The sequence below is a fragment of the Sciurus carolinensis genome, unplaced genomic scaffold, assembly GCF_902686445.1.
Source record: "Sciurus carolinensis unplaced genomic scaffold, mSciCar1.2, whole genome shotgun sequence".
Classification (NCBI taxonomy): domain Eukaryota; kingdom Metazoa; phylum Chordata; class Mammalia; order Rodentia; family Sciuridae; genus Sciurus; species Sciurus carolinensis.
Window position 1 is genome coordinate 2,695,114 of NW_025920126.1, and position 72,089 is coordinate 2,767,202.

Sequence of the window (72,089 nt, forward strand, 5' to 3'; positions counted from 1 at the left end):
CTTAAAAAGCATCACATTTATTCTCTAAATTTTTATTTGTTCTAATAGGTTGTATATGACAGAATGCATTTATACATTTTGACAGATCATACATTTATGGAGTGTAATCTCTCATTTTTCTACTTATACATATTGTAGGATCACATGGGTTATGCAGTATTATTCTTAAAGATAAAATTTAAACTTAAAATACAAGCATTAATAATAATAAATGTAATAATAGGTGAAATACAGGACATGCTGGGGTGCATAAAAGGGACCCCAGGCCCCAGACCAAAAGTGTCAATGGTAGGTTCCCCAGGAACCAGAACCCGAGTTCACTAAGACCTGCCCTAGTGATATCAAAGAGAAGTTAGGCCTTGCAGTGCACAAGCAACACAGAATTAGCCACCACTTATCTAGTACTCCCGCTAACAATCAGTTCAAGTGGAAGGCTCATAAATGTCTGGGTTTAAGTTCTGTGCCAGCAAGGTACACACTGAGTTCTTCAAACTACCCTCCCTGAACCCAAGCTGGTCCACACCAGGACAAATGGCAGGGTAAGAGTCTGACTCCTCCACTGGGTGTAATGGCATCCAGACTCATTCATGAATGGAAAAATGGAAAGACACTCATGCTTCCTGCTGAAGCAGACTTTTGAGAACAGTGAGAAATTATAGATTTGAGCTATTCCCTAAAATCCCATCTGTGGACAGTTACTGGTCTGTAGCAAACAAACCATCCATCACTTGTTCAAGAGAGCAATCATCAAAGAAAGAGAAGAGAAAACCCTGACTCTTTCATGGAAGCCCACACCACACACAACTCCCCAAAACTGTCACTTATAAGGTCCCCTAAGGAGGGCCTTTAAATCACACCTTTGTAATTTTTACCTTCCTTCAAAAGAAATTACAAATAAAGCCAAGATCTGTCATTGAAGTTATCTTTTAAAGCCAAAATGAATAGGTTAATTGATTAAATAAAAATAGGACACAGGAAAATAGAGGGGAGATCAGTGGAGTGGAGAAAAGAACTAGTCAGAGGGAGGGAGGAAGGGTGGGAATGAGCAAGGACTGGGAAAAGTACATTCTATGCATGTGTGGTTATGTCAAAATGAACCCCAGCATTATGTACAACTAAAATGCACTAATAAAAAATTTAAAAATAGATGACAAAGTTTACAGAATAGCATAGCATCTTCTTTGTAGTAAACATAGCTAACCAGAACCTGCATTTTCATATACAAAAATCCTCTTTTACCCATATATAGTTCTCATTCTAGCTCAGGAAGGGGAAAAATTCTCACTTTCCTTCAGGAATTTGTGTGTGGATCTTTAGTTCCACTAGCTGATGTAATTTGAATACAAATAAAAGTTAAGATGTGATGGGGAGAAGTGTGGCTAAGGATAGAGGGGTGTCCAGAAGTCTGTGGTCCCAAAACTAGATCCCTCTTTCAAAAGATTGGATTCACATGTTTCAGAGAGACTGTGTTCAAGCAGTATTGAAGAACTCCATGATTGGTGCTGTCATTAGCTTAAGCTTCATTTGAAATTTATATGCCCCATTCCTAATCCCTAGTGAGTCCAATTAAAGGATGAACACCCTCCAGTGCTATGTAAATGGGCTCCTTCCCAACTACAGAATGTCTCAGTCTGTCCATGACCTTGACTTTCCTTCCTGCTCTTTCTCAACAATTCCCATGGAATCTTAGGGGCTTCCAAGTCTTTGAAAGCCTTGAGGTCCTTCTGCATACAACACCATATTTGTCTCTTGACATCACATCTATAGGACAACTCCTGGCAGTCAGGCTCCATTCTGAGCCCTCCAGTGGCAGCTAAACTGATCCCTAGTTAGCCTCCTTAAGGACTTTTGGGAGCTTTTAGAGCTATACCTTGCAAGAAAGACTGAAATATCTGTGTCATGTCCTCACCTGTCCTCCTTGACCTTGAGGCTTGCCAGAGATGGAGACAGAGGTGGCACAGGAGCAGGGAGGGGGGAAGGAGGAAACAAGGATGGACATTACTCTCTTCTCTCTGGAGGCAACATTGAGAGGAAAGAAGAGGACATTCCTTGATTCAACTGGGTCTCTGTTCTAGGTCCAAAACTTTTCAAGTATTGCCTCTATGGGCAAAGGGTAATTAATACAGAGTACCAGGAAGGGTTTTATTTATTCATGTCCCCATTAATTTTTCCCACATAAGCAGGGGTTAGTATCATAGTGGTTTGTCCCACAATAGTGAATCATCTCCTTGGAGGTTGCTAAGGTTTAACACCCATGCTTGCCTTGAAGACAGAAACCATGCCACTAACTTGACTTTCTCCCAATTGTTACCTAGGACCAAGAATACAGTAAGAATATTTGAAAGTTTGATGAATAAATGAATGAATATGTGAGTGAGATTTGCAATAAGTGAAACACTACTTTAATGTCCTTATGAAGGGTAGAGTTTGGAGAAAAATACACATACAAAGACAATACCATGTGGACACATAGATGACTGTTTGTAGCCAATAAGAAAGAACTAGTACAGAACCTTTCCTGTGGCCTTCAGAAGAAGAACCAACCCTGCCATCATGTTGATTTTGGACTTACAGCCTCCAGAATGGTGAAATAATCAAGTTCCATTGTTTAAGATACCCAGTAAGTGATGCTGCTTTATGGCAGCACTAGAAAAGTAATAGATGCTCCCAACTTCTCTTTGGACCATGTCCACAGGAGTCATTGATGTACATTTATTATTATTGTTACTTTTTAATAGTTCATTTTGGTAATACATGACAATAGAATTCATTTTGACATAATTAGAAAAACGTGCAATACAATTTTTCTAATTCAATGCCCAGTACTTCTTAACTAAGAGGTAATGCAATAGATGAGGGCAGGACTAAGAATCAAACTCCCTGGAGCCCAAGCCTGCCTCACCATTTGCTAGGTATGTAACTAAATTCCTTATTCTGTCCTCCATTTTAGCATTTCTAAGTGGAGACTACCAGAATAATAGCCTTCCAAATCCACAGGCTCTGCACCTTGAGGGATCAACCGACTCCAGATGAAAAATATTTGGAAAAAATAAATTGTATCTGTGTTGAACATATAGAGGGTTTTTCTCATCATTATTCCCTAAACTACACAGAATTGCAACTACTTACATAGCACATACATTGTACTAGGTATCATAAGTTACCTAGAAATGATATAAAGTATATGGGAGTATTTTACAGGTTATATGAAAAAATGCCTTTCCATTTTATATAAAGGACTTGAGCATCTGCAGATTTTGGTAAGTAGGAGGGGATACAGATGCCAAGAGACAGATATACCTCAAAGTCTTCTTGTAAGAATTACATGAGATGATTCAGCATAACATATGACACACAGAAAGAGTTCAGTCAATGTTAATTGTTGCTTTTGGTGGTAGTGACAGTCAATGGTGACAGGAATTATTGTATAGGCATTGTGGTATGTATTAGAAGGAGAACGAGCAGATCCAGATTCAAACTCCAGTTCCATTTCTTACAAGCTTTGTGATTTTGGGCAATTCACTTTACCTCCCACACCTCAGATAATTGGAGATAGTCTATAAATTGGAGTAATTATATACCTGTCATAGAGTGTTCATGTAGGTTAAAAGCAAAAAATAATTGAAAGTATTTAACAGTGTCCCTGGCTCAGAGTGAGGTATTAATAAATAACCAATTTTAAATACGGATGCACTGATTCCTCACCTCAATCCTGCTTGGTCTTTTCAACTACATCTTTTCTCGAAGCCTCAGAAAGACACTCATTGCAAAGCAAAAAAAAAAAAAAAAACAAACAAAAGAAATGAACATGGTTTAGCAATAGCAATTCTTTATGAATTAAACGTACTGTGGGCAGTTCCACTCAAATACATTAGTGGCCCATTCTAGAAAGTAGACTCAATGCAAGAGGACACTTCATTTCTAAGCACACATTTTCTACAGCCAAAATGAGCCACAGGTTTCTCACAGGCACATTGAACAGCATTTCAAGGTCACTTCTTGGGATAGGAAATTGTCCTTCAGCAGTCACACAGTCACATGGCTGATATTTCCTTTCTTTTAACACAAAACCCCTTAAGTCTTCTAAGTGAGATTATTTTGCATTCAAAGAGTGTGCCAAAGGTAGAAGTCACTGACTTCTGAGTGCCTGGGGCTCAGGAAAGCACTGTCTCTCTTCCACATGATTCATAAAACACCCCTGTTTCTTAAACATATACATAAAGGAATTAAAGAGACTTTATAAAGAATTTTTAAAAATTCCACCTTCTAGACCTTTTGAAAAACTTGAAATCACAAATATCTCACAGATGATGGTGCACACCTGTGTGGTCCTTCCACATCAATAGAAAGACTAGCCCTCAAGCAAGTCTGGGAGGATGTATAATGAAGGACAGTTTACTATTATTTTCATAAGAATAGTTACCCTTACATCTAAAAATTATGTTCCAAGTAGTAACTAACTATTCCTATGAGTTATCCTTAAAATCAATGATTAGAAATGTTCACTTCAAAATTTAGGAAGAGCGATTCTCTTTTTCCCTGATGGGAGAAGGAAATGAAGTTCAATGCCCACTCTACTTGATGTTGTACACACAGCCTCCCACTGCCACTCTGTTCTTCTCCCCCACCCAAGTTCCTCAGCACTTGATTATCACCCTAGGGACTCCTTGGCTTTTAAGCATTCAATTTACAAGGAGTATTGGGAGAGACACTCTAGCAGCAAAACATTTCCCTCAGGAACCCATATCTGAAGAGATAATAGGGGAAACAAAGAAGGTTATTTCTTAATGTCAAGATGACAGGAAGTAGGCATGGGAGTGGGAACAAGTCCTAGCAAGAAGTAGGCTCTCAGAACTCCACAGCCAGCCAGAGGACTAGTTGTCTGGGAGAAGGCATGGCATCTGGGACATCTTTCTCTCTACCATGATAATTAGCCTCCAAATCCCTTAACTCTTCATAGAAATTGAATAGCAGGAATTTCATCCTATGGAAGTTATCTAGTGAAATTCAAAAAGTTATCATAAAAGAAATGAACCTCCATCTTCCCTGGACCATTAATATGCTCAGTAGCTGTTAAATATTCAAACTCCAGAAATACACTAGAGTGCAGAGGTAGGAGAGAATATTTTCCTTTTCATATTCCAGATATACCCATTTTGGGATCTCTTGAAGTTGCATATTCTTTCTTTCTGTCTTGACCAAGAGTTTTATATTTAATCAGGTCTCCAACATGGCTAAATAGGAATGATGGTGTTCATATTTAATAAAAGTGGAAAACTGGGGTAGACTGAAGAGTCTTCTAAAATCAACATTTCAGATTTCCAAGCCAATAGGTTCAATCATTTTTTTTGTCAACAGTCTTTTCAGTTTTATTTTGTTGTTTCTATGATTTACTTTTTAAAATGTGACCCAAGACAAGTCTCAAATAAAATTTGTCCATCACTTGGAATTCCCATCCCCCTTTTCCTTCTTACTTACACAAATTGGATTTCCTACTCAGAGCCTATGCCCAAGAACCTGTCATGTTCACAGCACAACATTCAGTCATCCACTTAGAAAATTGTTCCTGGCACATAAGAGCACAGAAGACACAAAAGACACTGTTCCTGTGTTGGGGAAATTGACAGTTTAGCTGGATTCTGCATTCACAGACAGAGATTGCACTGGAAGTAAAACAGAGAAATACCCAAATCTTCCCAAGGGAACACAGCATTCTTCCTAGAATAAAGAGAGAGATCCAGGGGTTTGAGGTTCATGGATCCCCAAAATATCACAGAGAAACTGTCATGTGCTGGGGACTATTTTAAAGTTATGACAGATGATGTGGCTCTTTTCTCATGGGGTTTACATATCTGGCATAAAAACAGAGTTTTTCTTTTTGGTGGTGCTGGGGATTGAACCCAGGTCCTTGTGCATGCCAGGCAAGCACTCTACCAGCTGAGCTACATCCCCAGTTCCAACAACAACAGAGATTTAAAAAAATAATTTTAAAAACAGGTAATGAATGGAAAATGTTATGTTGAAAATTTAGAGGTTGACATGATACGTTTTAGGTTAGGTGATGGAGAAAATCCTCTCTAAAAAGGTGGCATGAAGCTGTGACTTGGAAAATAATATGGAGGCAAGCCAGCCAAGGTTCAGGGGCAGAGATGTCCAAGCAGAAGTCACAGGAGGTGTAATGCTTCAAGGGGGAAAAGCACAGCCTATTCTTGACCAGCAAGAGGGTTCGTGGAGCTGATGTTGGAGGAGTGAAAGAGGCTAAAGAAGGAGTGGTGACACCCCTTGCAGATACTTGGACAGAGGCCAAGGTAAGGGGTCTAAATTTTCTTTTAAATGTCAACTGATTTTATCAGATGGTGAATGACAGCAACACTGTTTGCTTTTGGAGAAATGGTTGCAGGAAGGAAAGAGCTTGGCCATCTCTCCAGTGGCCCATGGCAGTTCTCTGGTGCTTTTTGTTAACAGTCCCACTTCTGATGGCCCTCTGATTCTCCTGTGTCCCTCTGCCTCTATTTGATTGAGGTTTTGATTCAAAGCCTCTTTTGAGCTTTGAATCAAAAGCAAATAAGAAAAGAAAACTCAAATTATTAAACTTCCTTGAATTTCACCAAAAGCCTGTTTCTTGAATGTGGTCCATGACAAAGGGATTTGTAAAGTTTTTGGTCCTTTGAACAATTCTCTCAAAATCTTCTGCCATTTCTCCAGAAGCCTCCCTTCATCCCCTTCTGCACCTAGCATCACTGGTCCTTCTGGAAAACACCAAACTCACAAAAATGCCATATTCTCTGCATAAATTTGAAAACATCTGAAACATCACTCCATTTCATGATTCTCAGCCAGACTGAGGGCTACATGGAGAATTTTGCCTCTTGCTGCCCCCATCTCCCATCCAAGGTTTAAGAATTACACCTAGTGTCCCATTTTTTGGCCATTTATTGATGTCATTTCACTGACTAATCTTAGCCTCAGTGACATTAGAATGAGGTATTCCAACTTTCATATTCAGTCAATATTTCAAAGAAACAAAAGCCAATAATCAAAATGCTTCTGACCACCAGGTCATTGAGTAAGACATAGTCTGCCTTGAAGAGCTATGAGGAAAAACAAGAACTGCAAAGAATATGCAGTAAAACCCAGGCAACAGTTGCTCTCAATGAAGGGAATAACAGTATTCATTCAAAATAATTTTCAAGAATTTTCCTTATCTTAGTATACAGATATGCTTGCAAAGCACAACCTATAAATGCCTCAATAAGTGCCTGTTTTAATTATAACACTTTTTCATACTAGAAAGAATATACATGCTTATTATGGAAGAATTTTAAAATATTTCAAAACATAAGAATGAAATCAAAATACCCACTTTCCAATACCCTAAAATAAAAACTGGGAACATCTTGAAAGATAAGTTAATAGAAGATAGAGATAGATGATAGATAGATAGATAGATAGACAGACAGTCAGTCATGCATATATGAAGTTAATTTGTTAACAAAAATGGGAGCACACTTCTTATGGTACATTGTAACCTTGTAGATATTTTTTGTACCAATAAATATTTTGTTACCAAATGTACTAATATTAGATTTGCTATTTCTATGTGGACAACATCTGTTGTTCTGTGCTCATTTTCTCCACTTCTCATGACACCCCTACTCTTGGACCCTAGATGGGCACTTTCCAAAATATACTTTTCTCTTACTTTTTTCCAAATTCCTAAGGACAATGCAGAGTCCCCATGAACACCTGCATCCTCCATCAGCCTCACCTCTATCTAGCTGTGTATCATTGAGCAAGATTCTTTCCTTCACTGGGTCTCAGGTTCTATTCTAGAGCTGTATGTAAATGACATTTAGAGCACTTACATCATTGTTTCTTCCTAATACTGTAGATAAATGAGACTAGGAGTGAATCATCCAATCACAAAAGGCAGTTGTTCTGTTTCATCCAGTCCAATAAGGAATGCATACTTATCAATTGACAGATACACATTAATTAAAAAATTCTGGACTAAAACAGTATAAGCTGAACTGCTGAAAATGATTCAGATGATCTCCATATGTAAAAAAAAAAAAGAAAGAAAGAAAGAGGAAGAGTAGGGAAGGAAGGTCTGGAGCCCACTCCTGTTACTGCTGATGACAAGCAGTCAGTCAAGTTATCCCTACCTCACAATTTCAGGACTAAGTGGACCATGATGAAGGACAGCAAGAACAGGCATAACAGTAGAGCTGTCATTGAAATTCCTGAAGACTCACCGGTTTCACATCTGGACAAATGACCTCATTATGATCTCACTCAGAGCAGAATAAAAGATGCTTCAAGTGTTAAACTGAAACACTTTAAATGTGTCCTTTGCTGTCTGCTTGGCATTATCTTCTGAGAACAGAAGAGTTCAGGGAAGGAATGGGACAGGACTTCCTGACATAAGAGAATATTCCCAGATTTTTACAAAATAGCCAAAAGGGGAGAAGAGGACAACCAAAATGAAAGAATAATAAGGTACCAGTTAAAGAAATGGTTACCTTAATACAATGGGCTACTAAGCAACCTTCAAATAATGATTTTGCTGTATGATTATAAATTTCATCAGTTGTTCAGAATCCAAGTTTAATGAGGAAATAATAAACAATAAATCAGCATGTATAGTGTTATTGCATTTTTAAAGAAAAATTCATATGTATATGTATCTGCTTGGCAAGATTAAAGTCTCAATAATGGAATATTAAGAACTGTTATTACATACATTTCCAAATTTTTATTTATGTGTCAAATAAATAATTACAATTTTTAAAGTGCAGCCATGTTCTGTGGAATTTCCTTCTTCCAGAAGCTGCTCCTAAGGATTTTTCTTTTTTTCTTTTTTTTTTTTTTTTTTTGCTATTCACCTGAGGCAGGTATACCTTCCCAGTCTGCCTTATTTCTACAGATTCCAAGTGTGCCTTTTTGCATTCCTACTTTTAACTTTTTTTCACTTTTCTCTGCACATCTTGGCATAATGATACTTCAAAGAAAAAAGAAAACAGCTTGACCATGCCCTTTTCCTTGGTATTCCTCCTTTGATCCACCTCCTGTCACACTGATTTTTAATTAACATTTTGGATGAAAGGTGTTGCAGAAACACCAGTGTCACAAAAAAAGGGGGAAAAAATCCCACCGAATTCAGAATCTCTTCTTTGCAGCACTGGGTAATTTTTATCCCTGAACTTCTGCCCAAGCCACTTGTCTTTCTCCAAGTCTCTGAGTTGGAAGAGGTTTTGGATTTCATGCATTATGATCTCTAATTCTGCATCAGGGAAGATGTACAGAAGCAGCAGAAAATCTCAAGTCAACTACTTAAATCAGGGGTCAGCAAACTGCCACCCAGGTGTCAAATCCTGTTCACTACCTGTTTTTATAAATAAAGTTTTATTGCAACATAGCTACACTCATCTGCATACATGTTATCTGTGGCTGTTGTCACACTTTAGTAACAGTGTTAGCCTCAAAGTCTGAAGTATTTACTATGTGGATGCTTTACAGAAAAACTTGTTGACACTTACCAAAAAATATTAGCTCACAAAGCCAGAAACCCATTAATGGGCATTCTCCTGTATTATTTGATGTCATCAAGGGCTGGTTCTTATCAAATATCCTCTGTGTCATCAGTTTTATGTCCAACCTAGTATCCCTCATTTTTGCAAGAGATTTATCATAGTTCCTGATATTCTGTTCACACCAAGGCAATGTCTAAGAGAAGAAGAGACCATCTTCCTGAAATGCCTCTTCACTAAACTGCAGAAATCTTTCCCTTAGGAGAAAAGCATATTTCCTCTCAAAGTTCACTGGCCATGATTCCATCAGCTGCCATCACATGAGGATGCCCAGTCCAGTCACCCTCAGTAGAGGGATATTTATTATTGCTTACATTAATCCAGTTCATGAAAAAGCTAGGGCTCTCATAAATGCAGTAACTCTTAGAAACTGGACTTAGTTTTGTGTAATATACCACTCAAATAATAGTCACCTACACACAAAGTGGTGATGTTTTAATGTTACAAGGAGTCCAGAAGAGATTCAACATCAGCACAAAAACTTAAAGATACAATAGTCAAGAGAAGTATCTGCAATTTTCTTGACCTTTGCCTGATCCTCTGTTAGAAAACATTTTCTATCCTTCCAGTCATCATGTCATGCAGGAGGAAGAAAAAAGAAAAAAAGTGTATGCAAGTTTAAAAACCTACTATCCTTTTAAAAGTCTTTCTAGTATCCTGCATTACAATTACTCCTTTATCTCATTGGCCAGAATTATATTACATGATCATGCCTACTTTTAAGAAAACCTAAGAAATAGAAGTTTAACTGGATGCTTTCATTTCTCACAATCAAATTACACTGTGCAACTAAAATTCTATGATGGGTAGGCATAGTAGCACAGATCCCTCTGCCATAGGTGGTCAATAATGAGTACTAGGTAGTTAACCCAGGACATTTACTTTAAATCCTATGAAGAGCAACCCTGATAAATAATCTTACATTTGTCTCACATTGTCTAGTATAAACAAATAGAAACTGCAAACAAAGCTCTTGATTCCCTTTATGTTACAAAGAATCTCTCACTGCACAGATGATTAAAGTCCCCTTGTCCTCTGTACATCTCAGCTTAATGATACAACAAAGAAAAGAGAAAAAAAAAACTTGGTCATGCCCTTTCCATTTGGAGTCCTCCTTTAATCCACCTCCTGGTTGTGATGTTCCTTAATTAGCATTTGGGATGAAAGGTGATGCAGAAACATCAGTGTCACAAAAACAAAATCCAAATATTTTCTTTACAGCACAAAGCAATTTTCATCCCTGCATTTCTCACCAAACCATTGAAAAGAATGTTTAAAAATCATTTCCATTTCATTCATTCCATCTGACAAGTTAGTGTTGAGAAGATTCTTTAAATATTTAATAATTGCTTGAGACATTTCCCTTTATTATTATTCTATGATCAGAATTCCCTGGTCCTTTCATCAATCCCAGAGCCTGGAACAAACACAGAAGTTAATTTCCAGACAAATGTTAAGTCAAGTGATCTCTATTCCAATTTCCTGAAGATCAAATGAAGCACTGGGTTAAAGAGGGTATCCTCATTCCTCTCCTTCTCCTTTATCAGTCATTCTTCTTTTGCTGCCCATTTTCCCCTCTCTTCCACCCACCCACACCCTTCCAATCAAATTAAACCAGGTTTCTCTTAATCATCATCAAGGAGACAAAAGGTATAGCTTTGGAGGATCCAGTCACAATTTCACAGTCCATTTGCATAAGAACTGTGAAGGCTGCTAATGCACTGTTTGCTTTTCAGCAAGCATCCTGGCAGTCATCAAAGAAATGTGTTTTGGTGTGCCCCCCAGGGCATGGGAGCTATTTATAAGAACTTGTATTAAAGTGCCTACACAAAACATTAGGATGTTCTTTGTCATCTGCAAACTGGAATTGGCTCAGAGAAATGTGGATTGGACCAAGAGAACTTTCAAAGGTGATAAAGGTGAAAGTAGATGTCACTCTTCATCTGTTTCAACCCTGTTGCCCCTGCACCAGCACCAAGCTAGTCCAATTTGCCAGGCATTTGTAGGATCCACCCTTCATCAACCCTCTTCTGGACCACCTGGTAGTATAAAATCACTTGCTTTAACCCATGGTTAAAGTCACAGCCATTTCTGCTTCCTACCTACAAGCCATGAATTGAAACATAAAAAATTATGTCTGGCTTTCTTCCCTGCCACACAGCACCTCCAGCTCAGGAAACAGCTATCCCTGATCTGCACCAGTGAAATGTGCAACAGATGGAAACTGAGGTCAGTGATCACCTTTGTCTCACAATGTGTTCCCAATTTCACCATGTGCCAATGCTTCCTGCACCACTATAAGCCCTTGCTATTTCCAAGTTAGCATGAAGAAGTAATGTATAAGCAAGTTCACTTCCACCCAACCTCTAATTATTAAATCCAAACTATGTTCCAGGGACCAAGTACAAGAGAGAATTCCCTCTCTGGAGGAACTTACCAGGGTTGCTGGAATGGAAAAGAATGGATATATAAGAGTACAAAGAAAAGGGACAGAGAACATGTAGGCTGCTTCCTAGGTAGATGACAGAAGAAAAATTGAGTCTCAGGATATATAGGATTGAGGCAGAAATAAGGAGTCAGGCAAAGGAAATCACAGCAGCCAAGGTGCAGGGCAAGAGACCTAAGGGGAGGGGGAAGCAGGCCCTTCTGTACCTCAGGACTGAACATACCAGGTGAGGCATGAAATGAAATGCAGCAAGAGACAAGCTAGGGCTCCTCAAGGAAGATCTCATGCTCTGTGTCAAGGAACATAGACTTTATTCCACACAGGGGAGCCATTGGAGGGGCTTTGGCAGGGGAGAGATGTGATGAGATTTATGCTTCATGTAGGTCACTGTGATAGCTGAGCAAAGGATGAATTTAAGAGGAAAGAGACAGAAGCAGGTGGTGGCAGGAGGCTGTGGCAGTTGAGCAGCAGGGAGGTTATGAGGGCAATTTTCATGCAAAGGAAGGGGGTGGGTTCAAGGAAATATGTGGGAGGAATCACCAGCAGGATTGGGTGATTGATTATTTGGCTCCCTGGAATGTGAAAGAGGTAGAAGTTTAAGATGGTGATACTGATTGCAGTAACGAGATGCAAATCTGAAGGAAGGAAATGGTTTGAGAAGAGAACCACATGTGCTTCCTGCACACTGAACACCAGACACTGCTCATTGTTATGTCCAGAGATAACTGAATACTGGAATGTGGACTAAGGGACAAGTTTAGGGCAGGAGACAGGAGGGTGAGTTATTAGCCCACAGGTATTGTTAAAGTCATGAGACAATATGGGGGTCATTTGAGCAAAATGGGTAGCACAAGAATAGTAGTGGAGCCAGACACAGTGGCCCACACCTGTAATCCCAGTGGCTTGGGAGGCTGAGGCAGGAGGATTGAAAGTTCAAAGCCAGCCTCAGCAAATTTGAGGCCCTAAGCAACTCAGTGAGACCCTGTCTCTAAATAAAATAGAAAATAGGGCTGAGGATGTGGCTCAGTAGTTGAGTGACTCTCAGTTCAATCCCCAGTACCTTCCCACTCCCACAGAAAAAGAGAATGGCAGTGGAAAAAGTGAGGGAGGGCTGGGAACCACCAATGTTGAAGGAAGTAAATGGAAAAGCAGAGGAGAGGAAAAGACAGAGCTAGGGAAAGGGAGAGCAGAAAAAAGAGAGTGATAAATGCCAGAGAAGTTGAGAGCTTCAGGAAGAAGAGACCAGTGGGAAAGAAAAGCAAATTGAGCAGAGATATTAACTATGTTTCTCCCCAGTAACCAAATGAGAAAAACACTGTAAGTGATAAATGCACAAAGGATAGAATGGGAGATACTAGGAAGTGTTCACAGTGGGGTTTTGTTTTGTTTTGTTTTTTGCTTTTGTTTTTCTGAAATTGTTAAGGAGATGGGCAAGTGTCTGACTTAGCAGATGAGAGGAAACTAAAACCTACATTTGCAAGGACTTGGGGTGGGGGTTGAAGAACTCAGGAAAGTATTCTATTTATATAAAAATGTTCAGGATCTGGAGAGCAAGTAACTTTGAAGCACCAAGTATGATTAGTCTAAAACTAAAAAGATAGTTTGACAGGTTGTGTAAAGAAGTTTGGAGGCAATGAATGCCCCCAGCTGATGACTGTCCTGCCCCACCCCAGATAAGGATTGAATCCTAAACCTTTAGAGAAGTTGAACAAGAGAGGTTCAGACCTAGAGAAAAAAACTTGGTCAAAAGTAAGAGCAAGAAATCTCACTAAAAAGAGGATAAATCAGTAGAAGTAGGGTACTGAGCAGTGAGACTCCCATCTTCCCTTCCTGCCTGGTTTCTAAAATGCTAGAAGCTCTCCTTATTTCCATCCCCACACACAGACACCCATCTCAAGTAGCAAGTGGAAGATGATTCCTCTCTGGAGAAACTGACCTGCCCAAAAGGAAAGAATTATACAGGCTGAAAATTAAAGATGCACCAAGAAAATGCCAAGTTGCACCTTATCAGGCTCCATTGAAACTACCATCCATGAGCACTGCCATCACTTCCAAACACTCCTCCATAGCTGGAATGTGCAGCGATGATCAGCACATGTTCAAGGGCAGCACCTACCATGGACAACAGAGTCTAAACAAATACTGCTTTTAAAGGAAGATTTTAGAGATAACAGAGTCAATGCAGAAAGGCACCTAACAGACACAGTGAATAGATTCAAAAGATATTGGAAGGTACTGCACCCAAGAGCAAGAACAATGTGTATTTCAAAAGATGAAAAAATAACAAAAAAGGAAATGGTAACTGAAAATTATATGCATGATCTCAGAAACTTTGAAAAGTATCCACTACAGGGTATTATTAAAGATCAAGTAAAAAGGCCCCAAAGAGAAAAAATGCAGAACATTTTAGATGTACAGAAATAAGAAGTCACAAGAGAGATTACCAAGAAAACAATTCAAGAAAATTTTGGAAATCCATATACAGCAAATTGAAACTAAACCCCTATCTCTCACCCTGCACACAACTCAACTCAAAATGGATCAAAGACCAAGGAATTAGGTCAGAGACCCTGCACCAAAAAGAAGACAAAGTAGGCCCAAATCTTCATCATGTTGGCTTAGGATCAGACTTCCTTAACCTGAATCCCAAAGCATAAGAAATAAAAGCAGGAATCAATAGTTGGGATATATTCAAACTAAAAAGCTTTTTCTAAGCAAAGGAAACAATCTACAATGCGAAAAGAGAGCCTACAGAGTGGGAGAAAATCTTTGTCACATGCATCTCAGAGCACTAAACTCCAGAATTTAGAAATAACTCAAAAAATTTCACACCAAGAATATAAATAGCACAATCAATAAATGGGTTAAGGAAATGAGCAGACACTTTGCAGAAGAAGATCTACAAGAAATCAGCAGATATATAAAAAAATGTTCAACATCTCTAGTAATAAGGGAAATGCAAATCAAAACTACCCTAAGATTTCATCTCACCCCATCTCATGTCATCTTGACAATTATCAAGAATACAAGCAACTATAGGTGTTGGCGAGGATGTGGGGGAAAAGGCACATTCATACATTGCTGGTGGAGTTGCAAATTGATGTAGCTACTCTGGAAAGCATTTTGGAGATTCCTCACAAAACTTGGAATGGAACCACCATTTGACCCAGCTATCCCACTCCTTGGTCTATACCCAAAAGACTTAAAATTAGCATACTACAGTGACGCAGCTACATCAATGTTTATAGTAGCTCAATTCACAATAGCTAGATTGTGGAACCCAACTTAGATGCCCTTCAATAGATGAATGGATAAAGAAACTGTGGTACACACTATGGAATATTATTCAGCCATAAAGATGAATAAAATTATGACTTTTGCATGTAAATGGATGGAGTTGGAGAATATCATGCTAAAGTGAAATATGCCAATCCCAAAAAGACAAAGGCTGAATGATTTTTCTGATAAGTGGATGATGATACATAACAGAGTGTGGGGGGGAGGCAAGAATGAAAGAAGGATGAATTGTATAGAGAAAAATGAGTGGTAGGGAGTGGCTGGGGGAAGGAAAGTTAATAGAATGAGACAAACATCATTACCCTGTGTACATGTATGATTACACAAATGGTGTGACTCTACTTCGTGTACAACCAGAGAAATGAAATTTGTACCCCATTTGTGTACAATGAATAAAAAATAAAAAACTAAATAAATAAAAATTTTTAAAAAGAAAATTTTCCAAACTGAAATACAGGAGTTTCCAGAATGAAAAGGTCCAAAAAGTGTGTAGCACAAAGGATAAAGAATAACCACACTAAGCTACATCCCTATGAAACTTCAGCATATTACAAGAGATCCCAAAATTTTCAGAGAGATAAAAATGCATCAGCAATTTATTCATTTATTCAACCATTATTTATTGAGGGTCTATTAAATACAATGATAAGGTAGCTTAACAATGTAGATCCAAAGGAAATTTGGGAGTGAGATTTATGAATATCAAGAGTTATTAGCCAACAAGCATGGTACATGCAAAGACCCAGAGGTGCAACTGTGCTTGGCACAAGTGATTCACAAAAGCCAGTGTAATTAAAATAGAATTAAGTGATCAAAAATAGGAAGTGGAGAAGTCAGAAAACTAAGTAGGGGCAGATCTAGTGGAAGCCTAGGACATCGAATTCTATTCTGGTTCAGGTAGTTTTTAGAGGGCTTTGAGAAAAATAATTATATAATGTAAAGTATTATTTTGGTAAACCTACTCTTGCTACAGTATTAAGAATAGATTATAGTAGAAGCAAGAGCCAAAGAAGAGACCTGCTAGGAGACCACTGAAATAAATCCAAATGAAAATTCACAGTATTATGCAGCCAGGTGTGATACTACAGACAGTGATAAATGGCTATATTCTAGACATATTTTGAGAGAATACCTGATAGTATTTGTGTACATTTAGAGTACAAGAGAAAGTAAGAATTTAAAAATGGTTCTAGGCCTTTGACCTGAACAATTAGTAGAAGAGAAATGCCATTTATGATGGTATGAAAGATTATAGGAAGAGCATGTTCTAAATAACATTTTGAGAAATGTTACTTTAGATAAATCTACACAAGATCCTTTGGAAACATCCTGAGAGAATTGGTATGCAAGGTTGGATTTCAATGGGGAGAACTGGCTGGAGATCTTGTCTGAAGAGAAGTATTATCCAGAATAATGATGACTGTTAGAAGAGAGAAACTCAAAACCCTCAGGACTTAACAATATAGAACTTTATTTCTCACTCATGAAATTCAAACCAATGTGTAATCCTATGTGATTGATGGTCTTTCTCATGGTTATTCAAGGACTGTAAAGGCCCATCCATACATGGCTGGCTGTCTCAGGGTCCACTTCATTCAGTCAGAAAGTGAGAGGAAAGGATGCATAACCTTGTGTGAGCATTGTTATGGGTCAGGGCAGGAAAAGGCACAGATTGCTTCTGCTTATGTTGCTATGTATTGTGGCAAGGAAGCCTGGAGGACCTAGTCTTGCCAAGTGCTGAAATAAGAGAGTACACAGCTCAGTGAACACATGCTGGTCTCTCCACAGGCTTTCCTGCCAATGACAAGTCCCACTTTCCACTTTCTTCATGTGTCAAACACACACCTCATCTGCCTCAAATAATGCAACCTCAAGTCCCGCCCATCCCCTACATACAGCTCAAGTATAGAAAACCCAAGTATGAGCGGTTTTTACTCTTGGATCTGGATATGGCTCCTTATAATTCATCCACCTCTGAATGAAAACAAAGAAAAAAATTAGTTAGATGACTCTCCCACACCACAGTCATTTCATAGGAAAAATAGGGAAAAGATAACCAGTTAAATCTCCTACTTGAAAAAGGGAAGCATCTAAGAAACATGGCAGTCACTGAAATCCTGCTGGGAGGACAGAATGAAGGCCTCTTCCCTGGAAGTGAGCAGATGCCTTCAATGTTCTGATTACCCTCTGGAAAGGAACTCACCTGTTCATCATGTTCTGTGGCATCATCTGAATTGGGTGCTGGGGGGCTACCCTTCCTCCTGTCTGCTCTACTTTCTCAGCCCACTGACTCATGGTGCAGTTTTGAAACCCCACAGACTGTGCTAAGGTCTTGAATAAGCACAAGCTGTACAGTCTGGACTTAGAACTTCTTCCCAGTATAAATTTTCTTATTTCTTAGTAGGCCACAAGCCTATTTGCTCCATCAGTACCCTTGTCAGTGGCTACACTGAAGTCTTTTCTTGAAAATTATGTTCCAGCTGATACCAATCCATACCCTGAATTCCTTGTTCCTTACTTTTACCTCTTAAGTAAAAAGAAGACAACCTGAAAGTAGTTTTATAAGCTGGTTTGATAGTTATCATGGACTGGGAAGAAAAGGAATATTCATAATCTGCTTTCCTACAGGGATCCATCAAAATGATCCTTTCTCCCTCAAAGACTTGATCAATCTTCTCTTTTACCATTCAGGATGTAGAAAGAGTTGGCTCTTCCATTAGAATTTCTGGATTCTTTCTGTACTTTCTATTCTGCTTATAAACCAGCTGATTCTTATCTCTTTCTGATATTTTCTTTTAGGACACACCCCTGCCAACCTACACTTTTACTTTCTAATTCTTTCCCTAGAAGTATAAGTTCATTAGCTACAAATCTGCCTCCTAAGATAGCACAGAAAATGTTTTAACCAATTGTTTTCAACTTTATGACACAGAAACCATCAGGCCTGCCTCTAACATTAGTGTCCTTGCTCTTTGACACCCAACCACTGAAATCTGAAGTCATTTTAGATTTCTGTTATGGCAATACCCACTCCAGACACATATTTTAATCTCAGGTAATACCATATTCCAAAATCTCAGTGGCTTTACACAAAATCCAAACTAATGATCTTGATTGATGGGCAGTCTTTCACCTGATTATTCAAGGAACCATCCTCTTCCCATTTGTAACTCCATCCTTGGAGTCCTCTACAACCAGCCAAAAGGTGGGAAAAAGGACTGAAGAGTAAGGGAAGAAGACATTTAGGGGCTAGACCTGGAAATTGTACATGTCAGTTCTCATATTACTTTGCCTAAAATTCAATCAAATGGATATATCTGAATGCAAAGGCAGCTAGGAAATGCAGTCTGGTTGGGACCCCTGGATGAAAAGAAACTGTTCACCTAAGCAAATATCTAGTCTCGAACACAAGAATGACAGCATATAAAGGGATATATAGAACCAGAAGACCTGATAAGGTCATGGAGGAATGAATTCATATAAAGAAAGCATCCAAGAACTGAGCTTTGGGTCACTTCAAAATTTAAAGTGAGGGAAGGTTAGGAAGAATCCTCAAATTAGACCAGAAAGAGGCAAAGGTAAATTAGGAGGAAAACCAGGCAAGAATGAATACTCAGTAAAAGGATAAAATGTGCTTCAAGAAAAGATCAGCATTGGGCAGTGCTTTTGGCAGGTCATGAGACATGAACACAAACATGAATTTGAACAGGAACATGGTAGAAATCATCAGTGCTCTTAACAAAAGAATTTTCCAAGTAGTATGAAAGACAAAGTCTGGAAGAGGGGGAACAGAGACAGTGATCACTGATGAGACTTATGGATAAGCTTGTGATCAAGGAAACATCATAAAAGGGTGGTAGCTTGATTTAAAAATATACATGTCAAAACTAATGCAATAGCAAAATTAAAACATATTAATTTTACTGAATAGAGAATTGCAGGCAAAGAGGAAAAATTTATGAACAGCTCAATTTCATTTCAGGCATTGAATCATTTGGTCTTAAACTATGTGCAATTATAATTTGAAATTAAACAGATGATAGATATGAAATCAATGTGTTTGATTTCATTAGTGTGGCAAAGAGGTCAAATAAAATAGAGATAAAAATATTTCCAATAAATTTAGTCATGAGGAGCTTATTTAGTGGCAGTGTTGAGAACAATTTCAGAAGCAGGGTAGAGGTAGAAATGAAAATTGAAAAGAATTAAAGAAAGAAAGAAAAAAATATAGTATCTAAGTCAATTCTCTGTTGCTATAACTGAAAACCTGAGACTGGGTAATTTATAAGGATCAGAGGTTTATTCTACTCTGTCCTGGACTGTCTCAGTATCTGGCGATGGCCTCCTTGCCATGTCATGACACAGGGGAGGGCACCATGGTGAGGCAAAGCAAGCAGGCTAGAGAGAGTTTACTTCATAAAAGCCATTCCTCTGATCATGAACTCACTCCTGTGACCCTGACACTAACCCACTCATGAGCATAGAACACTCATTAATCCATTAGTTCATTCAGGAGGGCAGAGGGATTACATCTCCAACCATCAACTTTTGAGGGACATATTTGAACCTCACCAGATGACAGTGTAAAGTGTCTTAAGTTAATTTTAAGGAACAAGAAACAGCTGTGACAAGAAGAAGAGGGAAGTGTAAAGTCACAGGACAACACAGGATTGTGGATACAGGAAGACACTGGAGCATCTCAACAGACTAAGAAGGAAAAGACAGAGTTAAGCAGAGAATGAAGCTATCAGGGAGATGGTGGACATCATGGAATGGAGTGGCTGGACAGTTCCTCAGAGGAGACTGGGGATCTGGAACTTAGATGAAAACCTAAGTCTTGGCCATACATAGGAGGAAGCATAGTTCATTCTCTGAGACTGGAGAAAATCAGGGTGAGTATAAAGTTAGGTGAATTAAATGGGTGAGGACATTCTGGGCTGCACTGTGTCCATGCCAAATTCATTCATTGAAGCCCTCATCCCCAGTACCTCAGAAGGTAAACTTAGTTGGAGATAAATCCCCTTCAAATAGGGGATTAAGTTAAAGTGAGGTCATTAGGGTGGAATCAAGACCAATATGAGAGGTGTCCATATAAGAAGGGGAAATTTGACCACATCAGACAATGAAGGTCTTGTGTGCTCAGAGGAATGACCATCTGCAGAGGCAGTAAGAAGGAAGCCATCTGCAAGTCAAGGAAAGAGGTTTCAGAGCAGGCCAACTCTACTGGTCTGCTATCTTGTAATCCCAGCTTCCAGAACTGTAAGAGACTACACAGTCCCTGGAGTCTTTCTATGGTGGCTCTAACTAACTAATACAGGTTGGGTAGGCCAAGATTTCTTGGGGGTTTAGAAGACAACCAACTTGAAAGTTAAAAGAGAAATAAATGGGAGATAACTAAACTTCAGAAGGCTAAAAAAGCTAGAAATAGTTACTCTTGGTTATTTCATATAGGGTTTGACCCCTCTTAAATATATCAGGGACAAATGACACAGTGAACATTAAATTTATACTCCAGGTCAATAGTTCACAACCCATGGCAATTGTGACAACCCAGGGAGCATTTGGAAACATCTGAAGGCATTTTTGGTTGTCACACCTGGGGGCGAGATGGTGCCAGTGGTATCTAGGAGTTGACACCGGTGATGTTAACCATCTTGCAAAGCACAGAACATCCCCTATAACAAAGAATTAGTCAGCCCAGGATTCCAATAGTATTGAGGTTTCAAACCCCTGATCTAAGTGAATAAGAATGATTCCTAACACAAGATCAGATGATCTAACACTGATGATTAGATAGGTCAAATATATGTAGATAAAGAGTCATAAAGACAAGCTCAGTCACTCACATGAGAGATTCATGTACATCACAATGCCAGACTCAGCCAGGTTACCCCTCTAAAAGAGAAGTATAATGAAAAGACTTTAAAGTCAAATAAAATTAATTCAAACTCTATTACTTTATAGCTCCATGGCCTGTTTGACATCTGTGAGCTTCAGAAAATTAAATGAAAACCCTGCAGTTCTATGTGGTTAAAATAAGATACCACATGAAAATGTTATGATTTAGATGTGAAGTGTCCCCCAAAAGTTCACATGTGAGACCATGCAGGAAGGTTCAGAGGAGAAATGATTGGGTCATGAGAATCTTAACCCGATCAGTAAATTAATTCCAGATGTGGTTAATTGAAGTGGTAGAGTGTGGCTGGAGGAGGTGGAAATCGGGGTGTGGCTATGGGGTATATATTTTGTACCTGTACCCAGAAAGTGGAGTCCCTCTCTCTCTCTCTGCTTCCTGATGATGCAAGCTGCTTCCCTCTGCCACTAGAATCAAATCCTACTGTAAACCTGATATAGGAGAACAGTTAGCCACATGGAAAAAGTCTCAATTTGCTGCCAAATAAACATACCTAGTTTACAAGGCACAAGATGAGCATGACCCTACTTTTGTAAGATATAGATAGATGATAGCTGTATATCCTGTTATCCTAAAATGGATAATCCTTCATCCTTGAACTATTTCCTAAGAATAATTTCCTAAGTAGCAGAATCAATGAAACATTTGTATTGCTCTTAACAAATAACATAAAATTATTTTCCTCAAGGTCTATACCTGTAGGCATTCTAGATAACAGTATGTTTCTTTTAACTTGTGTATCTTTATATTTCTCTATGTTTCTTTATCTAGTACTTTCTCCTAAATGTTCTTTCTCCTGTAATCTTTAAATGAATTCCTCATGCAACATGCATAAATTCATGGTTGATCATATATTAAGAGAACATTTTCTCCATTCTAATTGTCTTTTTAATTTTCTACTATTTAAATTTAAATTTTGGTCCAATATAATTTTTCTTCCAAATATGAACAAACCTTTCAAAAGTCCTTAAATAATTATTTCTGAATGACAATATATTCTGAGTATGCAATAATTATACTAAGCTTAGGTATTTCTTCATAATTCTCAAAATAAAACAAAGAAAATCAAATGAGATAGTAACATAAAATATCTTGTGCATTCTACCATTTTATATAGGACAAAAATGAAACAAGATAAATTAATGGAGGAATGAAAATGAAGACCCTAAAAGACTTGTTTAACAATAACTGTCATGTCTGACTCTGATTATTAGGGCAAAAATTTTGTATGAGAAAACTTCACACAATGCAGACAACTCACTCTATGTTTGAGAAGAAACAACACAACCAAGCAGTTTTTTTTCTCTTCATCCACAGTTTTATACTTATTACTCTACACTAATTTTTATTTACAGGTATGTCTAAGCAAACTGATGAACTTTCCACAGTCTCATGAAAGTCACAAACATGGTTGATTTCCTCAAGTTAATGGGCATGAAATTCATGACACAATTAAAAACTGTGCTTATACTGCATAGAAAATAAAACTATGGCAGGGGGAAAATGTTTCATCCTCTTCTCAGGTAAGGAGTCACATATAAAATATACACTTGGTCCACATCTCATCACCCTGCATAATGATTTCAGTAAATAAGGGAAAAGATAAAAACTATGAAGGAATATATAAAATGAATAGGCCATTATTCTAAGTACAGAAATGATATAGAAACCATGATCGCAGAAGTGGAGGGCATTATATTTGCTTCCCATTGAGCATCCCAAGCAGGTTTTAAATGTAATTACTTCCCAGTCCCTTATAACAGTTTTACTATCTTGATATAATTAAAAATGAGCTTGTATTCCCAGAGTTCTCAGTATTCCACATTCCAAATACTTGATTGATAACTGCATGATTATAAATAATCGTCATTGGATGAAGATCAAACACATGTGTTTGAAGTTCTCCAAATTCAATTGCTGTCATTCCTACAGCCCAGATGTCAAAAAGTTGGTTGTTGCCACCATCCATCTGTATTGCCACAACTTCTGAAGCCATCGTAGAAGGAATCAGTGAACCTAATATTTTCATTTAAAAAAAATACTGCTTCTTATAACCATTAGATTTGGAGAGAAAGGAAGCTAAGATGTCTTTACTAGGAAAGAAGAAACTTCACCAGGAAAGACTTAAATCTTTCTGTCTCTCTTTCTCACACACATATACATACTCTTTTAAAATTCATGTTTTAAAAATCTTGAATACTGGTGATCTGAGAAAATCCTTGCTGTATACTTTAGTTTGTTAGGTGAATCTTGTTATGTAACACAGGAAAATGGAAAAGAATACCTAAAAACCTGTGAAAATCACAGAAAACTTCCCAAATGAGATAAGACTTAACAAATAAATCAGCAGGGAGCTAAGGTGAGTGAGGAAGTCTGAGCATTTCAGGATGCAAATACAGGTAGACAAGGAAAGTGCATGGATCACCTGGAGAGTTGCTGGGGCAGGGCAACAAACTATGTGTGATCCACAGATGAGATGGGTCTTACACTGCTATTTATTATTCAGCAACAAGTACAGAAAAAGAGTAAGCATTCTCCCTTGTCCAAATGATCAATTTTTAGCAATTAATTTTACTTTATTTTATAAAAGTATGCCTGTGATAGGAAATTGAAAAATATTATCCTTTGTAAGAGAGGATTTAGAGGGCCTAGACAGTGTGGGAAAAATGAGCCTCAAAAGTATGGGCTAGATGATGAATAACCTATTGGTTACAAAAGGATATTCATTTAGATTTTTCTGAACCTCCTTGAAAGCATTAATTATGGCAGGAAAATTAATCTAGAACTCACAACAACATGAAGAACAGTGTGAGAGAAGGTAAAACCAGTAGGACAGGTGAGTTAAAGAAAAATTCCAAATATACAAAGGAAAAAAGGAAAAGGACATTGTGAAGACTCTGGTAGAGAGAATTAAATAAAAGCAGCTGTCTGAAGATTTTGAGTTCAGTATAAAATGCTGGTAGGATACTGAATGAGATCTATTTTTAAGAAACTGCTAAGTGTATAGAAGACTGAAGGTCAAATGAGTAGCTGGGTTGGAGTTACATACTTGGGAGTAAGAGGTATATGATGGCATCTGATATTACACAGTACAGATGATACTACGCAGAAGAAATAGTCATTTTATTTTGATATTTACTGCTTTAGAATTGATTTCTATCTATACTGATAATACACAAGTTGCTCTAAAAATAACTTTATTTTGTTTATTATTATTATTTTTTAATGTGGTGCTGAGGATCAAACCCAGTGTCTCATAGTGTGCTAGGCAAATACTTTATCATTGAGCCACAACCCCAGCCCCACAAATTGCTTTTATATGCATTTAAGTTACCAAAAGTTCTACTAACAAACTGCCTTTCAACTTAAGTGTGGTTAATGATGTGTAAGATATATACTAAAAATGCTGACCTGTAAATATATATTACCTGTGAGTTCTACATACATAAGAATGCATCCAGGACTAAAGAGAAGAAAATGATTACTATGGAACCTGATGAAAAAAGGCAAGTTTCATAGCCAAAAGAGGTTGAACTGGAGCCCAGAAAAAACAAATCAATTTCATTTCCTCTGCCCCCTAGAATCATTTAGTGGTGGCTAACAGGGATGCCAAGCTAACATTGTTGTGCTCCCTGGCTCAGTGGGAAATGGAGCTGTTGACCCATCAGTCTGCCATAGGTGATGAAAATCATCCTTTGCAATGGGGAGAACTTAAGATAAAAACAGGAGAATGTGTTCCTGAAGAGATAACAAATAAAACTAAAGTAACAGTATTTTACATAGTACTATCAGGGCACAAAAATAGAAAATTTTGACTGGAGAAGAGTGTTTACAACAGAGGATAGTCATAAAAAGAGGCTGAGGAGGGAAATGGGCATTGCACTGAAAGGAATCCTACAGATAACCTAACTTACCTGTGCTTTCACATAACATTGATTGGTACCTTCCTGTTGTTAAATGCAGCATATGGTATCTGAATAGAATTTGGAGTACATGAAAAACAATTGAAGTACAATCTCAAGCAAAAAGTGTCACTCGTTCACACATTCTCATTCATACTTCTTACTTAGAAATGTCTTTTATAAAATACAACTTTTAAACTCCCTTGCATATACTAATTTTAATCTTGACTTTTTTTTTCTTTTTTGGTACCAGGGATTGAACTCAGGGGCACTTTACCACTGAGTCACATCCCAGCCCTATTTTTTGTATTTTATTTAGAGACAGGGTCTCCCTGAGTTGCTTAGCACCTTGATTTTACTGAGGTTGGCTTTGAATTTGCAATCCTCCTGTCTCAGCCTCCCAAGCTGCTGGGATTTCAGGTGTGCACCACTGTGCCTGGCTTAACATTGACATTTTGATTAGTAATCTGCCATAAACTTAATCCACTGAGTTTTCATGTTTTACAACATAATTTTTATTATTCAGCATACTTTTCCTTTGAATTGAAAGGTATACATGATTCCTTTAACATATTGCAGGATGTGGCTCAGTTGTAAAGCACCCCTGGGTTCAGTTCTCATTACCAAATATTAAAAAATTTTAAAATCAAAAAAGTTTTTTAAGGTTTACAAAAAACATCACAGCTAAATTACTCTTCAAAATTCTTTTGCTCTCAACTTATTTAATTTTTTTCCAGAGAAGCAAGAGTTTATTCTGGGCTATGTATATGCACTTTGAATAAAGTATTCAGTTCACAGATGGGTTTGCTGCATCATTCACAATTGAGCTTGCAATGATGCAGTCTTATTTATTTATTATTAGAGCTTTAAGGTTATATACAGTAGTTGGGTTCATCCTGAAAAACTCATATATACATGAAAATTGATTTAAGTTTCTTCAAAAATTTTCTACCAATCTTCATTTTCATTGTCAAATGTTTAGTGATAGAGGGGATTATTCATGATTCCAGATGCTTTCCAATTTGATAAAAAAGTATATTGATGTTTATTTAATTTGCAGTTTTGTTCAAGGGAAACACTTTTCATACTTTAAGACTTCATATATGTGTTATGTTAAAACTCTGCCTTTAATGAAACATTCTATTGACTTAAAAGAACATATATATTAAAGATATTAAACCTCATTTGGTATATTTTAGCCAGTATTTCCTATTTTTTCACTTAAATTTTAAGGTGCCCAACATGCATTTTTAAAATTTTCATGTAAAATTGATCAATCATTCCCTTAAAAGGTTTATGCCAAGAAAGCTTCAACTCTCAAAGTAGAGAGCTACTGATGGCTCTTTCAGCATTAGTTATGAAGTATGGAGCTACTTTACTTTTTGAATAATACAATATCTAAATTATTTATCTGCATATTAAGGAGTCTAAACTTTTACATGCATAGTCAAATTCTATAACAATAAATAAATTACTTTACATACTAAGGGTTATTATTATGTCTCCTATTGTATTTCAATCATCTGTCAATAACTAAAAGAGCATTTTAGAAAGATTATTTTGCCAGTATCTGGAATTACTAAGTATGGAGTTTAATTACTAAACATGAAGAGACAAAAATGTACCAATCACAGTAATGTCTTACCAATAAGATGTGCCAACAAAAGATTTTTGCTTTGCTATAGTAGGTGATATATTTGCTGCAACCTCAAAATGAGCTAGTGAGAAAAAGAATAGAATAGAAAATTTTAATTCTTTTCAGAGCAAGTAGTGTTTCCAAGTATCACAGTTCCAATTATGCTACAGGCATAACATGAAAAATTCAGATGTTTACATCAGGTAATTGTACATAAATTGAATACCTTAATCTTTCTTAGTTTACAACAAACTCATTAAAATAATTTAATAGAATTTTACTACAATGAAAATGTATTTTATTAAGAACAAATTCAATAAAAGTACTTTTATTACAAGCTTACTGAAGTTAATTTGGGGAACCAAAAATGTATTTAAACACATGGGCAAAACACATTCCTGAATTTCTTTTATCCTAACTTAACAGGGATAGTATCTTACTATTTTTAGAAATGTACTTTTTCTTGATATATCACTTTTTATATTGTTTGTTGTTAAAAATGGTTATAAAAAACTAAATAGAGTTCATTTTGTCATTTAATATTTCAGGAAATTTTACCCTCACATATTAAAAATATTAATTATTGAATTATATTCCATAAGTAATAAACTGTGGTTTAACAGTTTTTCTATTGCTACAACTATGTATTTTTTCTAGCATAAGTAAATACCTCTACGAATATGAATTTTTCATCTTTAGGATTAATTTGTACAAACTGAGTCTCAGGACTAAAAATTACTGTGCCAAAGTAAAAAAATTATTATGATTCAATATGAAAATTAGAATTAAATAATGTCAATTCTCATCTAAAATTTTATTAATTTTTGGAAAAAAATTTGAAATTTGAAACATACCTAATTTTATAATCACCATGATCTGTTAATAAAATATTTGCACCCCCCAAAAATTGAAATTCTAACAAATTAGCATCAGACATTTCTTCCAATACAATTAGCAATTTAAACATATAAAATGAACTTACTTCCATATTCCTATGCATTTTGCCTTTATTGTGCAAATAGGCAAGACCCTGAGATTTAAAAAATAAAATGTATCTGTCATGAGCACTAAAGTCCAATGGCTTCCCTCTTTCCCTCCTCCAGCACCTGCTGGAAGCAGGGTTTGCTCATGCGCCCTGAGTTTACCCTGGGCGTTTGCGCCTCACGGAACTGCCACGCGCATGAGCAGAGTTGAGGAGCAGAGCGGAAGTGAGGCAGGGCTAAAGCGCATCTGAGTGCTGGCGTAGGTGGTCGTGGCATCTTCCAGAGGTCTCCTGGTTTTCCTGACAGTGTTGTTGCTGTTGCTTCTGGGTCTTCCGTGACCCCACGGGCAATGGAGCAACGTGCGTGTCATCACGGAGGAGAACTGGAGGGAATTGCTGGAAGGAGAAAGGATGATAGAATTGTGAGTGTGGGGTGTTTGTCCTGCGATGCAGGTCTGGTCCCCTCGGAACCTGCTTACCCGACCTCATCCCCTCTTCCTCAGGCAGGCCCCAGCTTCCCCAAACTTTGCCTCCCAGTCCCTCAGCAGGCGCCCTGACTCCTCCAGGTTCCCAGCTCCTTTTCATTTGCACTGTGTTCCAGTGTTCCTTTTCCAGTGCTGTGGTGCACCGAAGGATTTGTGCTCAGTTGAAATCTCTCTTAACTTTTCTTCAGGACTTTGAGACTGGGATTTGGGAGTCAAGGGGTGGGGGTGGAGTCTGACTACTTCCCATCCTTTATAGATGGACATCCAGACTTATTTTCACTAACTTTTACAGAAGAGAATATTGAGCACAATCTCTAGCTTTTTGTTTTTTCTTAAGAAACTTCCATTTTGGTGTTGGAATTTGGGACTTTTTGTTGCATATGCTAAGTTGAAATAGGGTTATTTAAAAATATTCGTGCACCCCTCCTCACATTCTTTTCTCCCATTTTATTATTATTATTATTTTTTGCAGTGCTGGGGTTGGAACCCATGACCCTGTGCTTGCAAGGCAGGCACTCTACCAACTGAGCTATCTCCCCAGCCCTCCCATCTCATTTTTCCATTGTGTATTTGCAATGTAGAGAATCCTTGAGTTGTGACTCCTTGGCCTTTGTAAGTGATAGTGCATTAAGAAATTATTACTTTAATTATTACAAACTCTTAAGAGCATTAGGTTGCAGTAGTTTGAACAAAACCCTGTGTCTTGTGTCTTAGTTCTAACTTAAAGTTCTTTCTGCTACTATAGGAAATAAATGCCTTTGTTTTAGATGCTAAATAGTTGTTGGTGGTAGTATGACTGAAAAGAGTGGTGTAACAGATATTAACCAATACAACCATTATTGAATATTGTCTGTATACTGCACAATACAATAACCTTTAATTGCATTATTATATTTAATTCCCTAATGATAGTTACTATTATCTCATTATACAGATGAGAGACAGATGTCTCATTTATCTGGCCAGATATTGGTATATTGGCTTTCTTTGGGCCTCCAGAATAAGCATGGAATAATTGTTAGAACACTGCTTCTTTAAAAAGACTCAGGTATTTTCCTGGATCATGTATGAAGTAAGTTAAATATTAAGGAAGTAAGTGATGTCGATATCCCAAAGGGAGAACCCAGAAGACAGTCAGTAAATTTTGAATCATAAAACATAATAACAAAAATAAAATAGGGAAAAATGTTTAGTATGCACATAATCTGTTTTTGAAACTGTGGAGGAGGGGAAATATAACCAGTTAACCAGTGGCAGTATTTGTTTTTTTTTTCTTTCTTTTTTTTATCAGAATTGTTTTAGATTTGGGTCTGTAAAATATTTAATGTTATAAACAATATGTTAAGCAGTAGAGCTTATGAATTTATATGCAAAATACAGTCAAATATTCAAGATATTTTTAAATTCATTTGGTCAAACAGTAAATATAGCATTAGAAGAGGTATTAAGGAGAAAACAACAAGCAAAATACACTGACAATGAGTTAAATCCAAGTTAGAGCATCTATCAGAAATTATAGAAGTGTTTTCCTTCTTTGTCCTTGGCTAAAGATTTAAGGTTCTACAAGTCTTTAAGAAACACAAGATACAATACATTTGAAAAAAAGAAAGGATTCCAAGACAGGGTGGCACACACCTTTAATCCCAGCCACTCAGGAGGCTGAAGCAATTCTTATCCCTGATACAAAAAAGAAAAAGAAGAAAAGAATTAAAGAAAAAGGAATTAGTATTCTTAACAGTTTACATTTAATTATAAGTGAATTATTTTCAGTTAATCTATTCCTGATCAGAAGTTATTATAGAGATATTTTCATTGTGATGTAACTTCTTATTAAGGAATTTGAATTATGTATCATACGAGTTTGCTTTATTCTGCAGTCCTGTTTTTGAAATTTTCCCTAAAACAAGTCAAGAAAATATGAATACAGAAATTGTATTTTTGTTTTTTAACATGTGTAGACTTCATTTGTTCTGGTTCTATAAACTGAGGGAAATTACAATCTACAGTAAAGTAGAAAAGCAAAATTCTAGGGAAAAATTAGGACCTGGATGATTATGAATGCCATTAAAATGCTATTATTGTTGGTCATAGAATATGTAAATCCAGGGTCTTGGAAACTAACTGGCCAAGAGTTTTATTTAACCTGCTTTAGTATATGTGTGGGGGTTTGGTTTTGAAATATTTGTGTATAAAAATGCAGGTCTCTAGCTTCTTTTAATATGAATAGCCTTCTTCCTGGGCCTGCCAATCCTGTGGCAATCCTGCTGCATAGTAGTAGTAGCTGCCTTAATTTGGAACTTGGATTTCCTCATTCTCCATAGCCCAGGGTACTTTCTATTTTTCCAACACCTTGCAATTGACTCTGTAGTACAATATTGTTAAAATGGTAAACTTCAAAAAATGTCTTGAGCTTTCTGGTGACCACATGGTAGTAGAAAAGTCCAAGGGTTTCTAAAGAGCTGTTTTTCATAAGACCCTGTGTCTTTAAAAATTTACTCTTGGATTTGCTTTATTATGGATGGTTATGATCCTTAAATTATACTTCTTAATATTCAGATTGTTAGACCCATAGATCTGTTTCAATGTGCACAAAATTAAACACTTTATTTTCAGTTTTTAGTGTAAATATTTTTAATGAATTATATGTTCAAAATAATCTTGGGCTGGGTTTGTAGGTCAGTGCTACAGTGCTTGCCTAGCATGTGTGAGGCACTCAGTTCAATCTTCAGCACCACATAAAAATAAATACAGGTGTAGTGTGTCCATCTACAACTAAAATATTTAAAAAATTCTTCATAATTTTGCTTTATCCCAAGATTAGTAATCATGAGAGCACTTAGCTTTTTGTTCTTAAACTATATTTTAGTTATTCGCTGTACTGTCCTGCTTGTCAAAATCTTCAACCAGAATGGGAAAGTTTTGCTGAATGGGGAGATCTTGAGGTTAATGTTGCAAAAGTAGATGTTGCAGAGCAGACAGGTACTGTAAGTCTGGATGATTTTGTTTCTTTGCCAATTATGTTGAAATTTATCTTATTTTTAAACATCTTATGCTCTTAACCTTTCATTACATTTTGAAAACATAGTGTTCTGCATCTAGTTAAATTAGTTCAAAATCAGTTAAACTCACTTGACTTATCATCTCTCTCATGGGGGTTCAGCATGCAATGACTGCAAAAAGCAGATTCCCTAGTTGTGTATAGAGCTCATTGTTTGTGTTGTTCTAAGGGAGCTTGAAGACATCATTTGCTCCCTATTCCTGCCCATCTAACTTTCTCTTATCTGTTCTTGTGCTCCAGTCTCCTGACTATTATATAAGATGTCTTTGAGAAGTCTTAGAACACTGTGGTCCAAGTAGACATTGGCCAAGTCATTATTTGCAACTCACCAAGTTTCAGAATAATGGAATTTTTCTTTCAAAGTTAAGATCACATTCTCTGATTTGACTCTGAAATTGAATTTCAGATTTAATACCTATGATTTGAGGATGTGGGCTCTTAATTACAAATCCCTAAGATAGTAGTGTCAAATGCACTCTTGTCATGGTCCCCTTCCCAAGTGTGGGTCTTGTCCTTGATGCTTCTGTCTTTACTAGCCTCAGTCTTGTTCTTGGTGGTCACGATAAAACTGGGTTCTGGTTGCCCTGTCCCAAGTGGTAACAATAGGAGCTATTTTGTTGACCATTTACCTGTTGCAACTCTCAAGAGTTTTTTATTTCTGGTTTGATCCTCACACAACCTTATAAGATATGTAGTATACCATATTACAGATAAGAAAACAGGTTAATTCTCAGTCATCAGTGCTTGACACATGGTTAATAAGAAATGTAAGCTGTAATTGTTATTACCTGTCTTAAAAAGATTCATAGTCTTTCCCATGTTTAGCAACAATATAAACTGCCTTTGTTCTTGCATGTCAGTTATGATTTGATTTGAAACCTAAGACCATATTGCATTTTCCCTCAACACATCACTAGTAGTTTTAGTCATACATTAGTGTAATTGGCCAAGTGCTTACATATATACAAAAATGTCTTCAATGATCAAACTTGACAAACTTTTAAATTGAGCTAATATGGAATAATGTGTTTTCTAAAGTTGCTTTAAGTATATAATTTATATTTGCATTTTTATTACAAATTTCTACTATTTTAGGCATAATTTTCATATTCTTAATAGCTTTTAAATAATTTTGAATCACCTTATACTTAGTGATTGTCCCATGTAAAACCAGTCACTTGTAGGACTGAGTGTATGGTTTACTATAACTGCTATTCCTACTATTTATCAGTAAGTATTTGAAGATTCTCAGTTATGGAGAAGGATGAATCATAGTGTAATTGGAATAGTAGACCTCTCTCGGATCATGTTTGAAGAGCTGAGATAATCTGATCTAGCAAATATTTTACAGAACTCATTTTGCTTTTATAGTACCCTAAGTTCCTTTAGATAGATGGATGATACTTGAAGTAGTCTTTGTTGTTAGAGATTTATAGTTAATTGGAAAGTAATGCTCTTGTGAAATGGTGTGATCCTCTTCAATATAGGAAATGGTTGTAAACCCAGAGTGCTGATGTATCCTTTGGGTAATAGGATGAAGGGGAGATCTTGCTGTTTGCTGGAGCAGTTTCTGGAGAACACAGGGCTTAAAGGAAATCTTTGAAGTAGAACTTTTAAGAGTGCAGGGTAAGCATTCCACTCCATGGACATTCTCATAAACAGGAATGTGATATTTTCAAAAAGTAACTAAGCCTTGAGGAGAAAGTAGTGGGTGATACAGTAGTGTTAAGTCAGAAGGAACAGAAAATGTGTAGTCTGCAATATCAGGTCTTTTAGTTTGACTTTATTGGTATTCTAATATGGAGGTAGGAAATCTCAAATTGGTCCACCTGCTGTACCTTGATGTCATCTAGGTCGTAAGCTAAATATTTTTTTAAATATCTCTTTAGTTGTTGATGGACCTTCATTTTATTCATTCATTTATATGTGGTGCTGAGAATCGAACCCAGTTCCTCACACACGCTAGGCAAGTGCTCTACCACTGAGCCACAACCCCAGCCCATAAGCTAAATATTAAGAGGTATTTCTCCTCATTTAAAATTTCAAAAACAACGTGGCAATTCTGTTGAGTTTGGTTGTGCATGCTTGTAATCCCAGTTACTCAGGAGACTAAGACAGGAGAATCACAAGTTTGAGGCCAGCCTCTGCAACTTAGCAAGACACAGTCTCAGGATAAAAATAAAATGGGTTAGAGTTGTAGCTAAGTGGTAGAGCACTACTGGGTTCATTCCCCAATACTGCCAAAAAGAAAAACAACAGAAAAACAAATTGGCAGTTCCTTATGTATGTCTGTATCTTGTTTCCTTTTCCATTTTTTCCATTTTTTGTTTTACTTCTTTATCCAATCATCCTCCCTTCTTATCTATTTAAATTTCTTTTCTCTGTATCCCATAGGTGCTTCTCTCCCTCCCTTTTCCCTCATTCCTTTTCCCCACATGTTCCTTAATTGTTTGTAATCAGCATTCTCAATATCACTGAATTTATATGGAATTTCCTGCCCTTTTTCTCTTAGTCATGGCAGTTACCTTGCTTTTTTCTCTTCATTTTTGTCTGTTGCAATCTTACTTGTCCTTCAAAGAACTACTTCAATTCCATCTTCTCCTTAAAGCTTTATGTTTTTGAATGGGAGCTTCTTTGTAGTCTTTTGCTCTGAATGGAAAAAGAATCCCCTGTCCCTGTGGTAGGTAGTAGGGAACAATGGGGCTTTTGCACTTGAAGATGCACAAGTCTGGAGAACAGTTAGGAGTATTTGACAGAATCCCATACATAGGGAATGGAAAGGTGGAGGGGATGGAAGGAAGTGTGCAAAGTTGACTGTAAATAGAATCACTAAAATCCCTGGGAGAAAATGACTGCCCCAGATGCTTTCTGTAATTTAAAACTGAATGGCAGAGGTGATGTGACTATGATGGAAAGTTCCATGAAAAACAAACAAAAAGCCTTTAAACATAGTTTTAAAATAGCTAATAATTTTCATGTTTCAGGCATTATTTTAATAACTTTTCATATGGTAATACTTTTAATATGTATGTTATACATAAAACTTAAACATCACTTTCTGAGATTTATCTGCTTACTGTGCTTCATAGTACTTTCATACTTGGAAGAGTGAGAACAAAATCTTAAGTCTTATGATTGTGTTTGGGGCTGAGATGTCATCAGTAGTAATTCAACAGCTTCTACATTGCTAATGCTTTTGAATATTAGGATGAACTAAAATGAGGTGATGAAATAGTGAAAACAAATACAAAATTTATTTCCCATTGCTATTAATATTTAATTCTGATCTTTTGTTGTGAGGATGGTGAATTTAGACACTATCCAGGTCCAAGGACTAAGAAGGACTTCATCAACTTTATAAGTGGAAAAGAGTGGAAGAATATTGAACCTGTATTATCATGGTTTGGTCCAGGTTCTGTTCTGTAAATGTGAGGGATTTTTCTCTTATTTACTTCCCAATTAATTGGAAGAGATGATTATATTTTTATTTCATATAAATAAATACATGTACACAGTTTGTTTCTTGGACACTTAAGGCATATTTGGATTTATTATGTGTTTGGTATTTTTAGTTAGATCTTATAAATCAAACACATAACCTTGATACTTATTAAGCTATGTGAGGCCATTCTGTAGAATTAAGCTTAGTGCCTTTTTAGGAATATTTTAGATGTTTAGAGTTGAACATATGTGTCATTAAAAACTTTATAGTGCCCTAAAGAATGAAGAGTGTAATGGGCATGTGGTAATTTGAGAGACTCAAACATTATCTACATATATTACCTTTAAACTCTTTGATGTACAGTGATTAATTATGTGTGATTATTCTGCCCATCTATCTTATATGGATAATGTGTCTGCACAATATCTAATGGTATGATTAATCCCTGACCTTAAATTTAGTTAGAAGACAGGTATTTTTTTATACCAGTTAGGATTGTGAATGGCAAGCCTATTATCTGCTACACAGTTGGAGTGCAAGGCCTCAGTGGTCATTCAAGAGACTTTTGGGAATGGTAAGTTTCATGAAGGTTATCATGTTCTCATCTTATTCTAGTCTCCTCACCATACTTGCCCTTGGGAGATGGGGTGTGGATCACCAACTATTAGAGAAAAGTGCTTTGGAATCTGAGAGTGGGAGAAAGATCAGCTCTAAGCAGTAGTTCATAATTGAAGTGTACCTTTGCTTTTGTGCCTACAGATTATTCTTTAAATATCAGAACTTCTCATTGAACCATCATGTCCAGTGCAATGATGGAACCTAGTATTCCTGATATAGTTTAATTAGTGTGGACAATAGTGAAGCCACACAGAAGTTTAAGTTCCTTATTGCTATTCCTACTTGTCTTTTTGATGTTGTTGCCATACTGGGGATTGAGCCCAGGAATTCTCTGCCACTAAGCTACAACCACAACAAATTTTATTTTATTTATTTATTTTTTGGGGGTACTGGTAAATGATCTCGGTGGGCACTCAACCACTGAGTCACATCCCCAGGCCTATTTTGTATTTTATTTGGAGACAGGGTCCCACTGACACCTTGACACCTTGTTTTTGCTGCACCTGGCTTTGAACTCACAGTTCTCCTGCCTCAGCCTCCAGAGCCATTGGAATTATAGGCATGCACCACCACACCCACCTGATTTTATTTTCATTTTGAGATTGGGCCTTGCTAATTTGCTGAGGCTGGCCTCAAATTTTTGTCCCTCCTGTCTTGGCCTCCCAAGTGGCTGGGATTATAGGCCTGCACCACTATACCCAGGTGCACACTTGGCCTGTTAAACAACAAAGGCAATGTGATTAAGCTAGTTTTCAAAGTTGAACTTAAAATGTAACTGATTTTTGTTTTTTAATATTTTAAGTGAATCTCAACCTTTTTTGTGTTAGAAAAGGCAGTAGCTTGTAAGTTTCTGTGAAATCCTAAAGGTAGCAGGCTGTACCTTTTCTATTGGGAGACTGTGTAGAGGGGGCATGGCACGTGTAAGCTTTGCAGGTTCATCCACCCCATCATTTTTCATTGGATTAAGCCATCCTTTCACTTTGCATGAAAAAACCCTTGGGAACACCAACTTCTAATTCTTGCTAAAGGTGATATTGTTTGAAACACACACACCCTTCTTTTTGAAGCATGCTTTTTTTAACTGCCCCTTTAAATTACCTGCATTTAATTTCAATAATTATTTTTACTTATGATTTATTTCCTATGTAATCATTTATACATCATTGCAAATTTTCAAATTGTGCTATTATAAATTTTAATTTTTTTTTAGGCCAAGCATCTTTATTTCCATTTATTTCATGGTAAGTTCACAATAACAACAAAAGCACTTAAAACAATATTTCCACTATCACGGTGGGAGATACACCCCTGTAATCCCAGCAACTTGGAAGACTGAGGTGGGAGGATCACAAGTTCAAAGTCCGCCTAAGCAACTCAGCAAGTCCCTAAGCAATTTTCAAAACCTGTCTCAAAATTTTTTTCATTACTTTTTTCTTTTTTTTATTGTAAACAAATGGAATACATGTTGTTTCTCTGTTTGTACATGGAGTAAAGGCATATCATTTGTATAATCATAAATTTACATAGGGTAATGTTGTTTGATTCATTCTGTTATTTTCCCCTTCCCCCCACACCTTCCAACCCTCTTTTCCCTCTATATAGTCCAACCTTCCTCCATTCTTGCCCCCTCCCTAACCAAAACCCTAACTCTAACCCTAACCCTAACACTAACCCCTCCCACCCCCATTATGTGTCCTCATCTGATTATCAGCGAGATCATTCGTCCTTTGTTTTTTTTAGATTGGCTTATCTCACTTAGCATGATATTCTTCAAATTCATCCATTTGCCTGCAAATGCCATAATTTTATCATTCTTTATGGCTGAGTAATATTCCATTGTGTGTGTGTGTGTGTGTGTGTGTGTGTATATATATATATATATATATATATATATATATATATCACAGATTCTTTATCCATTCATCAATTGAAGGACATTAGGTTGGTTCCACAATCTGGCTATTGTGAATTGAGCAGCTATGATCATCAATGTGGCTGTATCTCTGTAGTATGCTGATTTTAAGTCCTTTGGGTATAGGCCAAGTAGTGGGATAACTGGGTCAAATGGTGGTTCCATTCCAAGCTTTCTGAGGAATCTCCATACTGCTTTCCAGAGTGACTGCACTAATTTGCAACTCCACCAGCAATGTATGAGTGTACCTTTTTCCCCACATCCTAGCCAACACCTATCATTCCTTGTGTTCTTGATAATCACCATTCTAATTGGGGTGAGATGGAACCTTAGGGTAGTTTTGATTTGCATTTCTCTTATTACTAGAGATGTTGAACATTTTTTCATATATCTGTTGATTGCTTGTACATTTTCTTCTGTGAAGTGTCTGTTCATTTCCTTAGCCTATTTGTTGATTGGATTATTTGTATTCTTGCTGTAGAGTTTTTTGAGTTCTTTATATATTCTGGAAATTTGTGCTCTATCTGAAGTATGAGTGGCAAAGATTTTCTACCACTCTCTAGGCTCTCCCTTCACATTACTGATAGTTTACTTTGATGAGAGAAAGCTTTTTAGATTGAATCAATGCCAGTTGCTGATTCTTGCTTTCTTGTGCTATGGGAGTCCTGTTAAGGAAGTCTGATGCTAAGCCGACAAGTTGAAGATATGGACCTACTTGTTCTTCTATAAGATGAAGGGTTTCTGGTCTGATTCTGAGGTCCTTGATCCATTTTGAGTTGATTTTTGTGCAGGGTGAGAGATAGGGGTTTCATTTCATTCTTTTGCATATGGTTTTCCCAGCACCACTTGTTGAAGAGGCTATCTTTTCTCCATTTCATATTTTTGCCCCTTTCTCTAGTATGAGAAATTGTATTTTTTTTGGGTTTGGGTCCATGTCCTCTATTCTGTACTATTGATCTACCTGTCTATTTTGGTACCGATACCATGCTATTTTTGTTACTATTGCTCTGTAGTAGAGTTGAAGATCTGGTATTGTGATACCCCCTGCTTCGCTCTTTCTGCTAAGGATTGCTTTAGCTATTCTGGGTTTCTTACTCTTCCAGATGAATTTCATAATTGCTTGTTCTATTTCTGTAAGGTCCATCATTGGGATTTTAATTGGAGTTGCACTGAATCTGTATAGCACTTTTAGTAGTATGGCCATTTTGACAATATTAATTCTGCCTATCCAAGAACATGGGGGGTCTTTCCATGTTTAACAAAATAGGAAAGGAAATTTTGTTTTGGAGGTGCTGGGGGTAAAATCTAGGGCCTTGTATATTCTGGGCAAGTAATCTGCCACTTTGTTACATCCCTAACAGGAGAGAAGTGATTTTATTTGGCAAGAGTCCTATTAACAAGTGTTCCAAATTGTTTCTTCAGACTCCCTTCTATGCATTTTTTTGGAGGATTTTAAGGGTGAATAAGACTTGCCATTTCCAACTGATTTCATAGAGCTCATAGCCAGTTTGTCAGTAGTTGGTGAGTATTTTGAGGAATCATCAGTTGAAAGTTATAAGTGAATATTGAACTGTAAGCAGAGGTGCATGCCTGTAATCCCAGCTACTTGTGAGGCTAAGACAGTAGTGTCACAGATTTGGGACCAGACTTGGTAAATTAGTGAGACCCTGTCTCAAAAGAAAAAGGGATGGGGGATGTAGCACAGCAGTAGAGTACTTTTTACTTAGGATATGCAAGACACTGCCTTTAATCCTGAGTATGGGGGTGGGAAAAAAAAGAAAAAGTGACCATTGAAAACTGTAAAAAGAAAGAGTACCAAGTATTTTATTTATGAGATGATTCAGTAATGACAACCTTTCAGAAACTTAGATTTTATGAGCAAACCTTCTTACAGTCATGAAATGAGTGAGTGATAACTTTTCTTAAGAGTAGCAATAATATCCATTGTTGGGTGAAATTATGGACTAGAAAATAGAAAATATAGACAATGCTGTGTATCTTACTCAGTTTTTAAATCATCTTTTTTATTTTAGGATGAGTAGTATGTCAGCACACTTTCAGCTGTCTGTGAACATAAAGTTATGGATTAAAAGTTTTCTATCTTTATCATTTTTTAAAGAAACCATTTTTAGTTCATTTTTTGCCTTTTGATTTCAGACTTGCTACAACTATTATATTCAAAACCTTGGATTACTCCTTTGGGAATCATACATATTTTTGCTTTAGCAACTCTGCTTTCAGGATTGTCATTAGGAATTCTGAGTACTTAGTTTTTAGAGCACTAAAAATATTTTAAAATAATAAATTGCATCAGTTGTATTATATGTAATGATTCTGTTTATTTTTACAGTGTATGATATTTGTAGCAAATTGCCTTTGTCCTTCAAAAAGGCAAAACTACAGCCATACCTTTTAAGTAAGTATATTTTAAAATGTTTTTGTTTCTGGAGATTTATTATTATTTTTTTTTGCTGTGTGAATCTGAGGCCTAGTACATGCTAATAAACAAGCTTTTTACCACTGAGCTACATCCCCAACCCTGAAGTGTTTATATTTTATTCACTCATAATTCCCTTCATTTCTGTAAACACAGTTACACACTTGGTAGGTTCCTCTTCTGCTTTGGTTCCTAAGTTTGGAGTGGTGGCCTCTATCAGTTGTATAAATGAATGGGGAGATGTGTACATCATGTAAAAATGGTAGCCCAGTGAATTTTGGAATATTGTTATTTTCTTGACTCAGGGAATTTCAACATTGCATTTAGCTTGTAGCTATTTAATAACATTGATCTGATGTCAGTGTGTTTGCATACTTCATGTTATTCATGTATCTGTTTCAGTATACTTGAGTCAAAATTTTAATTTTTAGGTGAATATACTCTACTCTTAAAGTCATTCACTGTGATAGCCATATTTGAAGTTTATTCTTTGTTCCAGCCAATTTTCATTCTTTTGGTAGAATATTGGGGAAATGCATTTCCTGTAGCTGATCTGGATTGGTATTGACCTGAACTGAACTGTAAAATAAATTTATATAATTCAAAATATTTATTTCTGCTGCCTGTTGTAATACAAGTACTTCCCCATGTTGTATTTTTGATCTTGGAAAATTGTGCTGGTGGTAGAAACCCTCATACTTTCAGTTAGTAAGGAACTTGGACTTTTATCTATTGGCTTTTCAGCAACTTTGCAGTTGACTGCTTAGGTGAAATGGTTTCCATTTTTTAGTTGAGAAAGCTAAGATATAGAGAGATGAGGGATTTCCCCAAAGTCACACAGAAATTGCAGAGCAGAGTGTAAACCTAAATCAAAAACACATGACAATCATGATATTTCCTATATTTTGCTGCCCTTCTTAAGATTTATTGAGGTCTAAACTCCTGAAATAAAAGCAGTGAAAATTTCATTTACAGTGTACCTATCCTTCCCAGATAGTTGTGTTGATAGTGAAAGGGGCAGTTATGAGGTAAGTAATAATTCTGTCCTCCAGGGGCTACTGACCTGAAGGAAAAAAAATGTAAACACAGATTGTTTAAGAGATAAATTTATTATCAGGTGTAAGATTTTTGCAGTGATATGAAAATAATTCATTCACCAACTCTTAAGTTGTGAATAAAAAATAAAATTTGATTTAGCAAATACAAAAATAACTATATAGAAATACTTTTTATTATTAATTTGATTGATTACTATTCTGTACTTTTCCTCTAAGTTCTGTAGCTGTCAGAAAATTTGTAGATGGATAGGGTCCAACTGACCATAGATATCAAACAGTCATGATGAATCACACTATATAGACTGAATCATTTTGGGGGCAATTGCCAGATACTCCATCAAAGTCATCTGCTGAGAGGGTACTCTGGGAGTCTGCATAGATTAATTTCTGTATCTAGTAACATAGGTATTGGAGTCAGAGATGTCTTTCAATTGGAGCAAACTTGAATATGTATTGTACTTGCCAGGAGAACTTGTTTGCAACAGATTGCTGGTCCCTGCCCTGGGTTTTGGAATCAGGTTCTGTGATGAGGCTGGGAATTTGCATTTCTGAGAAATTCTAGGTGAAGTTATTGCTGCTGGTCTGAAGACTGCTCTTTGAATAATACTGTCTTGGACAAAATGGTTACCAATAGAAAGCTGTATAGGTCTCTGCCCATAAAATTAGATGTTGACATATAAATGCTTTAAAAATAGTGACTCTGATAGGTTTCCCTCTATGGAATAAACTGTGGGATTTATTCATTGTATACATAGAAGGATGTAAGTTCTCAAAAGAGGAGGTTGGAACAGTGAATAGGTATAATTTTAGAAATTTTCTGAAATGAACAAAAAGAAATGGCAGAGATAATACTGTACATCTTTTTGCAAGTTACAAGAAAATTAATTTTTTTAGAAATTTTTAAAAATGACAGCTAATTCATGTGAAACTACTTAAGTTTTTCTCTTCTCTACTGATGTCCACAGTAAAAAGTTACTAGAAAAGACTATACCTTGTAATAACTTAATTTGGATAGATTGAAAAACATAAAGTAATAGTTTTTCTAAATGTATTTCTAAAAGATAGGTCTGTAATACTCACATTATTCTAATGATGCATAATAAGTTCTTAGTATGCACTCTGCATATGCTTAGGCAATTTGTTTTTCTTTAGTGACATAATTGATAGATAACTAATCTAATCTTTAATGTGATGATACCTCTTCTGGAGCATGCCACATGTTTTGAGTTTTTTCCCTTATAAGTGTATGAGTTATTTAGGAAAAAAAAAAACAACTCAGTCTACCTTTTGATCATATAGTGAGAAGTCTGAGGACAGAATCGAGGAGATCCTTAGGACCCAGATGATTTTATTAAGATGCTGTGTTTCTTAATACCTCAGGTCTCCTTACCTTGTTGCAGTCTCAGCTCTGAGTGATTCTTTGTTCACAAGATAATCAAAGAAAGCCATCACTCACAGGGAGGAAGAAGGAAATCCACTTTCTTCTTATACTCCCCTAACTTTGAGAGAAGTCCCAGTGCATTCCACTTGAACAGGACTCACTTTAAAGATTTACTTTAAACCATGGTTTCCCAAGATTGACTTTATTGCCCATTTTGAGCAGATGATTTTTAATTGTATGAACTACCTTTTGTATATTGTTGGAATCTCAAAGGTATCTCAGTAGTTGCTAGTAGCACTGCCCAGTTCCCCCACGAGATGTAAACCACCCCCCAGATATCACCAGACATTGCACAGTGTTTGTTGGGGGACAATATTATTCTTGGTGTAAAACCACTGTTGTAAATCGTAATATTCACTGGAACCATGCAGAATGTGTCATGCGTAGGGTCTTTTGACCCAGTATAAAGAGGGAGGCCATGCAGACCAAACATTAAGTTGTCTATGACTGGAAATTTCTTCTCATAGTTTGCCCTACTTATTAATGTTCCCCCCAGTTCTGAGTTGCCTAGGATTCTCAACAGTCTAGAATTAGTGAACATAGTAAAACTCATGGGCCCAATTTCCTTTCAGTAACATGGTATGCTCTGAGCTTAAGTTAATTAGCAATTGGCCCTGTAACAAATATAATGTGTTCATGTATGCATACTTAAATATTCATTGAACTGTACACTTAATATGTCTTATTTTATGTAAATTTTATTGTTACTAATTTACCTTAATAAGATTGTGAAGGGAAAGCACATTTATGAGACTAGAAAAAATGAACAAGAATATAATTTTTAACTGTACACATTGTGATTTCTTTTTTCCTGGGAACTGAAATCTAAAAAAATTTAACTAGACATCAACATGACAATCATATTAGAAATTATGGAAGCTTAATGGCAAACTGTATCCTAGCAATTGAGGCAGTCATTTGAATATTGTTTGTTTTCTTCCATGTTACCTCCTTATATGATAAGAAATAAATTTTAGACTTAGGAAGAAACAGTTGAAAGTAGGAAAATACATAACTGAAATGGCCAATGAACACATTCAATGTTAAAAGACCATCATTCCCAAAAACTCAAAATTTCATTTTTGAATTACCAGTTAATTCTGCCTATCCAAGAACATGGGAGATCTTTCAATCTTCTACGGTCTTCTTCAATTACTTTTTCTAATGTTCTGTATTTTTCATTGTACAGGTTGTTCACCTCTTTTGTTAGATTGATACCTGAGCATTTTTGAGTCTATTATGAATGGGAGAGTTTCCTAATTTCATTTCAGCTGATTCATCAGTGATATATAGGAACACAATTGGTTTATGGCTATTAATTTTATTTCCTGTAAATTTGCATAAATGCTAATGAATTATAGAAGCTTTCTGGTGTATTTTTAGGGTTTTCTAAATATAGAATTATGTCATTGGCAAATAGAGAAAATTTAAGATCTTCTTTTCCTATTCACGTCACTTTAATTTCTTTCTTTTGTTCAATTTTTCCAGTGAGATTTGTAAGTACTAAGTTGAAGTGTTAAAAAAGGGCATCCCTCTCTTGTTCTATTTCTAGCAGAAAAAAATTTAAATTTTATCCATTTAGAATGATAGTGGCCTTGGGTTTAGCATACATAGCATTTACAATATTGAGGAGTGTTTGGACTCTCCCTAATTTATTTAGTGTACAAAGCATGAATTGATGCTGAATTTTGTCAAAGGTTTTTTCTTCATCTATTGTTGATAATCATGTGATTATTGTGTTTAATCTATTGATGCAATGAATTTTTTTTATTGATTTGTGTATGTTGGTCCATACTTTCATTCCTTGCATGAAACTCACTTGATCATCATACTCTATCCTTTTTAATATGATTTTGTATGAAATTTGCCAGTATTTTCTTTAAAATTTTTGCATCTGTATTCATCAGGGATATTAGTTTGAGTTTTCTTTCCTTGATGAATCTTTGGTTTTGCTATCAGGGTAAAACTAGTATCATAGAATGAGTTTTGAAGTGTTTCCCCCTATGTTTCATGGAATAAGTTGAGAAATATTGGGGTAAAGTCTTCTTTGAAGGTCTAGAAGGACTTGACTGAGAATCTCTTTGACCCTGGGTGGTTTGGTAGGCTTTTGATGGCATCTTCCATTTTATTGCTTGAAATTGGTGTGTTTTAATTTTCTGTGTTCTCCTACATTAATTTGCGTAGGTCATATTTCTCTAGAAATTTGTTGATCTCTTTGTGATTTTCTATTTTACTAAATAGATTTTCAAAATAGTTTCTATCATCTGCATTTTATTAGTGTCAGTGGTAATATTTTATTTTCATCATAATTTTTATAATTTGAGTTTTCTCTCTTCTTAATTAGCTTGGCTAAATGTTTATTACTTTTATTAATTTTCAAAGAAGCAACTTTTTGTTTCATTGACTTTTAATTTTCTGTTTCAATTTCATTGATTTTGGCACTGTTTTAATTATTTTCTGTCTTCTACTGTTTTGGTATATATTTCTTCTTTTCTTAGGCTTTGAGATGTAATTCTGGGTTATTCTGGTTGGAATTTTCTATTATTTTATTGAATGAATGCAATACAATAATCTTTCCTCTTAGAGGTTCCTTTTTAGTGTCCCAGTAATTGTGACATGCTGTGTCACTATTTTATTTACCTCTATGTATTTTTTTAATTTCTTCCCTGGTTTTTTCATCTTTCCATTAGTTATTTGATAGTGTAGTATTTATTGTCCAGTTGCCAGGGTAGTCTGCCTTTTTTTAAATTTTATCATTGATTTCTCATTTCCTTCTTTTATGTTCTGATATAATCCAAGGTGTTACAGCTAGAGTTTGCATTCACACAGAGTTGTTTTGTGGTTTAAAATATGATCTATTTTAGTGAAGTATTCATGTACTATTGAGAAAAAAGTGTATTCAGTCACTAATGGATGAAATATTCTATTTGTCAGTTATGCCTGAATTATTAATTGTATTGCTTATTTCTAAACCTTTATTTAGATTTTGATAGGAGGCTCTATCAGTTGTTGATAGGGATGTATTAAAATCACCCAGTACTATTGTGTTTTGGTTTATTTGATTCTTGATATTGAGAAAGTTTGATATATGTAGATGGTCCATTTTGGGGGTCATGGATATTTATAATTGGTATGTCTTATTGATGTAAAATTCCCTTAAGCAGTATGATATTACATTCTTTGTTCCTTTTTATTATCTTTGACTTCAAGTTCACTCTATCTGTTTTAAGAATATTAAAACCTTCTTGTATATGAGTTCCAAGTGAATGATATTTGTATTGCATCTTATACCTTAATTAGTGAATGTCTTTGACCATGAGGAGAGTCATTTGGAGATAGCTTATTGTTGGGTCTTCCTTTCTAATCCAATCTTACAGACTATGTCTTTTGATTGATGACTTGTGGTATTTATATTCAATGTTATTATTGGATATGATTTTTATTTCCTATTATTTTGAGTTATTTCTCATTTTTAATTTTTTTAATAAGGTTATTTCAAGTTCCTTTGATCACCTGTTTTATACACATTACCAAAACAGGCACACACACATTGGTCATGTTTTGTTCATGATTTAGCCTCAACAGTTTAGAGTCCTAAAGTTGTCATTAGGTCAGTCATCAGAAACTTCTTCCTCATGGATCTTCAATCTCAGTTTTTTTAGCTTTAATTTGTTTCCAATCTGCCTACAAATGGCTCCTTCATTTGCTAGACAGAGATGTGGGCAGAAAGTATACACAAAATTGGGATCTCCACTATCAGGTTTTCTTCTTTCTGGCATTACCTCTCACTTTCCATGATGTGGGGATTAACTCTCTGTTTTCTGGATCTTCATGAACCCAGACTAGGTTTCTTTAAAGATGTTTTTACCCTGCTCCACCCTGTGGCCTCTCCTCAAGCAAAAAGAGGAAGGAAAACCTGTCTCCTTCCCAATGCCATGACGTTGCCTTTTGCAAAGTGTTAAATGGACCTTTATTCTCTGTCCTGACTTAGTCCTTCTTTAGTGTTTTCAGGTAGGATTACTTTTGTTCCTTTGTCTAGAGTTTATAATTGTCTCTGTGTATGTGCTGGAGATAGGGATAAGAGACTGAGCCACACTAAGAAATACATTTATAGAGCTCTCTTTTTATATTAAAATGGTGTGAAAAATCTATGAACCTTCTTGTGAAAATTAAACACATGACACTCCAAAATTCTTGGCACTATGTTCTAAAGTCCTAATGTCCTGTCCATCTTTCTAACTTCTTCCTATTTTTCTAATTATATATCTTTTCCCATAAAAACCCATCTTCATTTTTGTTCAATGCACTCTGCCAGATGTTCCATCTCTTGAAATCTGCCTCACCACAGCAGCATGGCTTCTTTACTTAGCATGTTTCCACGGGCTTCCCCTCAGTCACCCTTTCTCTGCTCCACCATGTCTATGGCCAGCAGTTGCCATGCAGTGCATGTTGTTTTTCAGTTGTCAGGTCAAGTGTAGACTACTGAAATGGTAAGTTCCAATGTCATACAAAGATAAGGAAAAGATCACATGAGAACTTTTTCAGATCATTTGTCAAGAAAACCCAAATGTGCTTCCTTGAGTGGTGAGATCTGAAGATCATTTTCAAAAGATATTCTAGTCTGCCTTTAGCTGTGCTATTGAGGATCAGGAAAATGAATTAAGTAACCTGGAAATAATTAACTGTTATATGTAAATTACTTGACTGTTGTGAACTTCAAATCATTTTTCATTTTGAGAAAGTTTATTTTATTGTGAATGAGTTTCTTTTGGGAGGGAAAGTTAAGAAAATATCCAAGAAAAATGTTTTTAAAGCATTTGAGCAAGCTTATCTATTATAGGAGTCACAACATGAATATTTTAATGTCCCTGTGCACTAGATGAATACTAATCAAGTATGCAAAAATTTTCAGAGGAAAGAGGGAACTAAAATATTTATGAAAGAAAATATCCTCACCTCGGTAACTATCTTATAAAATAATAGTAGAATATTTAAGAACCAGTACCGTTACAATTGTGTTTTCTTTTTTGCATTCATCTATCCTGTATTATTTCATTCTGTTTATGATCTTGATATATTTTATTCTTCTGACAAGGTATGACATGTGAATATTTTGAGTAATAGTTCATCTTCAGTACATGCATGTTACAAGTAATGAAGCATCTGTGATTATTGTATAAGAGAAAACATAGCATTCATTATTGTTTATCAAAGATAATTTGGATGACATTCTCTGTCAAAGTAAGCAGTGCATAGTCTTTAGTGTTGTTCAGTCTTCAATTGTTAAAGACAAATAAAAAACAAAGCAAAACTATAGTATTATTTTCTTACAAACTGAGTTAGAATATTCTAATGTACCACATAAAAGAGTATGTTTGAATAACACAAGAAACTAAAATTAATTTGAAATCATGTAAAATATTAAAGCTTTCAGTTAATACATTTTGTAGTGCCATATTTATTGAATCACATTTGTGCTATATGATATTGATCAATCTCTTTAAGAACTGTAAGAAAGCTGTTACAAATGTCTTCTGCACTATATATTGCTCAGTGATACCCCTTTCCATGTAGCAATACTAAACTTATTTATGTAATTCAAAAATCCTCATGCTGTCTCCATACTTAAATGTTTATTTATTGTAAACAAAGTATATTTATTAATTTGTTTTTCATTTTGCAGCCACTCTGGCATAAAAAATAAGGATATCTCATAAGTAAAAGCTGCAGTGCAATTCACACAGTGGTTATTTTGGATCACTCAAACCCCTCCATTATTCATTTTTTCTTCCAAAACATCCCCACATTCCCACAGTGGTACCATATAATTAAAAACATTAAGTCCCTTGAATGTATGGTTCAGATCAAGACATCATTTGAGTACTTTCAAATAATGCAAAGATCTTCATGTAAGAAACATATTTTGTGGTCATAGTTACCTTAAAAAGTAATTATATTCAGGGACTAACCTGTTTGCTTTGGATGATGTGTGCTGGGCTATAACAAGTTGTTGCTTTTGTTTTCTGTGTACAGTTGCTTGCTTTAAATTAGTAGATCCTGAAATAGATTTTCTTGCATGTCTAGAATAAAATTATTTTATCTAAAATAAAATAATAGCAACTCTCAAAGTTATTTCCATGGCACTAGTGTAAATGAAGGCTTTCCTGTTTCTGTCATTATTATTTTTCTCCCTTCTCCTTTTTACATGGAGTACTCAAATGTTTTACACTTTTGCTACATCTGAATCTGATAATATCTGAAACTCATTATTCCACTACCCAACCCTGTAGTTAAAATCTAACATTATTAATCTGATTCTTGGGAAATATTTAGCTAAACAGACAATCTTTATATTTTTCACTCAGTAATAAAATTATACATGGGAAGGACTTTTTCTGTCCTCTCTAGGAAGCTTTTGAACATGTATTTTTAAAAGTTTTTTTAAAGATGTATTTAATTTATTAATGTAATTCACTTAAATATATCCAAAGTATCTTTTCTGCATTATCAGTAGAACAATTAAAATTTAATTAAAGTTAAAATTTTTTGAGATAATAAATGCTTATTACTTTCTGTCATAGGCAACTAAGAACTTTAATTTTTTTAAAGATATATTTAATATGTACTGACTTAACCATTATTGTATTTGTTATTATTAAAATACTTGATGTTGTTTTGCATCCATCACCATTATCTGTCTCTGAGGATTCTTTTTATCTTGTAAAACTGAAGATCTGTACCACGTAATCAGTAATTCTCATTTCACTTCTTCCACCAGCAGCTACCATTTCTATTTTCTTTTTCTATGATATTCATTACAATTATTGAATTATTTTATATTCTTTTCTCCTACTAAGTCTTTGAAATTTAATATGTATTTCACATTATGGCACAACTCAGTTTGTACTAACTTCTTTCAGGTATTCATTAGCCACAATTGGCTATGGACTGCTGTTTCAAATAGCCAGACTCTATGCTATAATGTATACTGAATCCATATAAAACTGATCTGTTAGTATGTGATATAAATCATTTCTGCTTTCTTCATATTATTCTTATTTGTTATTATGAAAAATAGGCAGGTTCCAATTTTCAAAAAATTTGAAATAGGTAGGTCCCAATTTAAAAACAAAAATTGTATGCCCAGAAAATGAAATGATGTCTATGTAGTTGAGTAGACATCAGTAACCATATGACTCTGTTTAAAAAATTTACTAAGAATTTGGTGGTTATGAGCTACCAGCTTTAGGACTATTGTAGAATATAGATTCCTTGACAACTCTGTTGGGGTTAACACAATTGCCATGCTTGATAACTTGTTAGAGGGACTCTCTCATGTCTCTAAGGTAAAGTCTTATTTCAGACTCATTTAGAGAGATGAGAATCACATAGCACATTTCATCTTAAATATCTAGTATGTTTAAATGAATGGAATTAATGACTGACCATTAAGGTAGTTCAATAAGTTTGACAGTCAGATATGAGATACCATTTATGACAGTCCTATACTAAACAGGTTTATTTTTGGAATCACCTTTTGATTTCATTGACTACCTCCTTGCTTGGTAAAATACATGTGTTACATTATCTTTAAATCCACTTCAAAATCTCCATTTTGCCTATCATGGAGTAACTTGTAGAAGACTAAATCTTCTGCTGAAACTACTAGAAGTGCTAGGAAACTAAAATTCTTTTGAAGACATTGTAGAGCTGCTGAGTCAGTTAAGATTCAGCAGAGAAGGATACAGATACATTCTCTACTGGGTTTTCTCCTGTGTTATAAAAAATAAGAAAAAGTAACTGGAGTAATTGCATGGAGCTTTTGATATTTTGTTGTTCTGGCTCAGATTACAGTGGAATCTGTTGAAGAGTTATGTCATAAGAGTAAGGACAAACCACAGGTAGATCAATCTTTATAATAGTGTTCATACTCAGTCTCAATCAATCTCTGATCCAGATTGAATTGAGTTGATCTGTTTATCTGCCTTGAATTCCCTCTAGGAAAGAATTAAATTTTCTTTGGTGGAAGTTAATAGCATCTAGAATCTGTATCTTTTTCCTATAGACATTTCATAAAATCTTTCACATAGAGTGCTTGGCAGTCAATAAAAAAATGCTAAGTGTACAGTAAGATCAAGAGAAAAAAATCAAGAACAGGAATGGTTCAGAGCATCAAAATAATCTTGATACAGATTACACAAACTTGGGAGTTACAGAGGCATTAAAACATGATAACTAATCTAGTTAAGAAAATGCATGCTGAGATTCAAAATTTCACTAGAGAAGTGGGATCTATAGAAAAGAAAAGGAAATTTTGAAACAGATAAAATGTAGTAACTAAAATGAAGAACCCAATAGATAGGTTTAATTGAAGGTTAGATACAGTTGAAAAGAGGAATAGTAATCTAAAAGATAAATTAATAGAAAATATTTAGCAGAATATACTTGTCAGTTTGGTATTACAACCAAACCAAGCTAAGGCATGAAGTCTTTTCAGTAATTCACCACAGTCCATCTCCTATTTTACAGCTTAGGAGGGAAAAAAATCTTTATTATAGTGTAATTGTAATTCTTGCTATTTTGATGTGTGTGGTTTTATATTTTTCTTGTAGTGTTTATTTTGAAATGTATAGTAAATATAACATGGAGTTGGTAAGGAACAAAATTATTACTACTTGTAAATTTGTACATGATACCCTCCATTCAGCCTCTGAGCAAACAAAAATTATTACATAACTAGTATGTCATGCAGAGGTCACCTGTTCAGCAAACTCAACTACTTAGAATAGAACCTAAGAATGAGACAATAAGCAAAACACAGACAGAAATAGGTAAACAGAGGTGGTTGGTAAAACATGTATTTTAGCATAAAGGAGTTTTTAAAAACATTAGTTGTAGATAGATACAATTCCTTTATTTTTTTAATTTATTTTTATGTGGTACTGAGGATTGAACCCAGTGCCTCACATTTGCCAGGCAAGGACTCCACCACTGAGCCATAACCCCAGTCCAAGCATAAAGAGTTTATGAGGACCTTACTTTTATGTAGGATAATACTTATAGTATAATGGTGATCTGGTAAACTGGTTCATTGCAAGTCAAAAAGTAAATCAGAAAGAAGTTATGGGTAAATTGTTGAAGAAATGGGTTTGGTAGCAAGTACATTGTTTCATCATTTGTAAGACTACACCAGGAATTGTATCATTCATTTATGTATGTACAAGAAAGAGGGCTGAGGATATAGCTCAGTTGGTAGAGTGCCTGCCTTGCAAGCACAAGGCCCTGGGTTCAACCCCAGCACCGCCAAAAAAATAAAATGAAATAAAAAATAAAGAAAAAATGCTCTCAATTACATTTTGACATCCTATTAATTGTGGCATGCATCCCGATTTCAGAGATGCTATAATGTGGAGGATAATGGCAATGGCAATCATGTTCTTAAGTCTAATTATTTGTTATTTTTCTGACTTGGACCAGAGAACTTCTTTGAAAAAATTTCCTAATACATAAATATGGAATAGTAAAAGTTCAAAGATTATTTTTTATCCTTTTCTCTTTACCTCTCCTAACTCATGGTTATATCTGAAGATAACTAGTGACAGTTTCCTATGTGATTGTGATTTGTAGGAATAGAATCTTTTAGAAAGTACATTTTAAGAAAATTTCCAATCCTTCTAAATTTCATTATTATGATTGAATTCTAATTATGCAAAATTTCTGCTATTCTAATAATGCCCAGTAAGTATGGCATTAATTAGCAAATGCATCTTTTTAAATGAAAGTTTGGATTTTGTGATGTTTGGCAAAGTAAAAATTTCTTGATTATATTAATCATATTCCTATTTTGAAGATTCCCAGGAAACCCAGAATGACATTGTTTTCTTGAGCATTAAAATATTGATAACATCACTTTTATGTTCATTCTTTCAGGATTTTTTCAAGCCATATTCAGTTGATAGAATGAAAAAGTTTAAGATAAGTCTATCCCTCATTCTGAGAATGCCAGAGTATTGGTGAATAATTATCTGAATTAGCTGAACAAATGACTATTGAAGAAAACAGCAGCAAGGCTAATAGAACATATTTGGGATGGAGGAGATGCTTTCACCATTCAATTATAAACAATGTAAACTTACTGCCTAGATAAAGTCATAATTATGACCTTTTATTTCTCTCATTCCCTGGTGTTTTAGGAAACACAACATTTTATAACTTTCTCATGGTTATTCAAATATTCTACATTCACTCCAACATTTTTACTATGCCTGTCTCAAGTCATAATGGATTATTCCATCCCACATTTCTGATTTTTACTAGTTCATAAATAATGATATATTGCATATTATCCTAATTGTTAAATAACTATTTTTAAATTGGCATTTAAATATTTTACTAGTCTTATAATATGAACTAATACAACTTAAAAATGCATAGAACATTTGTGAAATGTGTTTGTGGTCTCAGCATAGTTTATCCATGTGCTATATGCATATTGACTCTCTACTAAATTCTAAGGTTCATCATGAGTAAATTTTATTGTTTTACAATTTTATGTTTGTTACAGACTCTGTAGTATTGAGAGCACATAGAGCAGGTAGGTCTATACCTTTAATCCCTTTTACAATAGTAACTTTGACAGGTACTAGAGAAGAAAACATAGAAACTGTTGAATTTCTTCTTCACCAGACTTACTTGATATAATACTCAAGGGCATCATAATAGACATTGACGACATTGCAGGTAGCAAGGACTACCACAATCTGATATTGCATATTCCCTTGCTTTCATGAATAACTTTGACAGAAATTCTGCATCTTTTTGGTCAGTGCCTGATAATTGCTTCCATCACATTCTTTCCTTATGTAGTTTAGGTTTGTTCTTGTTAGCATAAATATTATTTTACACTACAGAGAAGTGTAGAATTTTTTCTAAAGTATCTGCAAGAATAGAGAATTCTGAGCCCATCAGATTTTTTAAATGTTTAATTTTTTAAAATTTTTTCAAAAATTAAATCATACCATATCCCCTAAAATTTAAATATAAAATTATCATATGAAGCAGCAATTCTGTTCCTAGGGTTATACTCAAAAAAGTTGAAACAGGTTTACAGTCTTGTTCATATTATGTGACATTTATAACTAAATAACTTGTTTTTGGTACCATGGATTGAACCAAGGGACATTTAAACACTGAGTCACATCCTCAGCCTTTTTTATATTTTATTTTAAAACAGGGTCTTGCTGAATTACTTAGAGCCTGGCTAGGTTGCTGCGGTTGGGTTTGAACTTGAGATCCTCCTGCCTCAGTCTCTTGAACTGCTGGGATTATACGCTTGCACCTGGTCTAAGTAACTTTGAAGTATTATATTTTAGAAATGTTTCTACTTGGTGATAGACCTGTGATTGTTTAAATATTCTTTATATTAAAATCTCAAATTTGGAACAATGATTTTATAGTCTCTGTATAAATGATACTTAAGTTCTTTTGTTTAATTCACTAACTGGCACATTTTTCTGGATGTATTTCAATAGGAATATAAGTTCATTTAGACAAGGATTATATCTTTTATATTCTACAGCATGCTTAATTATAAAGCACACACTAGGTAGTGAATTTATGAAGGAATGGATGTAAACAATCTTGAGATAGTTAAAGTCAGCAAATGGATAAAATCATTATATTAGTTTTGTGATTACTAAATTTTATTACATGAGAAAGAAATAGATATTAGCTAAATTAAACTATTTTTAATATTTTTATAAACATTTTTCATAGAAATTATTTTAACACTACTGGTTTGTATGAATAGTCCTAGACATGCATTTACATGTAGTGATCTCTGTTACAACTTTAGTTTTCTGCTTTGCTTTCTCAATCCTTCCCATGTGATCCTGAATCTTGGGCTGGTGATGGAATGATTTTCAAATACTGTGAACCATTGAGCCTGTGGTGAAGACTGGCAGGCTTCCACCATTTCACAGCACTCATTCCTTCCTCCATCAGTGCACAGGGCCTTTCAAGAAACCCCCATTGCGGAGACCCCACACTGTTACTGGAGGAAGCCTTGGCTCCACCATGGCAATGCCCAGAAATGGAAGCAAATTTATTAATTTGATTATTTGTCTATTTTATCTAACTTTCTGATTGTAGAACATGCATGTTAGCTTTTAGTCTGCTAGCTTTTATTATCTGCTTTCTTTGCCAGTTAAAAAAAACAAGTTAAGTAAATTTATGATTACACAAATGGTATGCCTTTACTCCATGTACAAACAGAGAAACAACATGTATCCCATTTGTTTACAATAAAAAAAATTAGGAGTAGGAAGAACATCAGAAAGATGGAAGATTCTGGAGAGGTTATTTTTGATACTACAGAGAAGTAATATTTGAGTAACTGTCCATCAGAAAGGAAACAGATCCCATAAGAAGGACATGAAGAATTTCAAACTGGCAGCTTAGGGTGGTGCTTAATTTAGAATTATACCTCATTAATGCTTGAAATAATCACTATAGATTTGTACAGTAATTAGATTATCACCTCAGTTACCATTTTATTATTATGTCCTTTTAAATATCCAGGACAATACATATCTGAAATTTTCTACTTATTTTATGCCTACTTCTCTGATCATTTTTGGTGGTGTCTATTTTTTAAATTTTCAAAGTACTTTTTAGTTGCAGATGGGCACAAGACCTTTATTTTATTTATTTATTTTTATATGGTAAGGAGTGAACCCAAGTGCCTCACATGTGCTGGGCACACAGTTTACCACTGAGCCACAAACACAGCCCTGGTGATTTCTTTTTTTTAAATTCATGTTTGATTTGACTTTTGCAACATGTTATGTTTTAAACATAACAATTCAAAATTTCTTGAAATTTTTTTGAGTAACAGGATTGAACTCAGGGGCAATTGGCCACTTAGCCACATCCCCAGCCATTTTTTATACTTTATTTAGAGACAGCTTCTCACTGAGTTGCTTAGTGCCTCGCTTTTGCTGAGACTGGCTTTGAACTCACCATCCTCCTGCCTCAGCATTATAGGTATGTGCCACGAGATCCAGCTAAACAGAACAATTTTATTGTTTCATTAGATAATTTTATTTACTGAAGTTTCTGAGCATTTTTTGTACTGCTTGCATTCTTTCTTGCATTGACAGATTATTTTCTGATGTGTTTCATGAAATTAGGGAATATGAACTCCTGCAGTTTTTATCTGTGGGTAATGTGTATGGCCTTTACCTGTTTAGATGTAACCCTACAGATTGGTTTGCTGCAGTCAGCTCACACAGAGATGATTTTTAAATTTTTAGCAATTTTCCAGTTAAACATGGCAATTATTAATGTTTAATCATATAAACTTATAATTAAGGTAAAACCAGAAACAAAAGTAATGAATATGCAAGAGTAATTATTTCTGATTGTTCTAGTTCTTTTTACTATTGTTATCTATATAGTAAGAGTTACTTCTGTGGCATATTTATTGCAAAGTACCATGTAATGGTGTGCTCCTGAATGTTCTTCCCATTGTTACACATTCAGTGTCATGTTGGTAGCATGAAATCTGCTATGGAGGACTGTTGCTGAAGGAAATCAGAAAACACTGCAGGTCAGGGCTTGGCTGACTGTTTGTTGATTGTCTAAACCAGGGGTCTATTAGTAAATTTTTATGTTTTGTCAACTATAGTCTGTTTCATTTTCTTTTCTTTGATTAGTAACATTTAAAGTGCAAAACCAAACCAAAATAAAACACAGAAACATGTTTAGTTTAGGAACCATACAAAAAACATCTATCCTTGTACTAGACTCTTGGTCTAGATTTAAGAAAGCAGTGTTGAAAGTGTTAGGAAATGAGATGAAATTTAAATTTACTGGATCTCTAGCTATTAAGTAGTGAAAGGCACAAAAATTGAGCAAGTAAGTTTTCTTATGGTTCACAATACAACCAATGAGCAGTTGTGCTTGAATCATAATTATTTATAACATAATAACTTAATTGTGTCATGTAGTATTCAAGTTTTTATTCATAGTCTGAGACTACCAAACTTACCTCATAATGTTTTTGCAAGAGACTGGTGTTTCTGTGAGGACTCATTTGCAGTTAGACACCCAAGTCTTCACTTTTTATCCCACTGTGCACCTAAACTCAAGCACTTTCCTGCCAGTATGAGCAACCCCTACCAAGAAAGTGGCAGTCTGTCTATGCTTAAGAACTCTTAACTTTCAGTTCTCTCTTTATTAAATTTGCTTCCTGGGTATTGCCTATACATTCTTGCAGCCACCTTTCTATATTTAAGCATTATATTTTGATCTACATTTCATTGAGGTAGGAAAATTTTCAAATGTTGCTATAAATATAAGGCATGTTTAAATTCTTTAACATTTTTAAGTGTGACAGAAAAAAATTGTGACTGTAGATGTATCTGATATAAATTTTAAGAGATTAGAAATCAATCACCAATACAATGATTTTTGCTGCCAAGTTAATTTTTTTGTCTAGATGTCAACATAAAATTTCTCCAGAATCTCTTTATAATACAAGTGTATTCCATTATCATTTGCAACTGCTTATGAATATGAATTGAACTTTTTTAGTATTAAGTTACCAAGACAAAAATTCAGAAATAAGGTAAATTTTAATACTGATTTGGTAAGAAATTCTTGAGTTCAATTTTTAAAGTACTATTTTTAAGTAACTATTATTCATTAAAAGTTTAAATGTATATTTCCAGGCTTTAATTTTTATTCAACTCTGGATAAAGACATGAATGCAAGTTCTTTCATGTTTCATAATCCAAGAGTGCAAAAGGATTTTTTAATACTTCCTATTTGAAGACATTTGAGTTAGTATTTTGATCTCTTAACTTCACACATATGCATCTGACTATAAAAGACTGTTATCCTCTGATTTTTGGATATTGGTTTTCTATATTTTACCTGCAATGATAATTACATAGTAGGATAAAATAAATATTCAGTAAGTTAAACATTGTCTCATTTTCCAATACAGATATTGTTCATAAATTTTTAAAAATGGGCTCAGATGTTGAGAATGGTCATGCTTCTGGGAAGTCATCTGATGAAGTTCAGTCACCTACAGGTGTTTGTCTCAGAAATCATAAACATAGATGGATCTCAATGGAGGTAACACTTTAAAAATATATAAATATACATTTATATGTGTGTTTTTGTATATAAATAAACACACACACATACACATATATATGTATACATATATATATATCAAGCAAATAAAGCAATTTGAAAATTTTCATGTAGAGAGCTGTTATAATTATATCAGTGAGTTGTATTCTTAATATTTCCTTTTTCCTAATTACTATTCTAAGGCAAATACACATCAATCATAATATTCTGCATTCTACAGAATATAGAGTATTCATTTTTAGTTCCCTGTTGAGAAAAAGTGATTTTTTTAAAATTCCAGAAATCTAGGCTGACATCATTGTAGAGGGCCTTAGCAAAGTCCTCTTTTCAGAAAATGTGATTTCAGTCATATCTCCTTGTGATTCATTTAGATACTTCATACTCAGATTTTAAGAGAGAAAAATAAAATAGACACCAACTTTTTTTCCCCCTTGCTTTATAAGTATCAGTATCATTTCCTTTGTGGTTCATGGAACCTAGAAATCCCTATTGTATGTAGTAAATTATTTCTCCATGTAAGTTATGCAACATATTTCCTTTTTTATCAATGGGATATTACAAATTTGTAGACAGAAATTATGACTATTATCATTTCAGTATGTACTGTATATTAATATTTTTCTACAAAAAATGAAATCTTTAAAAATAGAAGTTTGTTTCTTTTTTTAGCTGCAGAGACAATGAAGATTAAAGTGTCTGTCCTGCTGGTTGATTTTTTTTATTGTTAAAAGATTGTTTCTGAGAGACTTAAGGAAAACAATATCAGTGTTTTCTGCAATAAATTAACACTTTCACCCCTTGAGATCAACTTCATATTTGTGTAATTATTTAGATATATCAAAATAATAATATAATTGTCCTTAGTTTTCTTTATAATATATGTGATTTTATCACACATATAAAAGATGTTGGCATTTGGGTCTATATGTAGATCATCTAATTCTTTCATTGAATTTTATATTTCCCCCCAAGAGGTGACATGTTATAGATTATATATTTTTTTAGTTTAATTCATTTTAGAATCTAGAACAATTTATTTTTTCATTCCTCCCTTTGCACATATACACATGATCTATTTCTGATTCATTGTGACCTAACTGATGATTTCAACTTTACAATGCTGAAAGATCAATACACATTTATAAGGACCCATACTTCACATTTTCAATTTTGATCATTTCCCTGATTGGCAATATGCAGTATGATACTACTTTGTGATGCAGTATCACAGCTCTCAGTTAGCCATGAAGCCACAGGACTAAACTATAGTACTCTATAGAGTTGTGTGTTGCTAAACTATGATATTCAGTGAGTTAGATATATTTAAGTGCATTTCCAGCTTGATGATATTTTCATCTTAGAATTGGTTTTTCAGGACATAACCCCATGGTAATTTGAAGAGCATGTACTCTTATTTAAGAATATTTTGGAGATTTTTTGTTTATTATTCTAGATGAGTTTCAGGCATTTCATTGTTTTTGACAAAAATAATCTTGGTATTTGATTTGGGTTATAAATAATTTTAAAATTAGTATGATGATAAGCACTATTTTTGCATTGTTTAGACTAACCATTTGGAATATGGTTTATATCTGTATTTAAGTCTTTTATCTCTCAGTAGTTATTTACATAGTTCCTTTTTTATCTCTTGTTTTTCATGATTTTATTATAAAAGGATTTCTTTTTATAGAATTTACATTTCTTGATGTGATGATAGAGGCAAGTTTCTCCTTGAAGGTTGTCTCAGCTCCCATTCTATAGTTAATGAAATAGAACAAATTTTATTTCTATTAACAGCAAAAAGAAAATGTTTTAATTTCTTTCACATGTTGTATTTAAAATAACAATATCTACTTGTTTAATTATTTATGTTGATCACAGGTTATATCTGCATGTTTGTACCATATGGTGTAATAATTTCAAAGTAAATCCAGGATAAATTTACTAATGGAATGACCCCAAAATAACTGAGTCCAATTTGTCTTCTATCATTTTTGTAAAACTGCATCATACACCTTTGCTTACAGTAGTAAATATTTTGCCTTCAATATATTGTATATAATCAATGTAGGCAACTTTTAAACTGCAGTTAACTTCAGCTAATTTTTGCTATAAAATAATACTCTAAAGTACATGTATTTTCATAATCTACCTTTCAAAATTACTCCTTCTTCAAATGATCAGGATTTAGAGGTTTAGAGATGATAATAACTCTAGTGCTAATGACAGATAAAAATTGGGAACTCTAGTCTTTGTTTCTGGATAATTAGTGCATTCCATATTAAATTGACAAAAGAATGTCAAATATTTTGCATCATTTACAGCAATTAGTAATACTCAAAAGCAATGAGGTCTTTCTTAGTCTAAACTTATCCATGTAAGAAGAAGAATACAGAATACATTTTAATTTCTATTCTATGGAAACACTTTCTGAATGGATTTCTGCAAGGAAATTGTCAGTAAAACTCATCTGAATTGCAGACTAATGACTTCAGGATACTTAATTAAAAAGTGGTATAGCAAGTAAATGTTAGATTTAGGTTAAGGTGATAAAAGCTCAAAACTGTGGCAAGTAAAAGTGTGTATCTCAGTGTCACTGACCTATTTTGGATTAATTTAATTTCAGCTGGAAAATAATTTTGGCACTATGAATTATGGACAAAAGGAAAATATCTTTAGCTTAGATTAAGATAAACTAAACATCTACACCTTTTACCACGTGCATTCAGCACATAAAAGTAATTAAAAATGTGTGGTCTCAGAATTATTGTATTTAGATTAATTATATAATGATATGCTGGCCCAAGACCACATGTATTCAGCAGAATTCATAAAACTAATTTTGTTGAAGCTTCAAGAAGCCATGACTGAGGTAGACAGCCCCAGGGACCTGTTATTTTCAAGAAATATGATCCCAACTTGTTCACCCACTGGAAGGGGGAGAGAGTGTGTTGGGGGTATGGCATATCTGACCTGAGTGTTCCAGCTCCTTCCTGGGCAAGGAACCCCAGTGAAAACTGACATACCACACTACCCTCCAGGCCTGCTAGGTGATGCCATCCTTGTCCAGCCTGCACCAGACATGCTGGCCATCTGGTGACACCTATTCTGCTACAGCTTGTTGGTCCCCCTGAGGTCTAGTGGCCAGGGAAGTCATGGAAGAATATTCAATTTCTCACTAGAAGATCACCCAGCAAGGTACTAGACCCAGCATCACTGACCTTGAACACAGCTCCTCCAAACCTTGGCTTACCTACTATATTGCTCAGTCAGAGAATTGGCCTAGTATCCTCACAGACACATGGAGTCATGTCTGGTGACAGCTTCAGACATAGGGTTGTGGTGCCTCCCCTGCAGCTCAGTGAGTTAGGTGATGATTGAGTTGAAAAACATCATCAAACCTTTGCAGGGTGCTCCTCCTTTTTTACAATGCCCAAACAGGTGACAGCACAAATCTGTGATATTGAACTTCTTTTCTAGATGGAAGTGGGTGCCTGCTGTGCTCCCTAGAGAGGAGAGAAGAGACTAGTCATTTAGCATGTGTGATGGAGGCCAGGAGGCAACTAGCCAAAAAGTAGAGCCATTCTATGCACACTCCACAAGCCAGGTCCCACTACATTTGCTACTGTCCTGCAATTAGCTTGCCCCCAGAAATTTTCTTGGCTCAAACTTCCAAGGAACCCTTCAACTTACCTTTAAATGCACATGTATCTGGAAAATATGCCTTGGCATAAGTGTTCATCCTCTTGAACTGAATCGTGCCTCTCAGACACAGACCCTCTATGACAATGCCCAGGGTCTTTATAGCAGGTCCTGGAGGATGAAGACTACAGGTTAGTGTCATGCCCTGGTGCAAAAGTGCTCCAAAAAAGTGAATGTGATAGATGAAATTTCCTGATAGTGATATAAGGAGTAAAAATTTCCAGCGCATAATATCATCTTGACCAATGCCTCATGCTACAAGACCAGAATTGTACAACATTTCAAAACTGAGTATTGAAAAATGGGATCACTATGGACTTTTCTGTAGGGCATGAACTGCAGAAATTTGTTGGAAATGAAAAGATAAATTCAGTGAACACATACTAAAATTTTTTTTCATTGCTAATGGTATAAAAAATAAACCTATTGACGACTGAGCTTCAAAATAATATAATAAAACAGCAAGAAGAAATTGAGAGATCATTTGGAAAGGAAAGATAATCACTGCAGTAACTGAATTTGCAAAGGACATGAATGCTTTTGCACATTTATAGCTCTCTCCTGTTGCTTGCAATGGACAGTAGATTACAAGTATGCTGATTTTGCTTGTCCTACACATGACATCACAGGTCATGTGTATGACATCAGGATGAGGAAATAATTTTCTTCCACCATACCAGCAGTACCAAAGCATGACAATTTACACAAGTATAGAATGGGAAAGCCAGCTCTGAGTGATAGCTCTCAAAGTAAATTGTTCCCTCATCATCAAAATGTAAAACATAATAAATTGCTACTAAAATGCAGAAATGTAGACCTGACATGGTTGAAACCTGAATTTAAAAAATGGAAAATTAAAAAAAAAAACCTAAAGTTGTTATGAGAGTTATTGTCCAGGAATAACAGATCCTAGAACATTTATAAAATACAAAATATTTTTTTCTTTTCAATGGTTATATGCACCACAAAGATGCTACATGCTTAATATCCCTGATTTCCTTCTTTAAATGTGAACTTTCCAAATACATGTTCTTGAGTGATGCGTACCCTTGAAAAACCAATCCAAAATTTACACAAAACCATGGGAAAGATGAGAACATTGCCTCCTAAACCCAATACTACACAGCATGGCTTCAAAATATCCATCAAAATGCATTGATGTATGACTACTGTGATGTATGACTAATTGTAAGTAATAATAAAAGTATACTAAAAATTAGCAAAAACACTATAAAAATGATTCATTAGAGTTGCGACTGGACCTACAATAAAACATGAAAGCACGTTTTAAATATCCATCATGGCTCCTGAGTGACATCAGAAGAAAGTAAAATATTTTTTTCAGCACAGACTCACTCCATTCCTTTAAGGAAAATAATATCTTCCCAAAGCAAAGCAAAATATAGTGAAAAAACATAGTGCCAAGAGTAGCTCTCTTTTGTTATCACCTCTAGGTTTCCCAGTTGACATTTAGGTTGACTTCCATTGCTTCCAGGTTTACCATTCCCCTCAATGGGTGTTATACCCCTCCTGTGCTTATTTTGGACAGGCATGTTCCTGTCCTGGGGCTGCCCTAGCATTTTGCAGATGGGTCTGATCACACTTCAGGGAATGGTTGAAGAGCAGAAGGACCACTGGCACTTGCTGAACATTAGGAGGTACTGTTCCTCTTTCTTATCCAGGATTTTGACCAATGGCATGAAAATGAGGTTTTTCTTGCCTGGGGAAGCCACACAGTCATCTTTAAGTCACTTTCCAGGATGTCCACATATCCATTATTTTCCTCAGTAAACACTGCAGCAGTGGTCATGAAGAATTACTTCAGCTAAGAGTCTCTCCCCCTCCATACTAATATCTTGAGCAGAACCTACACACATCAGACCTTACTTCTTTGCAAGAAGAAACAATGTTTCTTTGCAAGCCCTCTATAAATATCTCAAAGAGCCTATGTACTCACCTCACTGAGGTCCCAATACACACACCTAAGAAAACACTTTTTACTGTCCACTATGGCCTTTCCTACACACCATAAATACTGACTCTTACTCTGAACCTAACCTTAACCCTAAGCATAAATGTAAGTCCCCCCTACATGCCACAGTGTCCTAACTGAACCTGAAACTGGTGATGACCCTGAAACTAAACCCTAATCCTAGGCCTAACCTAACCCTAACCTCATAGTGCTCTCATGTCTACACCAGATTTTTCTCACTAGTCATCTCACCAAACACTTTCTACTCACCTCAAATGAGCCTCCAATCACAGCTCATAGAGTTCTTTCTACAATTTCTTGTGCACATGCCCTGTGCAACTCTGTGAGCCATCCCAGCTCACTTCAGAGGGCCCTCTCACACACAAAAAGGAACCCTAGGACAAGCATCATAATGCTGTCTTACAAAATTCATACTCTCCTCCTTATACAGCTCAGCAGCTACACACTACCACTATTAGAGACCCCTCTCTACACAAATCATAGTATGCTCCATAAACATCAATGCAAACCATCCTTACATCAAGAGTAGTACCTACTTGTGTAGACAACCTCAGGTAGATATCCATATATACCTTACTGAGTACAAATTATATTTCTGTATGAGACCTTTGTACTAACTATACTTCTATGCAGTGCTCTTTAAACACCTCATAGAGAATTTCTACTCACCTCATAGAGCCTTCACTACACATTTCTGTGAGCTCTTTCCATTCACCTCAGAGGTCTTTCCTATACACTGCAAAAGTCCTACTTAGTTATGTGAGACCTCTCTTTCATAGCAAGAAGTTCACTGACAAACCTTATAAATACCCCTACACCTTTCAGAAGGCCCTCCCTACATATATCAGAGAGACCTCCCTACACAAAGAGAACCTGTTTTAACAACCCAGAGAACATTTCCTACACACCACAAACTCATTCCGCTACACAAATAAGTAATCCCACCTGACTCACATCAAGAGCCCTTCCTACACACCTCAAAGTGGCATCCATAAACAGCTTAGGGATTCTTCCTCCACACTTTATTGAGCAACACTCAAACAACTCAGATAGTCTTCCATGTACTTTTCAGCAAACACTCCCTGTAAATACCAGAGAGATGTTAACTCAAACCTCAGAATGCCCATGCTACACACCTCAACCAGTGCTACATACACAAAAGAAACAGGTCTCACTACTTCCAAAACTCTCCCTACTCATGTCTGGGTGCTGCATATACACACCTAAAAGAAACCCCATCATTCTCTATTGAAAGCCCTCACAAACACTTCAGAAATTTCTTATACTGTCCTATAAAAAACCTCTCATCAAAATACAATGTTTTCTCCCAACACATATCAGAGAGATCACACTACTCACTTCAGGGGGTCCTCCCTCAACAACTGTGTTAACATCTTGACTCAGTCATAAGGCCCATTTACACCCCCATAGATTCCTTGGCATATCTAATGGAAAAATCCCTACACACCTATGAGAGCCCTCATACACACATCAGAATGCCATTCTTATGCATTTAAACAAGCCCTCACTATACACCTCAGAGAACCTACACTACAAAGTTCAGAGAGCCTTCCCTACACATTTCAGCTACAGTATGTCCCACCTACACAAAACATAGGCCTTACTTCACACTTCATAAAGTTCTCCCTTCTATATCAGTTTTTCCTCCCTACTTCTCTTACAGAGTTCTCACTATTCAGCTAAAGTGGCCCTCCAGAAACAACTCAGAGTTTTCTCTATTCATCTCAGTACACATTCTTTATACAACTGACTGATCCCTCCAGACTGATCTAAGAAGGACCACCCAAAAGCATCATAGAGACCACTGACACACATCAAAGATCTTTTCTGCAGACCTTATAGAAATTCCTCTAAGGAGATCAAAGACTGAAAGCTACAACTTCAGAGTCCTCTCTACACACCTCAAAGTAACCTTCATTCACATCAAAGAAAGCCCTTCCTACTTATCTCAACAGCAGTCTCTACACACCTCAGAGAGACTTCCCTACACACCTCAGCAAGTACAAATTGGATTCCTTTAAAAGCCCTCTTTACTAACTACACTTCATTTCAAGTACTCTCTAAATCCCTCAGAAAGCCCATCTACTCACCTCAGAATGCCCTCAATACATGCCTAAGGGAGCCCTTTCAATTCACAACAGAGGCCTTCCCTATGCATTCAAACTAATGAGCCCAACACAGAACCCAACCCTAACTCTAACCCTAACACTAAGCCCACCATATGTACCACAGAAAGCCCTTGCTGACTTGACAATGACCATGAGCCTGACCTTGACACAATACTAATCCTAATGCTAACCTTATACTTAACTTCATAGAACCTTCCATTCTACATCAGTTTTTTTCCCTACTCATGTCACAGAACTCTCATGCCTTAACATAGAAGGCCCACCAATCACTACTCATTAAGCCTTTTCTACAATTCACAGAACACCCTTCCTATGCACCTCTGTGAGCCCTCCAAGCTCACCTCAGGAAACCCTACCTCACACCATGAGGAGATCTCAAATACATTTTGTACAGCTTGCTTACACATGTCATCATTCCCTCCCTCCACAGTCACATACTATCAACCTAAAGCACCTCCCAAATAATCTCAGAGTACTCTCCTTAGACATCAAAGAAAGCTGGTTCTACTTACCTCAAATGCATTTCCTACATACTTCAGAGGGACATCCTTACATATTTCAGTTTTTACATATTAGATTCCTTTGCTTGCCAGTTCTACTAATTAAACTTCTTTGTAAGTGCACTATAAACACCTCAGAGAGTCTATCTACTGATGACAAAAATTTCTTCAATATACATCTCATTAAGCCCTTTCAACACATGACAGGGGCCTTCCCTATAAATTGCAAATACTGAACCTGACCCTGAAATTGACACTAACCCTAGTTTTAGACTAAACCTCAGCCCTCCTTACATACCAGGGAGCCCTCCCTGACACTGACACTGACCTTGAACCTGAACCTGACCCTGAATCCTGACCCTAAGCCTAATGTAATAGTGCCTTTCCTCATTTATCAGTTTGTTCTCCCTACTCCTCTGTCACATATCTCTGACTACTCACCTCAAATGGCTGTTGAAACACAATTCGGGGAGCTCTTTCTACACTTTACAGAGCACCTCCCTGATTCACCTTTGTGAACCCTCTCAACTCATCACAGAAGGCATTTCCACATATGTAAGGGAGCCCTCTGACACATATAATAGTACCCTGCCTACACATCTCAGAGGCCAGTACCTACAAACTTCAGAGGGCCCTCTGTACACACATCTTAGTTTCCTGCTGACACATCAAAGAATATCCTCACTACACATCTGAAGAACTGTCCCTAGACACCTCAGAGAGACATCCTTACAGACCTCAGTGAGTACTCACTATGGTTTTTTGGAAGCCTTTCCTAATCACCTCAGATAGCCAGTGTACTCACCTCAGGGAACTCACATAATACACCACAGAGAGCCATTACAACAATTCAGAGAGCTATTTCAACATACCACAGAGGCCTTCCCATTACAATCTAAATACTGATTTGGATCCTAACACAAACACTGAACTGAACCTTAACCCTCTAACCCTCACACTAACCCCGCATTTCTAATACTAACCCTAAATTAACCCTAATTCAAGTCCTAACCTCAAAAACTAATCTTAAACATAACAGTAACCCTTCCTTCTCAGCTCAGAATCATCTCTGTACAAAAATCACAAGAACCTCCCTACACATCTGAGTGCCCTCCTAACACATTGAAAAATGTCCCCAATATATGTCTCAAGAGAAGTCTCTACACACCTGAAATAGACATATAACTATACAAATAACTGTTTACATACAATACTGATTTTCAAGTCCTTCTAAACACTTGAGTGAACCTTCATATTAACCTCATAAAACCCTCACTACACTCTTCAGAAATCCCTTTTGACTGAACTTCCACATACACCAAAAATACCCCTACTTTCTTAATTGAGCACTCACACTCATGTCAATTAGCCCTCCTATGAAACACATAAAGCCCTCCTACACCGTTCAGAGACCCCTCCCACAATGAAAAGAATCTACTTTTACACCTTGGAGAAATTTTCTATATGCCTCAAACATACCTCCCTATACATCTAAGGATTTCCTCCCTACTCACATTAAAAACACTTCCTACACAACTCTAAATCCATTCATATGCACCATAGGGACATGCCCTCCACACTTCATTGAGCAAACCCTAAAAAATTCAGAAAGCCCTCCTTATACATCCTAGAGAGTAATCCCTTAAAATGCCAGAGAAATGTTCATTCAAACCTCAGAATGCTCATGCTACACACCTCAGCAAACCCTACCCACACATCTCAGATAGACCTCAATATTCACCAAAAACTCTTCCTTCTCACCTCCAAATGCCTTACATACATGCCTGAGAGTTTCCGGCTACTATCCTAAAAGAAACTTTCCACCACAGGGTGTTCTCCTTGCTTATATCAGATGGATCTCTGTATTTCCTTACAGAGCCCTCAATACACAACTGAGATAGCACTCCTGCATGGGCAAAAATAATTTTTTACACCGCATAGATAACTTCTGCACACCTAATGGAGACTTCTCTCCACACCTCAAGGAGCCCACAAAACAAACCTCAGAGAGCCCTTCCCTTCCTACACAACTCACAGTCCCCTTCCTCTACATCTCAGAAAGTCCTCCACACTGATATGAAGCACACTTGCTACACAAGAGAGGGCCATCCATTCACAACATAGAAGCCCATATTACACACATCATTTATCAATCCTTACAGAACTCGGAGAGTAGTTGCCAACTACTGCACACTGCCTCTCTACACTACTTTTACAATTCAGAGGATGCTGCTACACACTCACAGAGCCCTCCTTTAAAACCTCTGTTTTTTCTCCTTATTCGCTTCAGAATTCTCCCCTTACTCACCATAGAAATACGTATCTACACCCCTTAGAGAGTACATACCTCAAACCAAAGAGGACACTTCCTAAACACCCCATTCAACTATCCTCTACAAATCTCAGAGGGGCTTCCATACAAATTTTAGAATGCCATTTCATCAAACCTCAAACCTCAGAAAACACTACCTGTGCATCTTAGGTGACCTGCACTACTCACCAAAATGTCCTCTCTATTTAATGCCAAAGGCCAAAACTAAAAAACTCAGAGTCCTCTTTATACTCCATTGAGTGCCCTCCCAGAACAACTCAGAGATTCCCTATACTACCTTCCAAGGATCCTCCCATCAAACTTTAGTATGTTCTCCACACTCAAATCAAATATATCACACTATTCACTTCAGAGGACCTTCCCTACACAACTGAGACAGCATTTCTCCTCAGATGTAAAATCCTCTTACAACCCTCATAGATTCTTCTGCACACCTAATAGGGACCACCCTACATACCCCTGAGAGACTTCTCCTCACATATCTGTGTGCCATCCCTATGCATATCAATGAGTCCTCACTAAACACCTCAGGGAACATACACACAAAACCTCAGAGAGACCTCCCTACTCATCTAAGTGAATTCCACCTATACGCCAAAGAGGTACTCCACTCCACACCTCATAATGCCTCCATTCTATATGAATTTGTCCTCCATACTCATCTTATAGAGCTCTCTCTGCTCACCACAAATGGTTTTCTGAGCACAACTCACTATAGTTTGTTCTACTCATTTCAGTAAACACTCAGTATAGACCCGTGTGAGCCCTCTCATCCTCACAGTTGGACCACCCACACTTGTCTAATAGCCCTCTGACATGTCATAGAGTTCTCCTACACACCACATAGTGTACTCTACAGTGCTCAAAGACCATGCACTACTAACCTCAGAGAGTCCTCCTTACACACCTTAGAGTATTCTCCATGCATATAAATAAAAGCACTCTCTACTCACCTCAAAGCCATCTCTACACACCTCAGAGAGTCATCTGTACATCCCTCACTGAATACAAACTATACTTGTTTTAAAGCCCCTTCTGATAACTATATTTCCTTGCAAGTCCTCTCTAAATAACTCAAATAGACTATCTATGCACCTCAGAGATTCTTCAATGCACACCTCAGAGAACTTTTGAGTCACTACATAGGCCTTTTATGTACACCACAAATGCTGACCCCGATCCTGAACCTAACCTTAAACCTAACCATAACTCTAAGACCAAGCCCTCCCTACATAAAATAGAAGGCCCTTCCTGACCATGATACTGACTATGATCATGACCTTAACCCTAAACCCCAAATCTAACCACAACCCACACCCTAATCTCAGTTTTCTCCCTTCTACATCAATTTGCCCTCCCTACTCATCTCTCAGAGATCTCAATTCTTCCCTGAAAAGACCCTATAAACACAACTCACTGAACCCTTCCTACACATCACAAAGCACTTTCCTCTGCACTACTGTGTGTCCTCCCAACTCACATCAGTGGCACATCCATACACATTAAACTGTCCTATGACACACATCATGGAACCCTCCTACACACCTCATAGAGTCCTCTTTACACAGCTAAGAGGCCACATGCTACCAACCTCAGAGGGCACTCCCTACACACATGAGTGTACCCTCATATGCATCAAAGGTAGCCCTCCCTATCCATCAAGAGCAGTCCCTAAACACCTCAGAGAACTATTCCTACACACCTCAATGAGGCATGTCTAAATACCTCACTGATTACAAAATATACTCCTTTCCAAGCACTCACTAGTATTTTTCTTGGCAAGCCTACTTTAAACACAACAGAGAGCCTGTCTACACACCTTAGAAAGCTATTAATACACATCTCAAAGAGTCCTTTCATCTCATCACTGAGTTATTCTATATACACTGAAAATACTGACCAAGACCCTTAACATAACTCTAAACCTAACCATAACCATAAACACAAGCCCTCCCTACATACCACAGAGGACTCTCCCTGACTCTGACACTGAGGAAGATATGAATCCTGACCCAAAACTGTAAGCCACATCCTAACTCTAACACAAAATTTATAGTTCTTTCCCTTTTATATCAGTTTTTCCTCCCCACTGATCTCACAGTGCTCTCAATACTCACCCCAAAGGCTGTCTGTAAACAACTTACTGAGATTTTTCTACCCAGAAAAGAGTACTATCCCTATGCACATCTGTGAACCATTTCAGCTCACTTCAGGGGGCCCTCCCACACACATCAAGGGGCCCTCCTATAACCATCAATGGGACCTCCTTACATACCTCAGAGAGACTCCTATGCAAAGAAGAGAACCAAGAGAACCTTTCCTCCACACCTAAAACACACCTCCCTGCACATCTAAGTAATCCTTCCCTATTTAAATCAAAAGCCCTTCATACTCATTTAAAAGTGCCATACATACACACCTTAGGGATGTTTCCTCAACACATTTATGAGCAACACCTAAACAATAAAGAAAGCCCTCTTCATACATACCAAAGTGCACTCTTTAGAGATAAAATTCAAACTTCAGAATGCGTTTGTTAAACACCTTAGCAAACACTATCTACACATCTCAGATAGACCTCACTACACAACAAAAAGTCCTCCCTAATTACTTCTGAGTGCTGTACCTACACAACTGAAAGAACACTTGTGATATCCTTAGATTGGCCTTCCTAAACAGCATTGATATCCTCTCTAGTATCTTCAGAGAACACTTCTATCACACCTTAGTGTATTCTCTCTATTCATATCAAATGGATCTCATTATTAACTTCAAAGGGCCCTTGTCCACAAACCAGAGAGCACTCCTACACAGACAAAAACCATTTACACCCACAGAGATTTATGCTGCACACCTGATACCTACCAACACATATCATAGCACCTGAACTACAAACCTCAGGGGGATCTCTGTCCATACTTACCCTACCTACTCACATTACAAACATCTCCCTATACAACTGAGAAAGCCCTTCCTGCTCACAACAGGTGTCTTTACACCTCAGAGTGCCTTCCATACATATTTCATAAATACTTCCTACACATCTCATTGAGCAATTTCTACACATCTTAAAGAACTGTCATTAAACACCACACACCACTTTTCTGCACACCTCACAATGCCCGACTTTCAAAATTCAGTGGGCTTGTAGCCCACTTCCTAGAGCCCTCCTTTCAAACCTCACTTAATCCACCCAATTCATTTCAGAGATCTATTCTTATTGACATTAGGGGGGACATTCCTACACAACTTGAAAGTTCTTAATACTCACCTATGAGCACCATGCCTATACACCCCAATCAAGAACCCTCTCTACAAATCTCAGAGAGACTTCCAAACAAACCTTAGAATGCATTTTAAACAAATCTCAAAAAACTCTACCTATATATCTACTAGATAACTCTCACTACCCAGAAAAATACTCTTCCTATTTATCTCCATACACCATAAGTACAAACCTCAGATATTCCTTTAAGTACCCTCCTGAAATGCCTCCGATTCCATCCACTATCCTCACAAAAACACTCTCATCACAACTCAGTGTGTTTTCCTGACTCATATTAGATATTTCTCACTGTTGCCTTGAGAGGACCCTCCCTACACAACTGAGATAACCTTTCTAATCAGTCATAAAGACTTCTTACAGCTCTCAAATATTCCTATGCACACCCTAATAAGAACCTATCTAGACACCTCTGAAAGCCCTCCCTACACATATCACAGTTCTGTCTCTGTATTTCAGTGACCCCTATTTTTACACCTGAAATGAACTACACTACAAATCTCACCAAGCCCTCCCTACTTATATCAGGGAGTCCTACATACACACCATATACATCACCCAATCAACTCATAGGTCCTTCATTTGTAAGTAATTTTTGTCCTCCATACTTACCTCACAGAGCTCTCACAATACTCATTTTAATTAATTTATTTTCATTTCTTTTACTAAAATATTTTTAATTTTGACAGACACATTTTGATTCATTGTACACAAATGGGGTACAACTTTTCATTTTTATGGTTGTA

General features: G+C 36.0%; 1 non-coding gene and 2 pseudogenes across 1 annotated transcript; 2 read left to right on the forward strand and 1 right to left on the reverse strand.

The window, feature by feature from the left end:
• Positions 1-5,879: 5,879 nt before the first annotated feature.
• Positions 5,880-5,952, reverse strand: Trnaa-ggc (transfer RNA alanine (anticodon GGC)). Its single transcript has one exon. It is a non-coding gene; the product is annotated as a tRNA-Ala (tRNA).
• A 21,010-nt stretch (positions 5,953-26,962) lies between these two features.
• On the forward strand, positions 26,963-39,698 carry LOC124973933 (thioredoxin-related transmembrane protein 1-like; annotated as a pseudogene).
• On the forward strand, positions 31,342-31,496 carry LOC124973951 (uncharacterized; annotated as a pseudogene).
• Positions 39,699-72,089: the final 32,391 nt, after the last annotated feature.